Source organism: Octopus bimaculoides, chromosome 4, assembly GCF_046866305.1.
Source record: "Octopus bimaculoides isolate indiv1 chromosome 4, ASM4686630v1, whole genome shotgun sequence".
Lineage (NCBI taxonomy): Eukaryota > Metazoa > Mollusca > Cephalopoda > Octopoda > Octopodidae > Octopus > Octopus bimaculoides.
The window spans coordinates 10,711,158-10,763,657 of NC_142931.1; the positions used below are offsets into that span (position 1 = coordinate 10,711,158).

Below are 52,500 nucleotides of genomic sequence, written 5' to 3' on the forward strand. Positions count from 1 at the left end.
TTCACCGAGGAAAAGGTATAAAGACTGTATGCAGGAAAACCTGAATAAAAGAAGATATGAACAAAAGTGATTGGGAAATTGATGTTCTGGATCGGAACAAGTGAAGAGGTGCCGTTAGGACTCATTGCAACGCCTGGGAGTAAAAGATGATTCAGTATTCTGAGGTTAAAAGGGCCTGTCAGAAAGGAACAATTAGAACTGAAGAATCATATGAAGTCACATGAAAATGGTAATGCCCAGGTAGGTAATAATCTTGAACTCCGACCGCCTCTTACGACTTGTGTCATATGTTAAAAAACTTGTAAGATAATATCTGGACTTAAAAGGCATATGCTAGTTCACAAAAACATTCCTACAGAATCAGATTCCAAAGGGCAAAGTTATAGAAGAAACTTGAACAATATCTGTCACTAATGTTTTAAACCCTGTCAGACAGCAGCTGGTCTTAAAAATCATCTGAGGGTTCATCAATGGGGGGGGGGTTGCGCTGTGTGATGGGGTGTGGTCTGTGGGTTGATGGGACGGCTATCATCTGTCAAGACGAACCAATGATATATATATATATATATCGTGGGCATCGGTACCATTTTCCTCTTTCTCCGTTCTTCCATTCTCCGAACTTTCCATCTTTCCGACGAAGGGCTACGCCCGAAACGTCATACACTCTCTCTTTCCTTTCCTGAGCGTCCAATAATACTATCCATATCACGTCCTCACTTTGTTGTTTTTTTGTTTTTTTGTTATTGTTTTTTTGAACTATATATATATATATATATATATATATATATATATATATACATACATACATACATACATACATACATACATACATATACATACTTACATATATATATATATATATATATATATATGGAAAAAAAGTCAAGGTAGAAATGCTAAAATAATTTTATAAAAAACATTTCAGTACCGGTTTCAGTCATTGAGACTTTTAACTGTAAGAATGGAAAACAATTAAATTTGGGAAAAATTAAGAGAAAAGTTTTTTTTTAAAGAATATTTGCATAGTATTCAAATACAAGGGGCATTTTCCTTGTTTCTGCCTGTTTCTGTCTCTCTTGTTTACTCTATATTATATATATAGTATGAGGTAGTGAGTTCGATTCCCAGACAGGGCTGTGTGTTGTGTTCGTGAGCAAGACACTATTTCACATTGCTCCAGTTCACTCAGCTGTAGGAACGAGTTGCAACATCACTGGTGCCAAGCTGTATCGGCCTTTGCCTTTCCCTTGGGTAACATCGTGGCATGGAGAGAGGAGGCTGGTATGCATGGGCGACTGCTGGTCTTCCATAAACAACCTTGCCCGGACTCGTGCCTCGGAGGGGAACTTTTTACGTGCAATCCCATGGTCAGTCATGGGGTCTTTACTCCTTATATATATATATATATATATATATATATATATATATATATATTACACGTGTATAAGGGATGACCACTAGGTGGACATCCAATATGCTAGAAAGAGGTCATCAACGACCCAAGCACAAAGAAAAATAATGTTCCCCAGAAACATTATTTCTGGAGAACATTATCTTTCTTTGTGGTTGGGTCGTTGATGACCTATTTCTAGCATATTGGATGTTCACCTAGTGGTCATCTCTTATACACGTGTAATACAATTTTTTCTGAATTTTCAGATTTTTTATATGCTAGGCCACTTGGTTTTAAATTGAATTAATATTCAATTTATCACCCTATCTATCTATTTATCTATCTATCTATCTATCTATCTATCTATCTATCTATCTATCTATCTATCTATCTATCTATCTATCTATTTATCTATATATATATATATATATATATATATATATATATATATATATATATACACACACACACATATATATATATATATGAATTATATATGCACATATACATGCATACGTATATGCCGTTAAGCTGTGTCTGGTGTCACTGAGCAGATTGTAAATTTACACATAAACTGCTCTCACATCATAGTACACAATGTTGTTATAATTTGGAAGGGTCAAAATTGATAAATCTTGTAAATACACTTACCGGTTGATGCTTGTCTATATTTCACTTCTCCTTCTTTTTCCAAAGCAGTTTATTCTTGTTTATGTCCCCCCAAAATATTTATCGCTGCACTTAATCTGTTGCTTTCCCAATGGATATACATTAAGAAATGTATCAACGGTGGTTTCAACACACAGTTTCACATCAAAATTCTTGCAAAACAAATTCAGAATCGATTATATACAATGCTATCAGGAAATAAATAAAACTGAATGTATAACTGTTACAAATATTTTAAATGGCCACCACGATAATATATTACATTGTATTATATCGTTTTATATTACATAATATTTAATGTTTGTTTTTATGTTATAAAAAAAGATTACATTAAACTGAAGGCTCAATATATTTGGTAGAGTACAAATTTATTATCATCTAGCAAGAATAGTATTGACAGTGACTTCGAAGCTTCGGCCAGGTAAACCATCATCAAACAATTCGATGATCGCTTAGGTAGTGGAAATCTTGAAGGTCCTATCAATACTATTCTTGATAAAAAGTTATATATATATATATATATATATATATATATATATATATATATTTATGTATGTATATACACAAAGGGAGAGAGAGAGATAGAAAGATAGATAGGTAAATAAATAGATAGATAGATACATACATACATACATACATACATACTTACATACATATGTACATATATGCATACACACACATACGCACACATACATACACGATGACTTTCATATTTATTCTTAATGCATTCCAGCAGATTCGAACGTAAGTATGCTAATCGATGGTGCATTCTTCACAGGGACAGCTTCCCTTTTACGTCGACCATGTGTTGATAGCACATTCAGCTAATTTGTATACGAGCACTTCTGACTGATGAGGCATAGCACGTCGAAATGCCGGTGTCTCTGAATACCTTGTGGAAATGAATCGAGGGTGTTAAAACACATAGTCATCGTAAGAGAGAAGTTCTCCTGTGACAAACACAACTGCGATTAGCATATTTGCGTTTGAGTCTGCTGGAATATATTAAGAATATATATGCAAGTCATAGTTTACAATGTTGCTTGCTCACCGTGTATACAACAATATATATGCGCGCGCAGGCGCGTGTGTATGGATTGCAAGTTTTTTTCTTTCTCTCTCTGTTTATTTCCTCTCTTGAAGAGCGTAGGCTCGAAACGTAAAAGACTTTTTCATTTTTCCCGAGCGTCAAACTGATACACTTGCTTGTTGTTCATACACCTGTCTTCGTCTACCAAATCCATTCACAAGGCCCGAGGCTACAGTAGAAGACGCTTGCCCAAAGTGCCGCGCAGTGGGACTGAACCCGGAACCATGTGGTTAGGAAGCGAGCTTCTTACCACACAGCCACTTCTGCGCCTCCACACAGTCACTCCTGCGTATTTATGTTTTCTCTAACTAAATTAGGTCTGGCTAGACAAACAGTTTTTCTTCTCTAATCAGCTCTGACCCATGTTTGACTCGGAAAAATTATAGCTCACAGTTACACTGGTATTTTTTATGTGGATGGTGCCTCTGGGTAATTTGCTCAGCCATTACCTGAACTAATAAACTATGATAATCTTTACTTGATTAATATCTTGGTGCTAATTCTTAATAAGTCAGTTATTATTAGTTCAGTTATAAATGTATACAGGAAGGAACCTTTATTAAATAATCGGAAATCGGAAATCCACAGCAGATACATCAGTTCTAATACTGAAAGCAACAAATTTCTCTTGGAACAAGTGTAAAGTTCCTGCATTTCATGAGAACTGCGTACAGTGATATTGTGTTCAGTTCTTTCCCAGTGGTATGACTGGCGTGAACGAAGTCAATTATATATTGAAGCAGTCTATGTTTGAGAATCGATCCATCGATGACCAATCTCTTATTCAACGAAGCTCACCATAATAACATGAGGAGCACATTCATATCTGGTCCGTGTTTTTGTCGAACGATCTGATTTGCTATTTCCGATAAGAAATGTTTAAGTAATTAATAATAAACACTGATAAACATACACGCAATCAGTTAATACTGGAGGAACAATATTGCTGATGACTTTTAGACAAAGATATCGATAGTAATAATATAACAAAACCATTTGAAATTTTATAGTTCTTCCAGAAAATATATTATGTTTCCGGTTGTATATTATGTTTCCGATTCAACAAATTCATTAGTTTACACAATGTGAGAAGAGTTCAGAGAGATAATCGTATTACGCGCTTATTGAAGCGTGTTTGAACTGAAACATTTCAACATAATGATATTAGAAAAGCGGTACGAAATATTAAAAGTTAAAGGCAACAAAAAGCTCATGGCTACAATTCGTAAATGTTATTTGATGTAATATTTTTAGCAGCTTCTCTATCGTCATTTTAAGTTTCTGACTATAAGCTATTTATCAGACGACTCATTGTTGCTAAAACGAAGACGTCTTATAATAGTTTAAAACCCAAAATACGATTTTGTTGTTATTGTTTTCCATAAGTGACAATATGGCGGTGTTGCGTTATGCAGTTTAGAGACAGAGAAAATAAAAGGCACTCAACAATTAATCTCTTAATGGTTGTTGTTGTTGTAGTAGTTGTTACTGTAATTGTTATTGTTTAGTCCTCGGGTTAGTTCTGACTCAGCAGACCTGTGATCAAAAGTATCCCGACCATAAAAAATCCCTTAATTTTCCAGTTATAAAGTAACTAGAATAACATAATGCAACATAATTTTTCAGCTTAGACATTCACCATAGTAGAATGTGATTTTATGGAGATATGGTTGCTATTTCTAGCAAGTGGAACGACTAGATAGGTCTCTCCAGTTAGGTCGTATTCATGGGATTTTTATAAGTCGCTGTTATTGTAGGAAATTCTGGAAACATCATTTGATTGTTGTTTGTGCCTTCTCGAGCCATGTCTGGCTCATAAGGACCGGTTTCCTGGTTTCATTGGCGTATAGGTTCCCCACCCGGACGGAACGCCGGTCTGTCGCAGGTGAGCTGCTAAATGCAGGAGGAAAGAATGAGAGAAAGTTGTGGCGAAAGAGTCAGCAGAAGTTCGCCATTACCTTCTGTCGGAGCCGCGTGAAGTTTAGGTGTTTCCGTCATAAACACACATATCGCCCGGTCTGAGATTCGGACCCGCGATCCTCCGACCGCGAGTCCGTTGCTCTAACCACTATGCCTTGTGCCTCCACACTCGTTATTTGATTAGAAAAATAAATCCCTTGTCAGCAGACAGCGCAGACGATACTGAAACCAAGAGATTCCAAGTTGTTTCTGTTTAACCCCAAGACAAAGCCTGGTTCAATATACCTTAGATCAGTGATTCTCAACCGGTTTTTTTGCCTACGGACCATTTGTTTCCTATTTTACTCTACTGGACCTTCGCAGCCATTCAATGTTTAAAAAAATCCTATTATATTCATACAATGAAATATTAAGAATTGTATAAAAAAAATTGTCGAAATATTTTGTGCATTGTAGAAGCATATCCAATTTAATTGTACACAAATTTTAGCAACAAAATCTTATATGGACCCCAAAGGTCATATAGACCCCGGTTGGGAACCGCTGCCTTAGATGAAAGACATTCTAGCTGTGACCATCACGTTCCGTTTCAAACATTGAATATCTGGAACTGGATTGTCCAATACGTTTCCTTCCTTAAGGCAGCAGGCTAGCAGAAACGCTAGGTCGACTTTGCCTTTCATCCTTTCGGGGTCGATAAATTAAGTACCAGTTGCATACTGGGGTCGATCTAATCGACTGGTCCCCCACTCCCCAAACATTTCGGGCCTTGTGCCTCGAGTAGAAAAGAATAAATGCGGCGAGCTAGCAGAACCGTTAGCACGCCGGGCGAAATGCTTGGCGGCATTTCGTGTGTCTTTACGTTCCGAGTTCAAATTCCACCGATGTCGACTTTGCCTTTCATCCTTTCGAGGTTGATTAATTAAGTACCAGTTACGCACTGCGGTCGACGTAATCCTCTTTGTCTGTCCTAGTTTGTCTCCTCTGTGTGTAGCCCCTTGTGGGCAATAAAGAAATAAGAAACGTTAGCACGCCGGGCGAAATGCTTAGCGGCATTTCGTGTCTTTACGTTCTGAGTTCAAATTCCGCCGAGGTCGACTTTGCCTTTCATCTTTTCGAGGTTGATTAATTAAGTACCAGTTACGCACTGAGGTCGACGTAATCCCTTTGTCTGTCCTTGTTTGTCTCCTCTGTGTGTAGCTCCTTGTGGGCAATAAAGAAATAAGAAACGTTAGTACGACGAAGGCAGTGAGCTGGCAGAAGCGTTAGCACGCCGGGCGAAATGCTTAGCAGTATTTCGTCTGTCTTTGCGTTCTGAGTTCAAATTCCGCCGAGGTCGACTTTGCCTTTCATCCTTTCGGGGTCCATAAATTAAGTACCAATTGCATACTGGAGTCGATCTGATCGACTGGCCCGCTTCCCCCAAAATTTCGGGCCTTGTGCCTAGAGTAAAAAAGAATATGTTTCTTTCCCTTTTTTTTAAATTTTAATATCGTAGTGCATGATTTGAGGGAAACTTGACAACTATCTCTACCAGAAATAGTTGGGAGAATCACGTAGAGGGCCCTTGCTAGAGCTTAGTCTCACTTTACTACATTTGAAATGAGTACCTGTAATATACCAGTAATATATAATTGCATTGAATTACTAGTGGAGCGAGAATCTTCTATGATAAACGACAGATGTGGGTTCCGCAATTTCTAGTTGAACAACCAGTACAGAGGATTCGTTTATAGTGATCAAATGTTTGTGAAGTAAATTAGCTCACTTCCTCGATCAAATCGACATTGACTGCACTGCTACACAAGCATACCACACGTCAGATGTTGAAATGATCGCAGATCAATACGAAACTCCGCCTGACAATATTATAATTTCCGAAAGCTTGTGATTTTCATAGCGAAATTAAAGGATAGCTAATTTCAGTTTGTCCAGCAATAATTATTTCAAATTTTTTGCCACAAGGGCAGCTTGGGGGAGGTGGGGATGAGTCGATTACATCGACCCTAGTGTACAACTAGCACTTAATTTATCGACCCCGAAAGGATAAAAGACAAACGGATTAAGTCGATTATATCGACCCCAGTGCGTAACTGGTACTTATTTAATCGACCCCGATAGGATGAAAGGCAAAGTCGACCTCGGCGGAATTTGAACTCAAAACGTAGCAACGAGCGAAAAACTGTTAAGCATTTCGTCCAGTGTCCTAACGATTGCGCCAGCTCACCGCCTTAGTTTGTCCAGTAATAATATTTGACCTCGCTAATTAGGCTGTGATCACTTAATGAAACGTAATTATTAGTACAGAAAAGATCATTCATATAAGCCCTTGGTCCTTAAGAACACAACACAGCGCTTGGTCTGGGAATCGAAATCACGAATTTATGATCATGAGCGCAACGTCCGAATTACTAAGCCACGCGCCTTCACCAGTAAAGAATACCAGTAATACGAACTATACCGGTTTTACCATGTGAAACCATTGTTTGGTAAAGACAAAAGACAGTGGTGGGGACAAGCACAAAGACATACACCACACACACACACACATATATATTTATATATATACACGACGAGCTTTTTTCAGTTAGCGTCTACCAAATCCACTCACAAGGCTTTGGTCAGCCCGTGGTTATAGTAGAAGACATATCAATACCTCGTGAGTGGATTTGGTAGATAGAATCCGTGTGGAAACCCGTCGTGTGTGTGTGTGTGTGTGTGTGTGTGTGTGTGTGTGTGTGTGTGTGTGTGTGTGTGTTTGTGTGTGTGTGTCTTTTTCTTTATAAATGTCCTGAAAATTCCACAGTCTTGGTTTTGCTGTCTCATTTTATTTAACACACACATACAAACACACATAAATGTTGCGCGTATTTCGAGCTCCCACCTTCCATGCACTAACATCGCAGCACTGGGGGGCGGCCATGGACTGGACCTCCCCCCCCCCGGTTCCGGACTCAGTCCGCGCGCGTATTTTTGTCTCTCTATCAGTCACTCAACTCTTGACAACCGGTGTTCTTTTGTTCACTTCACTATAACCTAGTGGTTCGGCAAAAGGGTCAGATGGAAAAAAGTACCAGACTTCAGAAGAGAAATATAAATGCCGGAGTCGATTTATGCGGCTGGAAACGATTCTATTATATTTTGTCTTTTCTCTTTTACTGAAACGAGTAAAAGAGAAAAGACAAAAGATAATAGAATCGTTAGAAAGATTCGAATTTCTGTCGCAAAAAAATTCTATAAAGTTAGCTTTTACTTTTTAATGAAATCGCGCAAAAAATCGGAAAAATATCTTTTTGTCTTTCGTTAGGACAAAAAGAAAAACAAAAACAACGAATATCAAACTTAAAAAGAAATTTCTTTAAAAATAGAAAATTAGTGACTTACTTTTTAAGTCTCGTGTGATTAAAATAACTTCTAGTTATTTCAAAACTATAAATATATACAGTAATCACTCGCCATATCGCGGTTCACCTATCGCACCCTCCGTACATCGCGGATTTTTCTGGCTAATACATGTAAATTTATATCACAGACTCCTCAGTATATCACGGGTTTCTGCAGCCGATAGGTATTTATATTTTTTAGACTTTAACTATTTCTGTGGTAAAATAAGCATTTTCACGCCTAAAAATTAATAAATTAATAAATAAAAAGACAGTACAGTACTGCACTGTATAACACATTAATTAAAATATATTACAAGAAAATACGTAGTGTGCCGTGGATGAGTAAACAAAGAATTGCACATGCTGTATGGAAAACGAAACTCGGGAGGTGAGTGCGTGCTGGTGTTTTGCATTTATAATAAATAGATATGTTGTTGGCACTCCGTCGCTTACGACGTCGAGGGTTCCAGTTGATCCGATCAACGGAACAGCCTGCTCATGAAATTAACGTGCAAGTGGCTGAGCACTCCACAGACACGTGTACCCTTAACGTAGTTCTCAGGGATATTCAGCGTGACAGTGTGACAAGGCTGACCCTTTGAAATACAGGCACAACAGAAACAGGAAGTAAGAGTGAGAGAAAGTTGTGGTGGAAGAGTACAGCAGGGTTCGCCACCATCCCCTGCCGGAGCTTCGTGGAGCTTTAGGTGTTTTCGCTCAATAAACACTCACAACTCCCGGTCTGGGAATCGAAACCGCGATCCTATGACCGCGAGTCCGCTGCCCTAACCACTGGGCCATTGCGCCTCCATATATATATATATATATATATATATATATATATATATATATATATATATATATATATATATATATATATATATATATATATATATATATATATATATATATATATATATATATATATATATATATATATATATATATATATATATATATATATATATATATATATATATATATATATATATATATATATATATATATATATATATATATATATATATATATATATATAGATATATATATATATAGATATATATATATATAGATATATATATATATATATATATATATATATATATATACATATATATATATATATACATATATATATATACATATATATATATATATATATACATATATGTATATATATATATATATATATATATTATAAAAATATTTTTTTTAAATATACAGTACAGTACTGTTTGTACTTCGCAGATTTTCATCTATCACAGGGGTTTTTGGAACGTAACACCCATGATAGTCGAGGGATTACTGTATTTGTCACAAGGCTAGAAATCTTTGAGGGGACGGGCTTGGTCAATACTGTCAACCTCAGTATTCAATGCGATTGAATAACTTTATATTGATATTGGAAAAGGGACCAGTGTAGAGTCGAGGCTATTCTATTGTTGATTTCTTTTTGTTAAAACCAGAAATCCCTGAGACAAATGTACTTCCCTAACTACTGATTGGTCTGTAGAGGTAACAGGCGCCAAAAGAAGTCTGGTGCTGCTATGGTTGAAAGTTATTCCAGCAGTTAAATTTAACACACCAGTGCATTTTATCTTAGAAATTAATTCACACTTGAGTAAATATGTAAATATTTCTGAAAAGTGGTACATCGAGAACTGTGCTTTTGAATTCTTTGACTACGTCGATGTTAAGTAATGAATAAGTTGAAGAAATCTGCTTTGCATATGTTGATTAGTGACGGACCCATTGGTGTTACCGTTCCAAACATTAGAATATTGTATGTCATATACAGACACCAAAATAAAATCATTCAAAAGGTTGTGTTTATTGATATTCTGAAGTCGGCAGTTCGTGAAAATATCGGGAAATGTGGTGACTATTATCACTACATTTCCCGATATTTTGCACAAGTTTTTGCATAAAACACAAACTTAACTTTAGAAAATGGTAATGTTAATATCAGTTGGAACGCGAGTTATACAGGGAAAATATAAATAAAAAAATAAATGCGCCCTTTTAAAGCCTAGCCAGGCTCATGGGCCCGGTTTCCCGGTTTCAATGGCGTATGTGTTCCCCAGCTGGACGGGACGCCAGTCCATCGCAGCGTTACTCATTTTTGGCAGCTGAGTGAACTGGAGCAACGTGAAATGAAGTGTTTTGCTTAAGAACACAACGCATCGCCCGGTCCAGGAATCGAAACCACAATCTTACCCTAACCACTAAGCCACGCGCCTCCACACAGGGAAAATTATAGTTTTTTCACGTTAGCTACTTGATACAATTCTTGTAAAAGATTTTTATCCTATTATTGAATTAAGTATATATATATATATATATATATATATATATATATATATATATATATATATATATATATATATATGTATATATATATATATATATATAGTGAAGTATATTTGCCATTTAAATGTGGCTGACCCCTAAGGGTGGATGTTACTGTTGCTTTTAGCCCCAGGAGAACATCTCCTCCAGCTGGCTTATCGACACATATCTGTGTCCTGTCTATTTTTGCCAAGGGAAGTTATCCTTCCCATCTTGATCTGCGATACGTACGGACCCGAGTTTCAGGGTTATTTCCCTTCTTCAGCGTACGATAATCGCCGACCTTTGATGAGAATGACAATCCCTTGGCAATATATAAGTCTTTTTCCAGTGAAGTTATTCACTGATATCGAAAAAGTGAAAACAAGCAATGTTAAATCTCTGAACGAGGTGTTAACAGTAACTGCACGATAAAGTGAAGTATATTTGCCATTTAGATGTGGCTGACCCCTAAGGGTGGGTGTTACTGTTGCTTTTAGCCCCAGGAGAACATCTCCTCCAGCTGGCTTATCGACACATATCTGTGTCCTGTCAATTTTTGCCAAGGGAAGTTATCCTTCCCATCTTGATCTGCGATACGTACGGACCCGAGTTTCAGGGTTATTTCCCTTCTTCAGCGTACGATAATCGCCGACCTTTGATGAGAATGACAATCCCTTGGCAATATATAAGTCTTTTTCCAGTGAAGTTATTCACTGATATCGAAAAAGTGAAAACAAGCAATGTTAAATCTCTGAACGAGGTGTTAACAGTAACTGCACGATAAAGTGAAGTATATTTGCCATTTAGATGTGGCTGACCCCTAAGGGTGGGTGTTACTGTTGCTTTTAGCCCCAGGAGAACATCTCCTCCAGCTGGCTTATCGACACATATCTGTGTCCTGTCTATTTTTGCCAAGGGAAGTTATCCTTCCCATCTTGATCTGCGATACGTACGGACCCGAGTTTCAGGGTTATTTCCCTTCTTCAGCGTATGATAATCGCCGACCTTTGATGAGAATGACAATCCCTTGGCAATATATAAGTCTTTTTCCAGTGAAGTTATTCACTGATATCGAAAAAGTGAAAACAAGCAATGTTAAATCTCTGAACGAGGTGTTAACAGTAACTGCACGATAAAGTGAAGTATATTTGCCATTTAGATGTGGCTGACCCCTAAGGGTGGGTGTTACTGTTGCTTTTAGCCCCAGCAGAACATCTCCTCCAGCTGGCTTATCGACACATATCTGTGTCCTGTCTATTTTTGCCAAGGGAAGTTATCCTTCCCATCTTGATCTGCGATACGTACGGACCCGAGTTTCAGGGTTATTTCCCTTCTTCAGCGTACGATAATCGCCGACCTTTGATGAGAATGACAATCCCTTGGCAATATATAAGTCTTTTTCCAGTGAAGTTATTCACTGATATCGAAAAAGTGAAAACAAGCAATGTTAAATCTCTGAACGAGGTGTTAACAGTAACTGCACGATAAAGTGAAGTATATTTGCCATTTAAATGTGGCTGACCGCTAAGGGTGGATGTTACTGTTGCTTTTAGCCCCAGGAGAACATCTCCTCCAGCTGGCTTATCGACACATATCTGTGTCCTGTCAATTTTTGCCAAGGGAAGTTATCCTTCCCATCTTGATCTGCGATACGTACGGACCCGAGTTTCAGGGTTATTTCCCTTCTTCAGCGTACGATAATCGCCGACCTTTGATGAGAATGACAATCCCTTGGCAATATATAAGTCTTTTTCCAGTGAAGTTATTCACTGATATCGAAAAAGTGAAAACAAGCAATGTTAAATCTCTGAACGAGGTGTTAACAGTAACTGTTAACTTTATCGTGCAGTTACTGTTAACACCTCGTTCAGAGATTTAACATTGCTTGTTTTCACTTTTTCGATATCAGTGAATAACTTCACTGGAAAAAGACTTATATATTGCCAAGGGATTGTCATTCTCATCAAAGGTCGGCGATTATCGTACGCTGAAGAAGGGAAATAACCCTGAAACTCGGGTCCGTACGTATCGCAGATCAAGATGGGAAGGATAACTTCCCTTTGCAAAAATAGACAGGACACAGATATGTGTCGATAAGCCAGCTGGAGGAGATGTTCTCCTGGGGCTAAAAGCAACAGTAACATCCACCCTTAGGGGTCAGCCACTCACTTTATCGTGCAGTTACTGTTAACACCTCGTTCAGAGATTTAACATTGCTTATATATATATATATATATATATATATATATATATATATATATATATATATATATATATATATATATATATATCGGAGGTAGACAAAAAGATCGTCCCACCGACGGCTAGCGGGAACGCTTGATGCATTTTGAACTTGTTGGGTTTTATCACCGACATATGCTCGCAGCCAGATTCCTAGACGAAAATTTTCGCTTCGGTTATTTAGAAAACCGTGAATAATACGTTTAGAGGTATGGCAAATAATTGTTGAGCAGAATGTAAATCCAGTGTATGCAATTGAAGCATCGTTTAATTAAACTAGTCTTCTTTGGTGCGGGTGAGGCTGTGTGGTTAGAAGTTTGCTTTCCAACCACATGGTCCTGGCTTCAGTCCCACTGCATGGAATCTAGGGCAAGTGTCTTCTGCTATAGCTTCGGGTCGATCAAAGCCTTGTGAGTGGATTTGGTAGACGGAAACTGAAAGAAACCCGTCACGTATATTTATTGTGCTCGCGTATGTGTGTGTGTGTGTGTGTGGTGTGTGTATTTGCTGCGTTTGTTCACCATCATTGCTTGATAACTGCTGTTGGTTTGTTTAAGTTCCCGTAATTTAGCGGTTCGGAAAAAGAGACCAGGGTCTTCAAGGTAGTGCCCCAGCATGGCTGCAGTCAAATGACTGAAACAAATAAAAGATAAAAGATACACCGTTGAGAGGCAAGATGCTACCGTTTTCATTCAAGATAAAATCTTTTAAAGATGGTATATACTTTAGATTTGATAGATAGATGGCTATTTTAAATCAATGCTGCTTCAGTTGCGCGCAGTGAATCAACAACAAACTTCTTTGAATTCGGCAGAAACTTTGTACAATGACAAAAACAAAAATAATCAAAATATGATTGCAATATCTTGGTGATGATGTTTACTGGAGTGAAAAAGTGTAAGAGGCTTCTGGCCTCTCGTTTGATGTGGATTCTTGATCAATTATCGCATTCAGTGAAAATGTGTACTTTCATTTCGGTGAGGGGCTTCCAGTTGATGAGTTTAAAAAGATAGGAATTTTTAGATTCCTATGCTCTTGTAAATGCAAGTAATTTTGAACGTGGAGTGCACAGCATGAAAGAATAAAAATAATAATATAAAAATATTCTTCTAGATCAGAAAAAAAAGGAATCCAAACGTGGCTGAAAAAATATCCCAGCAGTGTTTGAATTTTAAAATTGATCTTATCTGAGAATTTTAATTGTCATCCATTTAACTTATTTTAATGAAATATTCACATTAAGAGCTTCTTTTTTTTATACTTGTCTTTTAGTTGTTTCAGTTATTGGACTACGGCCATGCTGGGGCACAAGCTTTTGAAGAATTTTAGCCAACAGATCAATTCTAGTACTTGTCTTTTTTAAAGTCTGGTACATATTCTATCGGGTTATTGTACCGAACTACTAAGTTACGGGAACGTAAACAAACCAACATATATATTCATCTAGTGCAGGATGGCTACTACTGTGACACGTTCTCTCCAGTAATATTCTGTTCTATTCTAGGCACAAGGCCCGAAATTTTTGAGGAGTGGGGGACTAGTCGATTAGATCGACCCAGTATGCAACTGGTACTTAATTTATTGACCCCGAAAGGATGAAAGGCAAAGTCGACCTCGGCGGAATTTGAACTCAGAACGTAAAGACAGACAAAATACCGTTAAGCATTTCGCCCGGTGTGCTAACGTTTCTGCCAGCTCGCCGCCTTGGAAATGTAATATATTCTTTACTACTCTGGGCACAAAACCCGAAATTTTTTGGGAGAGGGCTAGTCGATTAGATCGACCCCAGCATGTAACTGGTACTTAATTTATCGACCGCGAAAGGATGAAAGGCAAAGTCGACCTTGGTGGAATTTGAACACAGAACGTAGACATCGTTTCCGCGTGAGGGAAGATTCTCAGATTCCCACACGCTTACAATATATGCCTTGACTTCTTAACTAGGTTGACGTAAATAGGGAAATGTTAACAGGCTTATCCAACGTAAGCCTTTTAACATCCCCTCTGTGTGTAGCCCCTTGTGGGCAATAAAAAAATAAGAATCGTTAGCACGCCGGGCGAAATGCTTAGCGATATTTCGTCTGTCTTTAGGTTCTGAGTTCACATCCCACTGAGGTCGACTTTGCCTTTCATCCTTTCGGGGTCGATAAATTAAGTACCAGTTGCGTACTGGGGTCGATCTAATCGACTGTTCCCCATCACCAAAATTTCGAGCCTTGTGTTTACGTTCTGAGTTCAAATTCCGCCGAGGTCGACTTTGCCTGTCATCCTTTCGGGGTCGATAAATTAAGTACCAGTTGCGTTCTGGGGTCGATCTAATCGACTGGCGCCCTCTCCAAAAATTTCGGGCCTTGTGCCTAGAGTAGAAAAGTAAAAGCGGTGAGCTGGCAGAATCGTTAGCACGCCGGGTGAAATGCTTAGCGGTATTTCGTCTGTCTTTACGTTCTGAGTTCAAATTCCGCCGAGGTCGACTTTGCCTTTCATCCTTTCGGGATCGATAAATTAAGTACCAGTTGCGTACTGGCGTCGATCTAATCGACTGGCCCCCCACTCCCCATAATTTCGGGCCTTGTGCCTAGAGGAGAAAAGTATATTTCGTAATTACATTGTTTGTTTTACTATTTGTTTTACTTCTTATTGCTTGATCATGGGAGGAGGCACAGTAAGCGTGGTCTCTTTCAAGGAGGTTCGTGTAGTTTGTTTGTGTAGTTTATTAGTCGTATAGTTTATCTGAAACATTGTAACAATACATTTAAAAGTGATTTAGAAAGCCTCTTCCATTACAGCGTAAGTTGTAAAAACAAGCGAATAGCAATAAAAAATGTAGATTCACAGTTTTACTTTATGTTTCGATGTTTCTACTGAAGACGCTTGTCAATAAAAATAATAAAAAAACTGACTGAGTTTAGCTCTGATCTGTACAAATATATGAAATGTATAGCGATGTGCGACATGCAAAGATTAGTAGAGTTAAATCAATCAATTAGTGTCGTGCAACTCTCGTCTGTTGTTGATGGTTGATTTGAAATCTTAATAAAGAACAGCCCTTTTCATTCTCATATTCTCGTTATTCCGTTATGCGGTTTTCATGCGAACGATATGCTGCTTACAATAATTTTCACGGTGTTTTCTGACCGATCGGACATTTGTGTAAATATGTTCCTTTACACAAATGTGCTGCATACATACGGTGCTAGTTTTGTAAAATTCCATGCTTACATTGTTTTCACGTGTGGGAAGATTCTCAAATTCCCACACGCTTACAATATATGCCTTGACTTCTTAACTAGCTTGACGTAAATATGGAAATGTTAACAGGCTTATCCAACGTAAAGCCTTTTAACATAGCGAAAAATATCTCATACATAAAGTGAGTTTATTATTATGTGTGAAGTCATTTGTTCTATTTCAAGCTCCCTGATATTCGTGTATATAACTGTGTAAGAATTCTATCGCGCTATTTTAGTGTGTACTTGTGTGTAACTGTGTTTTCGATACTAATTGCGTTAGGAGTGTGTGAAAGAAAAAAAAGAGTTTAGCATCTACTGAATAATATTAAATAAAAGCGACATATACATAATCTTTTCAAAAGAATTGTCATTTACCGTTAAGTGTTGACATAGTTTTCTGTTCGATGAATGCCGTGTAAACACCTGCCTCAAATATTATTTTACTATTAAATATAAGTTAACGAGAGCATTTCGGTCCGGTGTTGTTTGTTCTGCTTTTAGCAATGGGTTTAACCTTGAATTAACCCTGATTAAAGGGACCTTTCATCAAAAGCAGTCCCGGCATGGCCATTGCTTCTTTTTTTAGGGGTATGTCTAAACTTACATTTTCCAAAGTATTTTATTTAGGGCTGACTACGTATATGGTGTAATTTAAGAGAGATTTAGCTGCTATTTCTAATTGGTTTTGGTTGAATGGCAATGCAGGGGTTCTAAGATATGCTCTACGCGCTCGCATGTGTCTGTGTATGTGTATATGTATTGTGTATGTATTTGCGTGATGCTATATATATATATATATATATATATATATATATATATATATATATATAGTACCTTTCTATCTATGAGGAAGCCATAGCAATCAATAGACAGGGGACAATGGTGTATAATTAAGAGCCAGCATCAATGACAACGATCAATAGACAAGGGACAATCATATGTAATTAAGAACAAACAACAAATGTAACATTTGTAATAATTACTAAACAGATCAAGACGATATTTCCAGATAAATCGTTTATTTTATTCCTGGACAATTGCAATCAATTAGAGATTATTGAGTTCTCGTTTCTATGTCTGTGTTAACTGTCTGACTGTTATCCGTGATATATCATTGTATTTTTATTTACTGCGATTCTTGTAAGCCATTGTCTGGTACGGCATCATTAAAGACGAAACCATCTGTACGTTGTTTTGACTTGAACGAATATTGCTGACTTGTGGAGTTAAGGCAAACTGCTGCTGTTGTGTGTAGGACGAATTTGGTTATCAGCCGAGTCCATCGTTAGGATCATTCCATTGTCCGCCTTTGACAAAACAGTGCAACAGTGTTCCACTGCCTGGTGGCTATGGCAATAGAGGTTGCGTGGTGCGCAAGGCTGAAAGAACTGAGAGGGATTTCTCGAGTAAGCTTTAAAATGAAGAATGGAACTACGAATTGCAAAGCAGTGAAACGGTCGTCAATTTCTCAGTTTTCAGTGGTCGCCATTTACAAAATTAAGTAATGGTGATTGATTAAAGCAAATGGCGCATTTAAATATTTTGACTACAGCCATACCACAGTATCGATGTTATGACAAAGACCGCGAACCCTGTGCTTTCATTTTAGATAATCTGGTGATTAAGTCGAAGAAGTTCCTTGTAAATTTACTAAAAGAGAAAATATGCTGAGACGTTTCAGTACAGACCAGTTAAACTGCACCGGGGTTGGTCCGGTCCGGACCTCTAAGTGAAGGGGAACTGAGACGAGGTTACACGGAGGGTGGAAGTCTTCACTCAGAAATGGGTCAACGGGACGCTAGCCTTGAAAGGTCGAGCTGATGAGGCGAATGTCTGCATCGCTTTCGTCATAACTTATCGTTTGATCATCGTGCCTCTCCCCAATTCCTGTTTGGACAGATTGAGGTGTCGGCTCTTCCGCTTCGAGCGGAAGGACGAATATAAATGATGATCAAGGAGTCCATTTGTTATTAGAACCCTTTAGATGATACAGGCATGCCGTTGGAGATATTCACCCCTGGATAACGTCGCTTTGTACTTATCTGCATCTCTTCGGGAAGGTGCTCGAAAATAAGAAGTGGAAAAATAGGAACTGGTAGTGAACAACTGGCACCGTAGTACATCTCCAGCGTTAGAAGCTGTGCAAAGGCAATAATAATAATAATAATAATAATAATAGTAATAATAATAATAATAATAATAATAATAATCATCATTATTATTATTATTATTATTATTATTATTATTATTACTGTTGCTGCTGTTGTTATTGTTATTATTATTACTGCTGCTGCTGCTGTTGTTGTTGTTGTTGTTGTTGTTGTTGTTGTTGTTGTTGTTGTTGTTGTTATTATTACTGTTGTCAATGTTGATGCTATTGATTAAAAATTGATTTCTTACTCGAGTTTTATCTTGTGAGTCATCAAGATAATGAATTGAAAGAAAAAGTTACACGCACCCCCCCCCCCCACACACACACACATGCACACACACATACACACGCGCATATATGTATGTATATATATATATATATATATATATATATATATATATATATATATATATATACGTTTATGTATTTGTTTTGCAAGATTCTTGATGTGAAATATATGTGCGTGTATGTATGTGTGTGTGTGCGTGTATGTGTGTATAAAGAGAGAAAGAAGGAGAGAGAGAGAGCGAGAGAGAGAGGGAGAGAGAGAGAGAGAGAGAGAGAGGTTAACTCGTCCTCCTAATAACTACAAATTAACAACAAATCCTTTACCCAGATCAGAGCGAAACTTAGAATGGACTATCGACGTTCGATATAATACACATGTCCATCCATTTCCATTCTAGCCAACGTATTGAGTTCTATATCAGATAATATGGCTGTGTGGTAAGAACGTTGTTTTCCATCCACATGGTCGCGGGTTCAGTCCCACTGCGTGTCACCTTGAGCAAGTACTTCTACTATATCCTCGGGCCGATCAAAGCCTTATGAATAGATTTGGTAGAGGTAGACTGAAACAAGCACGTCGTGTGTGTGGGTATTATATATATATATATATTCTTATATACGTTTCAGCCCAAAAGTTGTGGCCATGCTGGAGCACCGCCAGTGTTATCACCTTTTCAATGGCTAATCTTATGTGTTTGGCATTTGGTCAAAGAAGGAGTTGAACACTACTGCCTCTTTTGAGATTCCTGCCGTGATATAGACTTCAACGCGACGGGTGAGGCTCTCTATCATGGTAACGGGTACTGAGGAAGGTGGGGCTATTATGCCAATCCAGAAACCGGTCCACGTGAGTCCAAATACTTGAATGTATGCTGAAAGATGGTCTTAGCCCGTTTGCCTTCGGACGGTTGATTTCTGTAGTTATTATCAGTTTATTCTGGTGAATTAAATAAGAGTTTTGTCTGTTATTTCCAGCACGTAGACATACCTAGTATGTCCTTTCATTAATTTTAATATATATATATATATATATATATATATATATATATATAGATGTATGTATGTGTGTGTGTGTTTGTTTATGCCTTTATCCCCCACACTGTTTTATAACTGGTGTTAGTTTGTTTACGTTCCCCTAACTTTGTGGCTCGACAAAAGAGACCAATAGAATAATTACCAGGCTTTAAAACAGGTGCTGGAGTTAATTTGTTCTACTTAAATCCTATTAAGATTGTGCCCCAGCATGGCCGCAGGCCAGCGACTGAAACAAGTGAAAGATAAAAGATAGTTTACAACGCTTACCTTGCTGTGTGTGTGTGTATGTATGTGTGTGTGTGTGTGTGTGTGTGTAATGAGGTACACTAAATGTGATTCAGATACTTTAGCGGGAAAAACTGAAGTGTAAAGGAAGAAAGGGTCACCGTATGTTATGCAAGGTTTGAGAATAAAAAAAAGCAAAAACTTTTATTTAAGCAATAATAAATCTCTGAGCGAAACGTAAACAGTAGCAGCACAGAATCGTGAAGTATATGTGCCGCCTAAATGTGGCAGACCCATAGGGGACGATGCTACTGTTGTTTATCTCCTCCATCTGTCTAACGACACACTGTCTGTGTCCAATTAGTATTTGCGAAGGGAAATCATCGTTCCCATCCTTAGCCTTACGGACCCGTCACTGGAAAAAGCATATGGTATTTTGCGTCTGGAATCAGTTCTCGTCCCTAGCTGGTGATTGTCAGACGCTGATGACGGGTTACTATTCAGAAACCCGGGCCCGTGTGCATCACGTAAGGCTAGAGATGGGGGGACGATGATTTCCCAAATACTGATCGGACACAGATAGTGTGTCATGAGACAGCTGGAGGAAATATCTTCCTGGGGCTATAAACAACAGTAGCATCGTCCCCGATGGGTCCACGACATTTAGGTGGCAAATATACTTCACAACTTTTATTTAAGACAAATTATAAGAAAATTGAAGCTACAAGTATTTTAAGCTGCACTCTAACATGACATTGATATCAGAGGATGGGTAACTGGTCATCGTCATCATCATCATCATCATCATCGTCCCGTGGTGCTTATTGCACGGATCGCCGTGACTCATTCTCTCCTGTCTGTTCGGTCCGCCATTGCACGTAATAGGTCTTCTCCGGTGAACTCAGGAGTCCTCGCACTGTTGTTTTATGCAGGCTTGATGTGGTCCATCAATATATGCCGACCCTTGCTCCAGTTCACATAGAAAAACGTCGCTGATGATCTCTTCCTTTGCTGGAGTTAAATATGCTATTAAATAAGGACAACCATTTTAATAAAATACTATTACGTAGTATATTGAAATATTACTACAAAATGTTAAAGAAAAAATATTGAAAAATATTGAAAATTATTCTGGATATTCATTTAATTTTAGTGAACTTCAAGAGGTATAAAGTTTTGAAGCTTTATTGCATTTTTTAAATGTAAATAACGAAATTTGGTGTTAGCAGTGGTGGTGGTGGTGGTGGTGGCAGTGGCGGTGGTGGTGGTGGTGGAGGTGGTGGTGGTGGTGGCGGTGGTGGTGGTGGTGGTGGTGGTAGAAGTAGCCAATCTTCCGATTGAATCAAGATAACTATGCTTCCATAGGTTTTTTCCATTGCTGATACCATCTGTCGGTCGCAAATAAGCGAAATAAAATAGCGATTAAAGTAGATTAACAGCAAAATAATATAAGCCAAAAATAATATTATATTAAAGAGTTAATTGAAGGAGAAAAATGTATAAGATATATATGTGTGTGTGTATGTGTGTGTGTGTGTGTGTGCGTGTGTGTGTGTGTGTGTATGTTTGTGTGTGTGTGTATGAATGTATGTATATTATATATAATATATATGTATGTATATAATATAATATAATATATATATATATATATATATATACATATATATATATTACTCTTACCGATGAATTATCGAGAAAAAACAATTATATAAGTTTAGGAAAGCATACATCTACCCCCCCCCCCCCAAACTTTTATAGTGTATATATATATATATATATATATATATATATATATATATATATATATATATATATATATGAATGTGTGTGTACGTGTATTGATATGTTTGTGTGTGTGTGTATAGATATGTTTATATGTATATGAACTTTAAATACTTTACATATGTGTATCTGTATATGGGTGTGTGTGTGTGTGTGTGTGTGTGTGTGTGTGTGTGTGTGTGTGTGTGTGTGTGTGTGTGTGTGTGTGTGTGTGTGTGTGTGCGGGTATATTAATGACATGAGTGATGATGAAAGAATTCAAGTTATATTTGTTTTAGAAACTATAAATAAATACGATTGATGAGCGTCTAAAAGTCTTTTCTGTACACTGCAGTTATGTTCACAATTATTTAATATGCTTAATTTCATGGTGTGGCATCTCCCTTTGTGTGTTTTATCACACTAGACTAAAAAGCTACTGCACATTCTTATTTATCTCTTACTAATAAGCTGGTTGGAATATTTTGAATGACATCAATATCCATGGTAAAAAAAAAATTACTGCACTTGAAATCCTTAGAATTGAATCGATTGAACCAAAACACCCTTATTTCACTTTTAAGGAACCTAAGAATAACTTTGCACACAATTCTTTTATTAAACAAATAACCTCATTAAAAGGGATATTTGTGTTTTCAGCAAACATTTTCTTGATAAAAGTGTATCAACACTTAAAGATAATTCTCCTTTACAGTTATGGGATAACATCCAAGCTCTTGTGCTACGTTTCGTGTCCTTCTCTCTCTCTCCCACTCTCTCCTACTCTTTCTCCCTCTCTCCCCAACAAACCAAACCTCAAAGTCTTATAATTTGATGTCACGAATTACTTTTCCTCACTCTCAGAACAAATACCACCAAAAATTCTTCATTTTCTCAAGATATTAACCAACACCAAGAAATTAATATCATTCTCCAAGATCGTAAGGCCATAAATGCATTCAATTTAGCATTGATATAGAGGGGGTCAACGATTCGGTATAAGCCGTCTACTTTGTTGTTTATATGTCTTATCCAAATTAAAATCTAAATTCCTACATAGAGAATGAAATGCACAAAGAAAGGACGGACTTCTGTCATTATGGAAGTTAACATCTCAACAAACGAAAGGGTAAAGAACAAGACTTGAATGTCGTTTTTTAAAACTTAGAGCTGCAAATTACTAGAGACATACACCCGTGTCTGCCCTGGATATTACTCTGAGCTTTAACAAACACTTTTTATACTCCATACAAGAAACCTAATGGTACACTACACCAAATATGCAAACCCTGGAACCACTCTAACGAAAATAGAAAAATATTTTATTGAAACTGTCTAATCTTTTCGAAAATCAATGTAATTATTAATTATGCTCTCAGTACATACAATATATAGAAAATAAAGACCAATTTATAATATCAGCGAAAAAGAAATACAATATGGTTTACTCTGCCATGTTTTCTTGCTGCAGTCACACTAGTCTTGAAAATATTTTATAATAAATTGAATAAAAGTTTCATCTCCTAAACTTTACGCTAAAACATTAAATTTTATTATAAAAAATCTCGCGTAAAATTTAAGTACCCTAATTAATCCAAACTAAAATGGATTATCATTAATTCAGCTTTAGTTACAATTGTATCTGCACAAATTTCCCAAATTTTTACTATAGTTTAATGACAAAACTCAAGATATAACATACCAAGCTACTGTAGAAATTAACAACTTAACAATGCCTGTGAATCTCTTCAAATTACGATACCACTTACATTCATACACTTTTGGTAATCAGGACAAATGCAACGACACGTCATTTAAAAATTTTATATGAAACCTAAAACTGGAAACCATTAATTAGAACTTGAAATAAAGGATATTCTATTCCATTAAATCTTATATTAGCAATAGAATAAGCGTACCAAACTATACACACCAGAGAGATTTTATATCTTTGCAAAACTATCATTTCTTAACTACCACTCTGAACGTATTTCCCTTTGATCACATAATGCATTTAAAATCAAATCATTGTTCTATTCTAAAGGATACACATCACTTCGTACTAGTGACAATCAGTAAACATTCACGCTTCTGTATTTGATATTTTATATAGGTTTTTCTTCTTTTTTTTGTGCCGAGAAGACCTAAACTTACAATATCTTTGCACTAAGCTGCATTATAATTCTAGAATGCGTTTTTCCCTACACTACAACCCAGAGCAGTTAAAGTCACTATATATGTCTCATGCCACTTTCCCATTCAGTTAATATCAAGCACCAATTTCTCATTTTTTTCATTACTATTTCTAGGAAACTTATAACCAGCGTACACTGCGTGTCATTGTTCTAAACTACTTTATAATTATAAATCTGAACATTTCTAGCATTTCTTCCTTTCTGACCTTCCACCTATAACACTAACATTTATTACTTACGCCATACCATTTTCTTCAAGCTTAACATTACAGGCTCATGTATCATGTTTTGGATTATTCCTAAGACGACGTTAACCACCTCTCAATCACCAACTCTTACACCAGAATCAAATATTGATATCTAAATTTTAGTTCAACCAGCCAGTCTTCGTTATACTGTAAATTATATGTTTAGCTTTATCTACACCCACTGCAACAAACTTCTATCACAGCTCAACTATAATCTTCTCTTTTTCACGCCATCTGCACTAAATATACCTTTGACTAAATTTTAAATACGCGTGAACTTCTTTCTTATAACCATGAGAGACATGGTATTTAGGACACACTCAGTAATCCGTATAAACACATAGGTTTGTCTCATGTCTCTATGTATACATAGATGCATGCATACATACACATACACGTCGACACCACTCTAATATAATTAGATACGTAACGGCATAAATATTATCTCATCATTTGTTGAACATCGAGATAACTTATATTTAACTATAATTATATTACCAACAAACAGTTTTTTTTTTCTTCTTACAAACACAACTTTCGGTTTCTAATATCACTCTCCTTCAGCGTTTCTATGTGAAATCTCTTAATTATCACTTACAATATTAATGGTCTCATTCAGCCAGAAAACATCAATATAAGTATAGATATATTTTTACGAACTACCGTTCCCATATTCACTTCATTTATTTTAAATTATGTTTTCACAACAATACATTTCTCTGATTACTTCTTCTTTACAATATTAAAATTACACAACATAACACATATATCTCATTAAAAAAAAACTGGACTCACCTCGACGTAATTGATGTACGTATCTATGTACATAGCATTATAAATTTCGCATAACTATTAATAGTTTATCGAATTTCTCTTCAAATAATAATATTTTATTATACATTTATATTTTCAACAGTTAAATAACAATACACTTCGATACATCACGGACTAAATTATCCCTCCATGGTGTTTCGAAAACAGATACAAAAGCAGCTTGAATTCTCTGAATTTAAACTCGGCAAGATATAGCCATTGCTGCAAAGAGTTGGAAAAAGATTTTCAGATTTTCTTGATATTGCCTAGTGAGAAGTACATCAAGGTCCATGGCTCTTACAATATATATATATATATATGGAACTTACAATATATATATATATAAATATTTCTCCCAGCGTTCACTATTTTCCTCTCGTTCTGGTCTAAAGACCCTTCATGTTTGTTTTCGTTCGGTTTCCTTGTATGTCTCCACTGTCATTATTTTTCTTCCCAACTTTGACCCTCCATAAATCCTAAATTTTATTTTAGAATTTAGGTGATCAGCTGTCTTTGAAGACACATATTGCCGTTGAATGTTCAAAAAGAGGAGTAGACAGACAGCCGACAACTGATGAAGGGTCGTTCTCTGTGTTTACTTGTCCTGTTTTCAGTTTTCTTTTTCTCTCATTCTTTGCGTATTTAAATCGTTTCTTTTCGCATTTCATGTTGTGTACACAGTTGGTGACGTCCTGTGCCCATATATGCATATATATATATATATATATATATATATATATATATATATATATATATATATATATATATATATATAGAGAGAGAGAGAGAGAGAGAGAGAGAGAGAGTTTTAAACCAATTATCACTTGTTGATGATCTGTTGATTAATCATCATGTCGTTGCTCCTTTGCTTATTTTGGAAGCCTAAAGTGTTGGGATTTGTATACCGTATTACGTAATCTTGTGATTGTTTTGCATACTGGATAACTGACTGTACCACGCTTGCGTCACAATAACGGCTCTTAACGAAACGAGGCAATCGCAGCAATACCAGATAACCCATTCGTCCATTTATACACAAACACATAAACACACATACACACGCCTATAAATAGAAACATTATCCATTGTGTAAATAGACACGTAAGATAGACTTACAAGCATGTCTTACTCTGAAAAAATTATACTGCACTTTAACCTCTAATTCACTTTTAAAAACTGTGAAAACGCTGTAATTTTATAACACTTCAAGTCTATAGCATTACACATATTCTCTTTTACTCTTTTACTTGTTTCAGTCATTTGACTGTGGCCATACTGGAGCACCGCCTTTAGTCGAGCAAATCGACCCCAGGACTCATTCTTTGGAAGCCTAGTACTTATTCTATCGGTTTCTTTTGCCGAACCGCTAAGTTACGGGGACGTAAACACACCAGCATCGGTTGTCAAGCGATGTTGGGGGGACAAACACAGACACACAAACATATACACACACACACATATATATACATATATACGACGGGCTTCTTTCAGTTTTCCGTCTACCAAATCCACACACAAGGCTTTTGTCGGCCTGAGACTATAGTAGAAGACACTTGCCCAAGGTGCCACGAATATCTACAAATATTTCGACGATTTCTTCTATATTTTTCCTATTGCTACTCAATAAACACCTAAGATATTACAGTTTCCATATTTACTCAAATATTTAACTCTTAGGGCTCCCCGCAACCAAAGCGTAATTTCAAATATATTTAGTTACAATGTTTGTTGGTCTTCCAGTGATTACATTTTAACTAATCAAAAATTTAAATAACAGTTATTTAGTTTTTGTTTCAATTATCGATCGATTACAATAAATTCCGCTCTCCATTTTTATTATATTTTTTCTTCATCGCTCAATCAACTAAATCACATAACTTACCCTTCACACGCACACATACACACGCACACACACACACGCACACACACATACACACACACACACACACACATGCACACGCACATGCACATCCTGGTATATAATGCGAGATATTTAAGAGATACACCTAATGCGAAATTTTAAGATAGCATTATGGTCCGGTATAAAAATTATATCATTGATTTTTAGATATATAACGTGGTGGTCACATTATATTCGTAATTTTGTGCCTAAGTAAATACAGCTTAACATATTTACTATTTAAATAAGATGAAATTGATTCTTATATACGTTAAATGCTTATATGAGCACGTGGGCGTGTATGCATGTGTTTGTGTGTACATGAGTACGTACATGTGTGCGTATATATATATATATGTACACACACACATATGTATGCATGCATACATGTGTGTTTAGTCATGGATGTGTATGTATAGGGTGAGTGAAAAGCAAGTAGGCATTAAAAATTGGTAATAAAATCCATATTCCTTTTAGAAATTTATTGAAACAAATGATACATGTTCTTTATAACATGGGAAAATGAAAGTAAATCTTCATATTTCAACATAAGTACCAGTGGTGTCACCAGTTTCCTCAAACGGCCAGGGATGGAACGCACAACCTTCTGAGGGACGTCGTCTGGGATATCATTGAGAACCTCTTGAATCCATGTCTTGTTTTGTCTTGTACACCTCCTCTTTTGTGTAACCCCGCAGGTAAAAATCACGTGGAGTGAGATCTGGACTTCCTGGTGTTCTGTCTTTCTGGACTTCTGCGGTCACAGTCTTCAAGTTTTAGCTCCTGCATGTAATGAGGTCCCCACGGACGAAAATTCAATTCTTTATGCAACACCGTACGTATTGTATGTCTTGTTAGTCCACATCCACGAGTTACTGGACGTGTTGATTTTTGTGGGTTGCGATTAAACATTTCCTGCACTGTTGCCACGTTCTCCGCTGATCGGGATGTGATTGGACGGCCACTTCTTGCACCGTTCACAGAACCCGTAGTCGTCAGCTTTGCATAACAACTTTTTATTGTCTCCGGACGTAGTGTTGCATGCTAACCTTTCCATGCACGCCAAAACAATGGAATTTCACACTTCATAGATTGCTGATATCTTAGCTCGCACCTGAACTGTATATATATATATATATATATATGCATACAGACATACCACACTTTACAGGGACCCGCTTTAGGAGGCCCCTGGTTTGCGAGTTTCATTTTGCAAGCACAAGTTCCAAATCTTGAACGAAGTACAAAAGTTTCTACTACCATCACAAATGCTTCTGCATGTTACCCAGAAATTTATAGAGACGGAAAAAGTTTCTTCTAAGCAAACAACTGTAGACTTGTTTTTTATTAATGAAATCTACAAGTCCGTCTACGAGTGCTTGTGAATCAGCGATCGCGTTTATAAGTGATGGTGTGCACGAGTCTACTGTTGTTTTATTACCATTTATTTACGAGTATTATTAATTTTATAGGTAAAGTATTTTTTCTGGGAACAAATTTCAATTTATAACATTGCCACTATGGGAAATTATTGCTCTGCTTTACGAGTTTTTGCTTTACGAGCGGTCTCGTATATCGAGGCATTACTGTATATATATATAAATATAAATATGAGTCGTTTTCATAGCGCCGGTTTCGATTTCCGACTGAAGTTATTTTTGCACCTCACTTACACGACTAATGTTTTTGGAAAGGCATGAACGTCACAAACACTCAGTTTCTTTTCTTCCTGCTTTTGTCGTTGTTGTTGTTGGTAGAGCGTGCTGTTGTTGTTGTTCATTGTTGTTGGTGATGGGGGTGTCGTTGTTTTGTTGATGGTTCTGGGGTTGGCATTTTTGTTGATGTTGTTCGTGGTAGAGATGTTGGTGTGACTGGCTATTGTTGTTTTTGTTGTTGTTGCTGTTGCTGTTGGTGGTGGTGGTGTTTATTATTAGTGGTAGCTATTCTGTTATTGTTGGTGGTGTCACTGATGTCCTTGAACCCAAGGTCAGCCTATATATGTCTGACCTATGACAAAATGCGTGTCAACCATGATCATCTAACGTTTTCTTTTAAACCTAACACTGCATCGTCCAATCTATCCTTTTCTATCGTTCTCCAAAGATAATAAAACATAATGAAGATTTGGCTGTTCGTTCTAGCAGCTCGAACAACCACGCAGAGGCACCTACATCGGCTCGTTCTTTTTCCTTAGACCTGTGTAGGTAGCCATTTTGGACAGAGTATAAATCAATAACGCTCCTTTGCAGACAGCGTCTGACGACGTCTTACATAAAGTCTTGTGTACATCATGGCTCTTCACATCCCACTTCATCTCTCAGCAGGATAAAACATATTGACAGATTTTATTGGAGATGTCAAACAACGTTATTTTACCGCCAGCTTTTACAACTTCAAACATTTTGTTTTTTTCTGTGAATAAGAATCTAATTCTAAATTTAATCACAATCAACCGATGTATATCTAGAAAATTTCGATCATTATCAATAGAGTAATGAACGTTATTACTTTTGCAATTGTTGTTGTTATTATTATTGGTATTATATCTATTAATATTATTATTATCATCATCATCATCATCATCATCATCATCATCATCATCATCATCATCATCATCATCATCATTATTATTATTATTATTACTATTAGGGAGTGAATGAGAGAGCAGTGCATGCCATCAAAGTGACACTGGGGTAAAATATACGAAGCCCAGTATACCCATCATGACTACCCGTCTGATAAGGGTACACCAAGCACATGCATCACAACCATATGTGTGTGACTGGCGATCTCATATCAAGATAAGCAGTGAATGACCTTCCAGGCGAACCTTAAAATTTTCTTCAGGACCGCACAACAGGTCTTTGAATAAGGATTGTTTAAAGATGTTGAACGAAGCACCCACGTTTCCAGAAATTAATTATTCAAACTCAAAAAGATTCCTCTCAACACATGGCTATGATGCTCCCCCACTACTTCTGCTCGTGATCAGAGATGCACATACCGACAGCCATCAAGGAACATGCTCAACTGGTTGAGGTCAAACAACTGACAAGCAAAGCTGTGGTATTAAACAGAATATTTGCAGTTGCCCATCTTTTATACCAAAGCAAAACATGTACATGTTAACACTTCTAATCAATTAAAATCAGAAGCCATGAGAGCCACTGCCTGGTACTACATTAGGGTATTTATTATTACTATTATTATTATTATTATTGTTCAGTAGTTTTATTTTTATAACGTCCTTTCACTTCACTACCGAGCGCAGCTCTGTGCGCCTTGGGTATGTGCTGTGGTTTGCTGTGGTGCTTTTATGTTTACTGTATTGAAAGTGTTTTGCGTAGAATGTGTGCAGTACCCAGTAGTGCAATTTTCTGTATGTTACATATATTTGTAAGTCCTGGTATTTTTGTTATGTATTTGTCTGAGTATTTTTTAATTATACCTAAGGCGCCTACTATGATAGGAATTGTTTCTGTTTTTAGACTCCACATTCGAGTTATCTCTATTTCCAGGTCTTTGTATTTTGAAAGTTTTTCCATTTCTTTTCGAGAAACGTTGTCATCTGCTGGTATTGATACATCAATTAGAAAGCATTTTTTTCCTTCATGATCTTTGACAACTATATCTGGTCTATTTGCCTTAATTTCTCTATCTGTGTGTATTGGCATATCCCAGAGTATGGTTGCTTTCTCGTTTTCTGTGACCTTTTCTGGCGTGTGTTTATACCATCTTTTTTCTGTTGTTATTCCATAGTGTTGGCATAGCTTCCAGTGTATATAGGTCCCAGCTCTGTCGTGTCTGTGAATATATTCCTTCTTAGCCAGGACTGGGCAGCCAGAGATAATATGATTTATTGTTTCTTGTCGATCTCCACATATTCTACAGTTACTTGTTATATTTCTTTTCATTATGTGTTTTTGGTAATTTCTGGTGGGGAGGCTCTGGTCTTGTGCAGCAATTAAAAATCCTTCAGTCTCTGCTTTGAGTCCTGAGCTTCTCAGCCATTGCTGGGATTTTTCTCTGTCTATTTCTTTCGCATTTAGTTTAGCCCAGTATTTACCATGTAGGGGCTTTTCTTGCCATCGTTTTATCATGGTCCGTTGTTGTTCTAGCTTTAGTTTGGATTTCATTTGTTTTATAGCTTTTGTTGTTTCTTCTTCTTCTTCTTCTTCGTATTTGTTAGGTAGATTGATTTCTTGTTTGTATTTGTCAGCTTCCTTAAATACTGAAAACAGTTTTTTGTTTTGCTCGTGTTTTGTGGCTATTTGTATTAGCTTCCCTTGCTTCTGGAGTAGGTATTTTTGCAGTCCTATGGTGGTTATTTTATAATAGTTATAATAGTTTTCTAGCTGTATAAGACCCCTGCCACCTTCTGTGCGTTGTATATATAGCCTTTCTATGTCAGATTTTGGGTGGTGCATCCTATATCCTGTCATTATTTTTCTTGTTTTCCTGTCTATTTTACATAGTTCGTTTAGTGTCCAGTTAAGGATGTTGTAGCTGTAGCTTATAACTGGGACAGCTAAAGTGTTGATACCCATTATCTTGTTTTTAGCATTGAGCTCTGTTTTTAGTATTGATCTAACTCGTCTATAGTACTCTTTCTTTATTTTTTCTTTCATTTGTGTATGTTGTATCCTATCTAGTTCATTGACTCCTAAATACTTATATGGTTGGCTTTCGTCTAGTTCTCTTATTTCATTGGCTTTATCTAGTGTTATATTGCTACTTTTAACTAATTTTCCTCTTTTCAGGGTTGCTTTGGCACATTTTTCTAATCCGAATTTCATGTCTATTTCCTTGGTAAAGCCGTGTACTGTCTGTAGTAGTGTTTCTAGCTCTTTGTCGTTTTTAGCATATAATTTTAGGTCATCCATATATAGAAGGTGGCTGACTGTTTTTCCATAGCATTTGTAACCGCATCCAGTTCTATTTAGCAATTCGGTTAAAGGTGTGAGTGCCAGGCAGAACAGGAGTGGAGAGAGCGTGTCTCCCTGGAATATTCCTCTTCTAATGGGGATGGCTTTCGTTTTCACAAGTCCCTCTTTTGTTTGGAGCTGTAGCACTGTCTGCCATTTGTTCATTGAGTGCTCTATGTATTTTATGATAATTGGTGCCACCTTGTTTATGGCTAGTGTTTCCAGAATCCACGTGTGGGGAACACTGTCGAAAGCCTTTTGGTAGTCCACCCAGGCCATACTGAGGCCTTTCTTCTTTCTGCGGCTGTCTTCAGTTATGGCTTTATTGATCAATAATTGATCTTTACAGCCGTATGAGCCCTTGCAGCATCCCTTCTGCTCTTCTGGAAACAGGTTGTTATTTTCCAGGTGTTTACTCAATATTATTATTATTATTATTATTATTATTATTATTATTATTATTATTATTATTATTATTATTATTATTATTATTGCCTTTGTACAGCTTCTAACGCTGGAGATTATCTGCGGTGCTAGCTGTTTCACTAGCAGTGAACTCAGGTAACACCTCTTATTTTTTGAGCACTTTTCGCAGTATTCGAGCGGTTCCAAGCATTGCTGTGTTAGGAGAATGTTATAAAATTTGTGTATAGTGACATGGTTTTTGGAGAAATAACCGGTTTCACATTTTCTTTTCAAATTTCTCAAATTTTAACCATACAAATCGTCTGTAGTTTTTTTTATTCTATTTTGTTTTTTATACATCCAACCACATGCTTTCACATACCAACTCTCTCACCCTACCCCTACCTCTACCCCACACTCCACCCATGCCTTCCCCACCTCCCAACACCCTCACATCACACCACACCAATACCCTTGCATCACACCACGCACACCACACCAATACCCTCGCATCACACCACGCACACACTACAACTGACCAACTACTTTCTCCCTTTCTCCCTTTCTCCCTTCCCCCATTTTCACACTACATACGTCAAGATCACCAGCAGTCTACCTCCCACACACAGCCCCTCGTTCCCGATCACCGTTTGTTATCTCCCCCTTTCTTAGCTCTCCTGAAATAAGAATTTCTAACTTCCGGTCAGTCATTGTTATGATCGGCCATTATTATGATTGACCGTTGACTGAACACTATTCAATTTTTTTTCTCCGTGTTTTTCTCCTTGTCTCCGTATTCTTTCTGTTGAAGAGCGTAGCTCGAAACGTCAAAGACTTTCCGTATTCCCGAGCGTCATACTAATATATACTTTTGTTATTTACACCACCTGTCCTCGTCTGTTGTTATTTTTTGTATATTCTCCCATATATATATATATATATATATATATATATATATATATATATGCCCACTGCCTTCCTATAGAAAAGACGTGTTTTTTCTGTCTCTTCTCTCATGCGCGTCTATCTAGCGTTCATAATAATTTTTCTATCGTCTTGGCTCAACAGCTCTCACTGTTTGTTTTTACTGTCTTGTTCTCACTGTCCTGTTCTTGTTAACACTTTCACCCTCCGCAAAAAATTCCAAATTTTATTTAATTTGCTTTGCAGGAAGGACTGTTCCAACGAAGTCGCGTATTGTCCTTGCCTTCGAAACACGGAGTAGATGGAACAGGGACAACTGACGAAGGGGTATACTCTTTATGTTGCATGTCTCGTTTCTCTGTTTTTTTCGTCGTTAGAAAACTGTTCGTTTTCTGTTTTCGTTTTTATGTTTTCGTTTCTCATTGTGTTTAAGGTTTTTTTGATGTCATGTACCCATATATACATGTATGTATACATTTAGATGTAGGTATGTACATATATGTATGGATATATGCATATATTTATATACTATTTATATTATTATTATTATTATTATTATTATTATTATTATTATTATTATTATTATTATAAATATATATATATATATATATATATATATATATATATATATATATATATATGTATGTATGTATATATATGAAATTTTGAATTTAGTTCACGGACCCCCAGTACTACCATTGCGAACCACCAGGGGTTCGCAGACCCTAGGTTGGGAACTACTGGTATAGGCAATCAGTTCTATCTCAGCTACATCAAAATCGAATCGATATGAAGGAATAACAACGTTGTTTCTTCTCTCCTGCAATTTTTGTTTGGTCTTACATCAATATGAAACTTAATATTAAATAAAGCAGAAAAAGAAAGAAGAGTAAAGTGGAATGTGAAAGAGGAGGCTATAATTAATTGTTTCTTTTTTGTTGGGTTTGTTTTTAATTTATATTGCGTGTTATTTTACCTTTTTTCATACTGGTGATTAATTATGATGACATTTCAAGAATCCTATTCTAGGAACTAGCATCCTGCAGCTTGATTTCACGATGAATTGGTAGAATCGTCAGAGCGTCGGACAATATCTCACGACATTGGTTCCAGCTCTTTAAGTTCCGAGTTCAAATTTCGCTGAGTTCAACTTTGCCTTTTATTCTTTCGGGATCGATAAAAAAGTTCCGGTCCAAGGCAATAGATTTGAGGAATAATACGAAGCAAATCGGAGAAATTGTCCAGCCTGATGCCTTGAAGTATTTATTCCGGCTCTATGCGTTCTGTTTTCAAATCTCACCGAGGTCGACTTTAGCTTGTTTTCGTTTCAGGGTCAATTAAAAAGTACCAACGCAAAGTAATAGATTGAAAGAATTGTAAGAAGCTGATTAGAAGAATTGCCGGGATGGCTGTGTTGTGGTATTTGTTACGGCTGTTCACGTTCTGAGTTCAAATCCCACCAAGGCCTACCTGGGTGGTAGCGTTAACCCATTTCTCCATTTAACACCTCTACCTGCTATATTCGGTGGCTTAAGCAGACTCCGCGCTCTTGCAAATATTTAGATCAGGTTTCCGATTCGAAGATACCGTTTTCCTCTTTCTTCTTTCCTCTCTACCAGTATCGGAGACCCTAGATCATGGACACTACCTTTCCTCTTAAAAGAAAAATGACATTTGACGGAAGACAACCGACTTGGAGAAAAAAAGTATTACAAAGTGGCCTTGAAAGCTAGAAATTTATCGACTCCGCTGCTTAGGAAGATAAAATTTGTGTTCGAATTTACTTTTGGAAAGACGATAAATTTTTAATGTACTGGGCCGCAAATTTAATATTACACTTTTCAACCAAAGCGGCATATATCGGTTGTTTTATGCAGACGACATGCCTAGGAGCGAGACTTAACGAGACAAACTGTCTCTGTCATAATATGAATCAATTTGCAACAATTTTAGCTCGTTTAATTGATGGAGGCCGCTTTGTCTACAGTATCGTTATAGAAATAATAATAATAATAATAATAATAATAATAATAATAATAATAATAATAATAATAATAACTAGAACAGCAACGGACCATGATAAAACGATGGCAAGAAAAGCCCCTACATGGTAAATACTGGGCTAAACTAAATGCGAAAGAAATAGACAGAGAAAAATCCCAGCAATGGCTGAGAAGCTCAGGACTCAAAGCAGAGACTGAAGGATTTTTAATTGCTGCACAAGACCAGAGCCTCCCCACCAGAAATTACCAAAAACACATAATGAAAAGAAATATAACAAGTAACTGTAGAATATGTGGAGATCGACAAGAAACAATAAATCATATTATCTCTGGCTGCCCAGTCCTGGCTAAGAAGGAATATATTCACAGACACGACAGAGCTGGGACCTATATACACTGGAAGCTATGCCAACACTATGGAATAACAACAGAAAAAAGATGGTATAAACACACGCCAGAAAAGGTCACAGAAAACGAGAAAGCAACCATACTCTGGGATATGCCAATACACACAGATAGAGAAATTAAGGCAAATAGACCAGATATAGTTGTCAAAGATGATGAAGAAAAAAAATGCTTTCTAATTGATGTATCAATACCAGCAGATGAAAACGTTTCTCTAAAAGAAATGGAAAAACTTTCAAAATACAAAGACCTGGAAATAGAGATAACTCGAATGTGGAATCTAAAAACAGAAACAATTCCTATCATAGTAGGTGCCTTAGGTATAATAAAAAAATATTCAGACAAATACATAACAAAAATAGCAGGACTTACAAATATATATAACATACAGAAAATTGCACTACTGGGTACTGCACACATTCTACGCAAAACACTTTCAATACAGTAAACATAAGAGCACCACAGCAAACCACAGCACATACCCAAGGCGCACAGAGCTGCGCTCGGTAGTGAAGTGAAAGCACGTTATAAAAATAAAACTACTGAACAATAATAATGATAATAATGATAATAATAATAATAATAATAATAATAATAATAATAATAATAATAATAATAATAATAATGGATCCAACTTGTACAAATGCAAAACAAAAGTCAAACATAAAATAATAATAATAATAATAATAATAATAATAATAATAATAATAATAATAATAATAATAATGATAACTTCATTATTTGGTTTGACTCAGGTTCGGTCTTATTCCTGGTAGGACTTAGATAGGCAGCGGATTACTCTCTGTAACCTTGGTTATCCATAAATTTTCTGTAGACTTTCAAGTGTTTAGAACCTTCCCGATAATCTTTGTTGTCCTTAAGAGTCAAACTTTCTGAAGGAGCTCTACCAGGAATTCTATTCCAATCTCCTTCAGTCATTTCTCTATATCTTTGTTTACTAAAGCGGCGAGCTGGCAGAGTGGTTAGCACGCCGGGCGAAGTGCTTAGCGGTATTTCGTCTGCCGTTACGTTCTGAGTTCAAATTCCGCCGAGGTTGACTTTGCCTTTCATCCTTTCGGGATCGATAAATTAAGTACCAGTTACGCACTGGGGTCGATGTAATCGACTTAATCCCTTTGTCTGTCCTTGTTTGTCCCCTTTATGTTTAGCCCCTTGTGGGCAATAAAGAAATAAAAAACGTTAGCACGCCGGGCGAAATGCTTAACGGTATTTCGTCTGCCGTTACGTTCTGAGTTCAAATTCTGCCAAGATCGACTTTGCCATTCATTCTTTCGGGGTCGATAAATTAAATACCAGTTGCGTACTGGGTCGATCTTATCAACTGGCCCCCACCCCCAAAATTTCGGGCTTTGTGTCTAGAGAAGAAACGAATGTATCTTTCCTTACTGTTCCCAACGCACCAATTATTATAGGCACGACCCTTACTGTTCTCGTGCTCCTCAAATTTTAATGGATTACATCTTTTTGCTTTGTTTTTCGTCCTCTTTCTTTACGATCCTGGAATCAAACAGATATGAAGGGTCAATTAGTAAGCAAATTCGATTTTCCTTATCTATAATTATTATGCCCGGTCTATTATTTGAATAGTAAAGTCCCACGAAATCTTACATTTGTCCGACTCCAGTAGTCTTTCGATTCGATGATTGTGTTGTACCATTTCTTGCCGAGCGTCTTCCTGACACCTAGGGCAGAGAAACGTACTGTATTATTATTATTATTATTATTATTATTATTATTATTATTATTATTATTATTATTATAAGGTTGTAGAACCGTTACCGATTCAGACAAAAAGCTCAGCGGCATTTCTTCCAACTTCAGTGTTTGAATAACGCCGGGGTCAACTTTGCCCTTCATTCTTTCAGAATCGACGAAATAAGTACCGGTTGAGAACTGGGCTCAATATAATTGACTAGCTCCCATCCTTAAAAAAATTTAAGGCCTTGAGCCTATAGTAGAAAAGATTATTAAGGCGGCGGCGAGCTAGCGGAATCGTTAGTACGTCGGACAAAATGCATAGCGGTATTTCTTCCGGTTTGATGCTCTGAGTTGAAATTCTGCCGAGGTCAACTTTACCCTTCATTTTTTCGGGGCTATAAAATGAGTACCAATCAAGTACTGGGGTCTATATAATCGATTAGCCCCTCAAACAAAAATTCAGGCCTTGTGCCCATAATAGAAAGGATTATTATATAATAATAATAATAATAATAATAATAATAATAATAATTATTATTATTATTATTATTATTATTATTATTATTATTATTATTATTATTATTATTATTATTATTATTATTATTATTATTATTATTATTACTTCTGCCGTAGCGAAGGCGGAATTATTGTTTTTTTCAGTCGTGTTTGTTTGTTTGTTTGTCCGTGGACGAGATATCTCAAAATCCACAGGATGGATTCGGATGAAATTTTCAGGGATGTTTGGCCTCGTGACTGGCACGAGCTGATTAGATTTTGGGATCGATCCGGTGCCGGACAAGGATTCTAGATTATTTTTATTGTTTTGTTTTTTTTTCACTTAATTTTTGAGAGCCGTCAGGTTCATATTTAGTATTCTCGTTTGTGAGAGCAATCAAGTTTATTTCAGATATTTTCATTTTAGAAATCATCTCCGGTTAATCCCTGAGAGGACGTTGGTTTTGCCTTGGCGGAGGTTTGCGCTCTCTGAGCGCTTTTGTTATTATTATTATTATTATTATTATACATTCATATATGAATATTGTTATATACTCATATATGAATGGATGTTATTTTAATGAAACGAAAATGAAGCGTCAGCTTTTTTATGGCTAAAAGCTTTCTTAGCAAAACGTTCATTTGATATTTAAGATCGTTGGCGGATAAAAACGACGGAAATACGATATCTGCATTAATTAAAATATATATTTCATTAAAAAAAAATATCAAATAAAGAATTGTGAAAACACTCTATTAAGATCTGTACTGAAAGATGGCGGAGGCGGAGAAACAAATTGTCAAGTATTGTATTGTGCTGCATTGTTTTCGAACGGAAATAATACAAAGGAATATTCCAACACAAATGAAAATAGAATGAAAAATGTAATTATCTTAACTAAAATTTTAATGATTTCATAACTGAAAGCAATTGTTGTTCTTCAGCCATAGCGTAGTCCCAGGGGCGTAGAATGGGTTGCTAGCGTCTGAAAGAAGGCAAATGTTGTGGGAAGAGCTTGTTATTATATTGTTATTGATATTAGTAATGCGACGGAGGTGGCAATGCGGCAGATCGATTGTCGCCCATCCCCACAAAAATCCAGGCCTTGTGCCGATAGTAGAAAGGATATTAGGAAGGCGGCATAAGGCGGCGTAAGGCGGCGAGCTGGCAGAATCTTTAGCACGCTAGGCAAAATGCTAAACAGAATATCGTCCGTTTTAACGTTCCGAGTCAAAACCCGCTGAGGTCGACTTTGCCTTTCACCCTATCAGGATCAATAAAATAAATACCAGTTGAACATTGGTAGGTGGGTAGGGGGTTCAACGTAATTGAATAACCTCTCCCCCGAATTTGCTGGCCTTGTGCCAAAATTTGAAATCAATATTAGCAAGGCGGTACAAGGTGGCGAGCTGGCAGAATCGTTAGCACGCTGGGCAAAATGCTAAGCGACATATCGTCCGCCTTTACGTTCTGAGTTCAAATTCCGCCGAGGTTGACTTTGCTATTCATTCTTTCTGAGTAGACGAAATAAGTATTAACGGAGCCCTGGGGACGGTATAATCGACTGGACTCCTCTCACGAAATTGTCGGCTTTGTGTCAGAATTTGAAACCAATATTCTTTTCTACTCTAGGCTTCCCAATCACAAGGTTTTGGTTGGTTCGAGGTTACAGCAGAAAACACTTGACCAAGGTGCCATGCAGTGGGACTGAACCCAGAACCATGTGATTGAGAAGTAAACTTTTCACCCCACAGGCACAAAATAAAAGCGTCGAACTATTTTACATGAATTTGATGAATTCTTAGCTTCGTTTAAAATAATTTTGGAGACGATTAGAAGAGTTAAAGAGTCTGGTGCATATTGTAGGACAACATCGAAGATTACGATCTATCAACGATGTTTGGAAATTGAAAAACTACAGAAAAAGAAAATGGTTTCTGACCGTTCAAAGAAACAATTTGTTCTGTTCTTAAGACATTGAATTTGTTTATTCTCAACTATTCTCTCTCCTCTCTCACTCTCCTCTCTCCTATCTTTCTCTCTCTCCTCTCTCTTCTCTCTCTCCTCTCTCTTCTCTCTCTCTCTCTCTCTCCATCTGACTGGCTGTCTGTCTATCTTGCTAACGGTCTTGTGATTGTGAGCGTGTGCGATTATGTATCTGCATGTGTGTATATATGTATGAACGTGTATACATGCTTCTGTGCGCACATGTGAATATGTATGCATATATGCATATATAATCACATATACACGCTCTCTCTCTCTCTCTCTTTATATATATATATATATATATATATATATATATATATATATATATATATATATACACATCATTATATATATATATATATATATATATATATATATATATATATATATATATATATATATATATATATATATATATATATATATACATACACACAGATACACACATATACACACACACACATATATATATATATATATACAAATATATAGGATATACATGCATATATACACACACATTATGACTAAATATTTGTATATATATATATATATATATATATATATGAGGATGTTTGCATGTATGTAAAGAAATATGCGGGGAGACCAAGAAACATATGTGAGTGCGCGTGTTCGTATGTGTGTATGTATGTAGCATGCGTGTGTATATAAGAGAGCAAGTGAGTCAGTGTTTGTCATGTGGCATCAATCTACCATATTCTTGGTTAAATAGCTAAAAAAGAATTCTAGTAATTTCTATGACGTTAGTTTAACAGCGGCGAATGAGTAAATTTAGTCACTTTACATGTTGCCTACAGAGATGATGATGACGATGATGGTGGTGGTGGTCGTGATGTTGTTGTTGGTGGTGGTGGTGATGATGGTGATGATGATGATGACGGCGATAATGATGGTGATGATGACAGCAATGACGACTACGATGATGATCAGGAAAACGATTATTAAGATATTGAATAATAATAAAGGCCCACGAATTTATTACCGTGAACTACATTACCTGTAAATAAATCGAATGTAGATATTCATAAGCAATCATTTAACCTGTTAAAAACCAATCAAAACCCTTTCACATCCCGGGACTGTCTTGCATCTCTATAAAGTCACCAGTCGACTTTGCATTCAATATCGATTTCAAATTTTGGCACAAGGCCAGAAATTTTGGGAAGGGGGTAAAGTTAGTTATATCGACCCTCAGTGCTCCGCTGGTGCTTGTTTCATCAACCCTGAAAGGAACAAAGGCAAAGTCGACCTAAGCGAAAATTTGAACCCAGGACGCTAAGACGGATGAAATGTCACTAAGCACATTATCCGGTGTGCTCACGATTCTCTCAGCTCACCGTCTCCACCTTGCATTGAATGTTACAGCCATTTTGGGGCTGGTCCATACCGCGTTTCTTAACTTGCTTGATCGAATTCAGAAACAAGCTGTTAACGTGGTGGATCCTCTTTTTTCTATTAGTTTGGAGTCTTTGGCTTGTCATTAAACTACATCATCCATTTCTCTGACGAATCTTCTGGTCTCGTACCCTCAAAACCTTTTAACATATATCATCAATTTCTCTGTCGAACCTTCTGGTCTCGTACCCTCAAAACCTTTTAACATATATCATCCATTTCTCTGTCGAACCTTCTGGTCTCGTACCCTCAAAACCTTTTAACATATATCATCCATTTCTCTGTCGAACCTTCTGGTCTCATACCCTCAACACCTTTTAAATGTATCACCCATTTCCTAGACGAACCTTTTGGCCTCGTACCCTCAAGACCTTTTAACATATACCATCCAGTTCTCTGACGAACCTTCTAGTCTCGTACCCTCAAGACCTTTTAACATATACCATCCAGTTCTCTGACGAACCTTCTAGTCTCGTACCCTCAAGACCTTTTAACATATACCATCCAGTTCTCTGACGAACCTTCTAGTCTCGTACCCTCAAGACCTTTTAACATATACCATCCAGTTCTCTGACGAACCTTCTAGTCTCGTACCTTCAATGCCTTTTAACATGTATCGTCCTCTTCTCTTCTCCCGAGCGTCAATTCTGTTGAGCTTTCTGCAGCAAAATCCTTCCAACACTCATTCTTTTCATTATAGAATCGAACGATACATTACGAAATATCGTCCTAAGTTCAGCCTACCTAAGACGACGACAACTGACCATGGGTTAAACAACAATAGCAACAACACTAACAATCTGTAAGAAATATTTCACTGAATTTAGATCAAAAAGAAACCCTAATAAGAAAATGCTGTATTAATAGCTCCGTTCTTGTAAGCCACACTCACATAAAATAATGTTTAGGTATAATTTATGTAAATGTATTCATGTTTATGGCATTTACTGTTGGGAAATTATTGGGTTGAAGTAGTATGTGGGGTTGTTTTATATCTAGCGGTTTTCCAGACGTGATTTTAACCTTTGTGCCTTAAGGAGCGCCCATTCACACGTATACACGCGCGTGCACATATATATATACATACATACGTACATACATACATACATACATACATACATACATACATGCACACACACATACATGCACACACACATACACACATACATATCCTTTCTTTGTTGGCAGGAAATCTTGAAATAAACTGAATAATGACACACATACATACACACATACATACACATACAAACATAGATACATACACACATACATACACATACAAACATAACACAAACATAATTGAAGCACTAGGTTTTGTTAGTAAATGCTTAAAGGAGAATCTGGATAAACTGGGATTTTCAGAAAGAGGAATCAACCGGCTGATTATTACATTACGAGTCCAATCTGTAAGTGGAACAGTAAAAATATGCAAAGATGGAGCCTTGTATCTTTGTTGGAAACCGGGTCCCTCCTCAGTGGAAGATTTATAATAATTTTTTTAAAATACATACATACATAGAGCTCTAAATACCTAAATCTGGGATTTCAAATTATTCCTGCCTCTAAACATAGTATTTATTTTATATATTTTTGTTCTTTTGTCATTTTTAAAAATATATTTCTCATTTACGTCTGCCTTCAGAAAACAAACACCACAATTTTTCGCAGAGCGATGAGTAAAGCGACCTTCACAGAGTCGATCGGTTTACTAAAATTACAGCGAAACCTCTTTGAAATTCCACTTTACCATTTAAAAAATGGATGAAAATAATAGATAAAGTAATCCTGAATAACAACGTTGCTAAATACGATGAGGTGATCACGGTTTCGAACACTGGTTCGTCGTAGAAAAATATTTTTGCCCGTGCGGACTTACGGACGTCATCGGGAAAAGACGGTTAGTTTATACAGCAGTAAAGCAACAGTGTGTGTGTGTGTATGTTTGCGTGTGTATGTGTGTGCGCATCCATATATGTATGTATATTTGCATGTGTATGTATATGGGAATATATTATATATATATATATATATATATATATATGTGTGTGTGTGTGTGTGTGTGCATATGCGTGTATACACACGCACATACACACACAAGACATTAAAGAAGATGGAGAATTATACATCCAGACAGTTTTATTTTATTATTCATTATTACAGTCTTTTATACCGTATATTCTCTTTAAACTCCCTTTCGACGTATGTCTCTGTTACATGGATATCTTGTTATGTGGAGTTCATTTGCATCCTGTTGAGTCGGCTGCATTAATATTTCATCTTGGCTAAACATATCCAAGCGGCTTTATTCGAGGCGTTGCCGTTAGCAGAGTTTGAAGTGAACTAATATATAATGGTTTTGACAGACTTATATTTTAGATAGTGGACATTTGTGTTGATTGCAAGGGATAGTAGAAGTATTAAGAGAAAAATATGATACGGCTATAAAATACTTTATCAATTTAAACCCAGGATGACTCTAATGTTTAGAAGTAGTGTCTAGAAAGGCTAAATACTAAACTAGGTCAGAGTATTTTTCGTCCACTAGCCTTGAGCGAAATGGATAGGTATAATTTCTGTGCGTCGCTAAGGCAGTTAGAACTTAAAATATAAGATAGAAAGAATTTGCTTCTAAAGCCAGGGGTATAGGCCACAATATGGTAGATTACATCTAACTACAGTGAGATCAGAATTATTGTCTTGATAAATCAACCTTTGATCTAATGTATATATATATATATATATATATATATATATATATATATATATATATATATATATATATATATATATATGCATATCTATGTATGTGTGCTATTAGTAACACGTAATCCGATGTAACTCGCTGCAGGGTCGGACTATCGACGGCTAAATCGGCAACTCTACCAAGAAGGCTGGTTTTCGTTGGACACCCTGATGGATGAAAGAAAAAGGACCAGTCAAAGGGTGGATAAACTCTGTAGAATCAACGGCCATCCAATAGTTGGGAGCGAGAGGCCCCTTGTCTTTGTTAAGACATCTCTCGAAGAAATGGAAAGCTCTGATGTAACACCTGCCATTTCGTTTGCATCCAACGATGTAGGGTGGTTCTACTCTTTTGTCAAAAGTCGTTTTGAGAGAGTGAGTGATCACATGCAAAACCTTTCCTTACATCAAAAAGCTTCAGGTACAAGCGTTGCTTGATTTTTAACTTCTCTTATTTATTGTAACAACTGGGTTTTATTTTGTCAACTTCGAGGCAATGTTCTTCACTCTGACAGTATTTAAATTTAGGAGGCAGATTGGTATAAATGTTATGGAGAAAAGGGTCATAAGCCATCACACTTTTATTTTTTAAATGTTGTATGCTGTCAACTTAATGTGACGGTCCCCTGAAGGGAATAATACTACTGTTGGTTAGACCTAGGAAACTGCACTGTTTCCTGTCGGACTTGACACATTTCCTGTGTCCTTATGTTTACGAGCAAAGACTCAGAAACTAGTCTCTAGATGCAGGCTTAGCTGGGTGGAGGTGCTTGTCTCCCCCTTGTAAACATAAGGACACAGGAAATGTGTCAAGGCCGACAGGAAGCGGTGCAGCTTCCTAGGTCTAACCAACAGTAGTATTATTCCCTTCAGGGGACTGTCACATTAAGTTGACAGCATACAACTACTTCATCGTATCACTACTGCATAAATCTCCCTGAGAGATTTAGAAATGTATTATTTCTAAATTTTATTTTTTACTTTTAAAATTCTAATCTTGGGGTTTTCTAATTTTCTTTCCTTTCACAGGGGATTCATCAGTCCCAAGAAAATAAGATGTTAATAAGGTGACAAACTACTTTCTCTTCCATCTTTTATAATGCTGCTGAGGCATTAATTCCGTTAACTGTCTGCGCATGTGTCAAAATGTTATAGCTCCGACATCCTTAGATATAATTACTCATGAACGTTTGCATATGCCAGCAGTTTTCAGATAGGTTTTTTTAAGATACAGACCCCAAATATTTATGGGAGACTTATGGGAAAACCCTTCAAACTTGACAACAGAAAAAAATCTATATACGTATATATATTTTCGTTTTAATTCATTTAAAAAAAATATAACGAAACCATTTCGTACCAGACTAACAGATTAAAGAAGAAGCCTCTAGAATATCATGAAGAATCTGATCACATATGGCAGCCAAGTAACAAAAGTCTGCAGATTTAATGGCTGATGCTCAGAATTTTAATTTCCTCACCATGTTAACGTTTGCAGAATTTAAATCTTTGTTTCATTAGAAATATTTGACGTATCAACGGCTGTATCAAATGGATTTGACACCCAATTTGTTTTTTGACATTTTTTTTTGTTTTTTTAGTGATTTGTATTGCTCTGCACAAAAGTATTTTCCGGTATTAAATTGTAAAAGACGAAGATTATATGCGATATTATCGAAGATGCTGCTGTATTTTTTAAAATCAGCATCTATCGTGGGTGTCTGCATTTAAAGAAAATTACAGAAGTCTGTCTTCCTGACACCTTCTTCCCGAAGCCTTGGCAGATCCTCCATATCTTGATTATTTGAAAAATAAGATCTCGCCTTTTCGTTGAAGTGATTAATTCGGTGTTCAAATATGGAAGTCAGGTAATCCTATGTTACATGGCGTTCATATTTGAAGTCATATAACCCTATGGGATGATTTACTTTAAAACTTCGCAGAATCGGGTTTCGCATTGGTAACAAATATCGAAAATTTCAGTAAGAAGTTTGAAATCCCAAACTAGAAATCTCCCCTTTTTATGCCACTAAAGTGGAGGATTTAGCAACAATGCCGTGTATTCGGCCTCCATTTCTTCACAAAGTCTCTAAAACACTCGGAACCGTTTTGAATGGATTTTTACACGCTTTACAATATCAAATAGTTTCATAACCCCCATTAACTGCCAACTTTTTTATTTATATTTTTTGGCTTTGCTAAGTGTTTTAGGAGTTAAAATAATATATGGTATTTAAATTTTCTTCATATGTGAATTGTTTTGAAAATTATGATAAATTTTTTGAAAAGTCCCAAATGGGGATCGCTGAAAAAAAGCATATTTATCCTTTTCTATTCAATTGCAATAATAAACATTTTGGGGGTTTTTTTAAACTATAGTATCAAATGCGAATGTATATGAAATATCAATGAATGATATAAGTGGGAAATGCCAAAAATAAATAAATAAACCTTTTCGAAACAGTCAACAGTTTTGTAGTTCAAAAATTGCGATTAATGACATAAAATGTCCTCTAGAATTAGCCAGAGCTAATAATGACCTTAACTACTAACTATTAACCTTAACTACTAACTATTGTTAGTATGTATGACCTTAACTATTGTTAGTATGACCTAAACTAGTATGTATGACCTTAACTTAGTATGTATGACATTAACTATTGTTAGTAGTATAACCTTAACTACTAACTATTGTTAACTACTAACTATTGTTACTAACTATTAAACCTTAACTACTAAATATTGTTAAACACACCTCTGCAAATGCAACGTACATAAGCAATTCGCTTTAAATACAACGAACAACCGGCAGGGAGACAGTTCTTAGCAGATCCCCAAATGGGGCTCATGGCAGGCAAGGGGTTAAGTTGATACTTTTCCATTCCAACAATATTTCCCTGTAAATAATACAGAGAATGCTGATGCATACGGGAGAAATGTGTTTCACTTGCATCTATAACACTTTATCGAATACTCATCATTGCTACAATCCTGTCAGTAGTCAGGAACGAATTTTTCTTCCGAAATTCGAGTTTTAACAACGAAATTATCAGTCGAGGCTATTGGAAAAAGCCTCACTAGTGTTTTTTTTCCCCACCAATGTCAATATTTTTTTCGTTGAGCCCCAGGACTCGTAAGGCTGGTTACCCGTTTTCCATGGCGTACGAGTGACTGAAATAACCACATTCACTTGAACGAGACGCCAGTCTGTTGCAGGGTTAAAGGCCAGCAATTTTGAGGGGAGGGGCAAGTCGGTCATATCAATCCCAGTACTTGACCGGTACTTTATTTTATCGACCCCGAAAGGCAAAGTTGACCTCGGCAGAATTTAAACTCAAACTTAAAGAGCCGGAAGAAATGAGGTTAAACATTTTGTCCGGCGAGCTAACGATTCTACCAGTGCACTTATGTTAATACAACCCAGTTAATGTGCATATATTGTGTATACAGTTCTATATTTAAGAGATAAGGAATTATGTACATTATTTACATTTGATGGATATTTGTCCTCATCTTCTTTGTTGTTAACACAACATTTTTGCTGATATACCCTCCAGCCTTTTTTCAGGTGTCTTGGGGAAATTTCGAACCTGGGTTCTCATTCCTAAGGTATTTTTCGATGTCATTATTATTATTATTATTATTATTATTCAGGTCATTGCTTGGAATCGAATTCGGAATCTTAGGGAAATTTCGAACCTAGGTTCTCATTCCTAAGGTATTTTCAGAAAGTCTCTCCGCAGTAAGTCTCAACCTAGGATGTTGTCACACGGCAGTAAAAAAGAAATTAAATTTTATGTATTGAAAATGAAGGACGACACTTTCAAAACCTCTTATAAAGTTTTTTAAAGTCTTGTAAAGTATAATATTTTATATTCTTTTGTAGTCTTATAAATATTTATTTTACAATAAAATACTGCGGAGAGACTTTTTGAACACCCTGTATATTGCTAACCAAAGTAAATTTCTTCACACAAATGACCATTCTAGAAAACAGAGAACCATCAGAAAGGCTCGGTTTTCCGTCGAACAAACAATAAAATTGGTTTTGACAATCTAACGAAATAGGCCAAAATCTGAAAATTTCATATTAGTCTTTGTTTAATAAAAATGAATTTTTGAACATAAAAGAAACTTCTTTTGAAAACAGAAAATTAGTAACTTACTCTATTTTCAAGTCTCGTGCGATTAGAACATAACGCTTGATTATTTCAAATAGCGCACAGTAAATTAATAATGAAACTTAATTGAAATGAATGAAATTATCCTATTCCATGTTTGTTTTTGCAACCATATCGCTATTTGAAACATTAGCAGGTCTCATTATATTATCACAACGATTGTTATATTCGTTTTTTTTTTTACCTTAAAATCTCCGGGGGACAGGAATAGTTTGTAAGAGTTCACAAAATGAAATTTTTGTCAAAACAGGTGTTTCTTCTAAATTTTTCTTTCTTTTTTTTTTTGTAATGGTAATTATGTTATACCTAATATTAACATTTTCGATCAAATTCCTCTGTTGTATAAAATACTGAGCGGCATTTCGGGACGTTCTGAGTTCAAATCCCCCTGAGATCAACTTTGCCTTTAACCTTTCGGGGGTCAATAAAAATGAAGTACCAGGTAAGTACCAGTGAAACACTGGGGTCGACGTAATCGACTTAATCCCTTTGTCTGTCCTTGTTTGTCCCCTCTATGTTTAGACCCCTGTGGGCAATACAGAAATAAATATATACAAACTTATGCGCACGCGTAGACACGAAAAGACATAATCAAATTGATATTTATGCATTCATAGAAGGCGGTCGATAAATTAAGTACCGGTTGTGTACTGGGGACCGATCTAATCGACTAGCCCCTTCCCCCAAATTTCAGGTCTTGTGCCTATTGTAGAAGGGAGATTTATGCATTCATAATCACGCAGATGAACATCCAAAGATACAAAACATACTTTCTGCCAGCATCCATAAACGCAAACGCACTCATAAACACACATTGTGAAAACGTACACATACACACACAAAAATACGATAAGAAACAAACGCATATCCAGATACACTGCTACATACAAACATACATACACACACGTAAACACGAATAAGTATATATATCCAAGCACACATATATCTATTGATGTACGCGAAAATACAAATCCGTAAACATAAAAAACGGTCATAAACACATGCTGACAAAAACTACACATACATACAGAATCGCAAACAAATGCCTATCACTACACATCAATGCATACACACACACACACACACACACACACACACACACACACACACGCACACACACACACACACACATATATACACAACCGCACGGATAGGAACTAACGCAATAAAATAAACCAATAACATTATTTTCTGAATAGCATTACTTCCGGTCGATTTAAACTTCCTTTTGTGTGTGTGTGGTTTGATGCAATAAAATAGCAATGGAAAATATAAACGTATTACAACTATGATACATTATATAACACAGCTATGATATATTATATAATACAACTATATGTTATATCGTGGCACTCCGTCGGTTGCGGCGAAAAGGATTCCAGTTGATCCGATTAACGGAACAGCTTGCTCGTGAAATTAACGTGCAAGTGGCTGAGCACTCCACAGACACGTGTACCCTTAATGTAGTTCTCAGAGAGGTTCAGCGTGACATAGAGTGTGACAAGGCTGGCCCTTTGAAATACAGGTATAACAGAAACAGGAAGAAAGAGAGAAAGTTGTGGTGAAAGAGTACAGCAGGGTTCGCCACAACCCCCTGCCGGAGCCTCGTGAAGCTTTTAGGTGTTTTCGCTCAATAAACACTCACAACGTCCAGTATGGGAATCGAAGCCGCGATCCCACGATCACGAGCCCGCTGCCCTAACCACTGGGCCATTGAGCCTCCACCTATATATTATATAATAAAATTATAACATAATACTGCTATAATATATTTTTTTCTGCTCTAGGCACAAGGCTCGAAAGTTATTTTTGGGGGTGTGGGGATGGAGACAGTCGATTAGATCGATCCCAGTACGCAACTGGTACTTGATTTATCGACCCCGAAAGGATGAAAGCTCGGGATAAATCAAGAACGAGATGCTTGGACAGCATCCATAATCTCAGTCAGCTACACTTGGGAATCTAACCGGAAAGTGTAATGACAGTGGCTTAAGAAGGAGGTGCTAAGAACTCCACTCTTCCAGGAATAGTGGGCAGAGAAAATGGATGGATGGATGATATTGAATGAGCCAGGAGAAGCTCGTAACATCGAAGGGGGCAGTCAGATTATGTGAATCAACCAAAGATTGAATTTGCGCCTGCACTGGTTCACGCAGCACGTTTTATTCTTATAAATAAAATAGCTTCCGTTTTACTGCTCACTGGTTGAATAATGGGAGCTGAACGAATCTGTAAATTGTCGAGGATGATTGGATGAAAGGCACTGGACCTCGGTGGGATTTAAACTCAGTATGTAAAGAGCCGGAAGAAATACGGTAGAACTTCTTTCCGATACTCTAACAATTCTATGAGCTCATCAGCTTAATATTTATATATATAATATTTATATATCTTTTAATTATAAAAGCCGGCAATAATGTTAGTTGGTTGTTTGATTGGTTAGTTGAATTCTCCAGCTACACGTTACATCATGTAGAGAGAAGAGAAGAGAAGAGAAGAGAGAGAGTTAACATAAGAGATGTATGATGTGAGCACATACAAGGCTTAGAGACAGAATGAGAAAATAAGAAGGTAAATGACAAAGCGGTTATAGAAGGAGTTATGAAAATGAGAAATTTGTTATATTTTATTTCATCTTATGGTAATAAATATTTTCTTTCTCATAATTAGTATTCATTTCATCATATTGAGCACCATAAAATTAGATTAAAGTTAAATTACAATTATTGTCATGCCATATTTCCTCATATTATCCAAGGCGGTAAAAGTACACTTTTAAAGTTACCGTCACATGACGGGTAATAGTCTACTATATGTATACATATATATATATATATATATATGATACGCTATAAAATTCAATGTGGCTACTAAGACTATTTATATATATATATCATACAAATGGCTCCCAACCATATGGTTCCGGGTTCAGTTCCACTGCATGGTATCTTGGGAAAGTATCTTCTACTATAGCCTCGAGCCAACCAAAGCCTTGTTGGTGGATTTGGTAGACGGAAACTGAAAGAAGCCCGTCGTATATATATATATATAAAAATTTATATATATATATATATATATATATATATATATACGTGTGCGCGCGCGCGCGTAGGTGTCAGTGATCCTGTGTTTGTGTTTGTCTCCCATCATCCCTGACAACCATTGTTGGTTTACCTATGCCTCCGTAACTTAGCGGTTCGACAAAAGACTCTGGTAGAATAAATACCAGACTTTAAAAAAAATAATACTGGGATTGATTCATTTGACTGAAAACTCTTGAAGCCGGTGCTCCAGCATGGTCGCAGTCTAATAATTGAAACAAATAAAAGATAAAAGATAGTCTCTATATATAAAACAAAGGATGTGTGTGTGTGAATGTGTGTGTAGTACTATGCATTTCTACAGTTTTCAACCGATTTTCACCAAACTTTGCACACACATTACTTATGTGTCAAGGATGGTCATGCACTGTAACATTTTGCCCAGAGCTCCCGCTTAAAGCGAGAAACCGGGCAAAAGATTGTTTTAGACGGATTTTTCGCTAAAAACTTCTGCAATTTCAACCGATTTTCTCCGTTTTCTATCCCTAGATTTTTTTGCACTCCGTGTACTTAAATTCGCTTTTGCCACATCTGCATTTTGTAATTGAAGCTTCTAAACTCTGAGATAAAGCCACCAAAGAAAAGAGCCAGTATTGGTCTCAAAACCGTCGCAGCAGAGATATCGAAGAGAGGCAGAGCAAATGACTCCTCACACGAGACTGCACGAAAACATTCACAAAATGCTGCTTCCACAGTCACCGCAAGAACAGTGAAAAGCGTGAAGGAGCGTACCAGTCGACAGATCAGATATGCATCATTAACTGCTTCAGTACGAGCTAACCTGAGTCAGTCACAGAGCATTCTCCATGCCAGGAATGCTACAACAACTACTGCTGCACGAGCTGCACAGAACGAAGAACAGCCAAGCCAGGAATGCTACAGCAGCTGCTGCTTCGTGGTCTGCAGAGAACAAAGGACATCGTGTCATTCTCCATGCCAGGAATGCTACAGCAACTGCTGCTGCGCGAGCTGCATAGAACGAAAACAGCAGACCATTCGCCATGACATGAATGCTACAGCAAATGCTGCAGCGCGAACTGCAGAGACCGAAGAAGAGCGCGCCATTCCCTATCCTTTCTTTTTTATGTGTATTTTCATCAATTTCAAGTCATTGTGCACCCCTATATTTCAAATTTTCGAAGAAAAACCGGCATTTTTCTCTATTTTTACGATTGTGACTTATTTCAAAAATATTTTGTACGTTTTATTGAATTTTGGTACGTTTTGGCATGGAATTCTGTACGTGTTTCAAAACAAGTTTCGGCAGCGCTGGTCATTTAGACTAAAAAATAAATGTTCCTAGAAAGACGAAGCGTTCGC

At 36.6% G+C, this 52,500-nt stretch overlaps 1 long non-coding RNA gene across 1 annotated transcript; it reads right to left on the reverse strand.

The window, feature by feature from the left end:
* Nucleotides 1-20,150: 20,150 nt before the first annotated feature.
* LOC149135965 (uncharacterized) lies at nt 20,151-25,965 on the reverse strand. Its single transcript, XR_016241360.1, has 2 exons — nt 24,960-25,965; nt 20,151-20,986 (listed from the first exon to the last, which is right to left on the reverse strand). It is a non-coding gene; the product is annotated as an uncharacterized LOC149135965 (long non-coding RNA).
* Nucleotides 25,966-52,500: the final 26,535 nt, after the last annotated feature.